This window comes from Biomphalaria glabrata, chromosome 6, assembly GCF_947242115.1.
Source record: "Biomphalaria glabrata chromosome 6, xgBioGlab47.1, whole genome shotgun sequence".
Classification (NCBI taxonomy): domain Eukaryota; kingdom Metazoa; phylum Mollusca; class Gastropoda; family Planorbidae; genus Biomphalaria; species Biomphalaria glabrata.
The window spans coordinates 52,560,286-52,621,233 of record NC_074716.1 but is presented as its reverse complement, the minus strand read 5'-3'; the positions used below and the strand labels follow the sequence as shown (position 1 = coordinate 52,621,233).

Here is a 60,948-nt window from a genome sequence, read left to right as displayed (position 1 = left end):
CTAGCTCTCTTTCTGTCTTTCTATTTATAGCTGACCTCGGGGAATGTGTTTCGTCTTATCAACGGATGTTCCCGCCACAACTCTCGACGTCTGCTCAACACTTTGCGTAAGGGACAATATGCTTATAGTTCATAAAATACTTAACCATAATTTAAAAATACACACAACCTATTTAAATACACAGAAAGACACACAAATAAAGGCACATTGTAATACCATATTCTATATGTTAGGACATTATACAAGTTCTCCTTCCCAATCGCCATAACAGCATTAAACGGGTTGCCTGAATCAGCCAGGACAATCTCAATGACTTAGCAGAGTTTAAGTCTGTAATTAACACGCACGACCAGATTAACACATGGATAAGGACGTCATTATCTTCTCTTTGAAAGGAACGTCTATAGATTATAAGATAAGAATTTTCTTAGGTACAGTATTATTAAGGAATTTAAAAAAAAAAAGGCTAAGTTAAAGTCCAGATAAATCATTTCATAATTTAATGTTTACTGTTCATAATAAAGAAATCACATTGAATCTGGGTTTAAATTAATTCGAGATCTTGGGTATCTGTTAAAATTACACATTCACTGATCTTTTCATGGACTGGCTTCTAGCTCGGCTGTAGATCAGAGTGCTGGAAGGTTTCTTCATGGGCGATGTATGAAAATTTATCTGTAGATAAGTGAGAGACAAAATTATAAAGTGGTTATACAGTGTTTACATCACGTGACCCTTTATTTTAATACTAAACACAAACACAACATCGCAAAACCATCTCACTTTTAGTCTGCGATTCCTAGCAGTTATTCCCGCTAAATTTTGATATCAATTAAGCCAAACCATCCAATCAATAGATCATCTGTTTATATTGCCTAAGGTTGACGAGGGTATCATGATGCCAGAACAACGAACAACAGCCTAACTTTCCTAACTAATGCCGGGAACCCATTTAGAGTTGGATTGACTTAAAATCTCGTCCTAAAAATCCTGAAATTAAAAATCCAAGTCTTTCCGGGATTCGAACCCGGGACCCTTCGGCTTGGAAGCCAAGCACCTTATCAGTGTTCCACATGGTCACACAAAAGCATACTTTCCCACTTCTGATGCAGACAAGACCGTTGTCCTGTGTGGGTTTATTTAGTTTTTTTTTAACGTCTTCTGCGCAAGTCTCTAGAATGGGGTTTTCTTCGGGCCTTTCACAAAGCTCTCCAAACGTCTCTTTCAGATGTCAATGGCTGCAAGATACTTTCCTCTATGCCAGTGAGGGCAAAATGGCGCCTCAGTTGATATTTATAGCCCTCACGGGCGGGGGGGGGGGACATATGTTATGCCTTCCTCCTTTAAGCTCACCAAAAAAATCGCCTTTAGCAAGCGGTCGTCCTACAAGTGGGATAGGAATCCGACATACACAACAATCTCGTAGCAATCACTTAACACGCTGTTAAATAATTGACATTGAAATTTCAAAAGGTAGAATAATGTATTGGTTGAGTTTAAATTTATGAAACATTTTCAGGGTTATCTCTCGTGAGACCAGAATTAAACATAAATAATCACAGACAATACAACCCAACACAAGTTGATCCCAATACAATTAGAACATTTCCCTATGATTCGTTATTTTGAGGAATGGAGCACGCAGTATAAATATATTCATATATATATATATATATGAACTATAATATGGCAAGGTCAACAACAAACATCACTAAACTGTGATTTAGCAAGCTAGTCAAGAGATTTTATCGAAATAGAGCACTCTTGAATACGTTCACTTTATAATATGCGCAGAACAGAATGGAGTATACAAATATCAATACTACAATATACATATGGCAAAAGCACTGTGTACGTAAAGCGAAACTACGACGTAAATACAACAAGGTTACTAAGACAGTTTGTGTGGAAACACAAACTCAAAATCGGCCGCCGAAGTGGTCCACCTAGGCAGGTAAAAAGGCAGGTTTCAATTTTTTCAGAAAGAATATCATAATGAAATTCTATCAAAGGGCAATGACAGAAGAATGGAGAAAGAAGGTTGACAGATCCCATGTGGTGCCCCAACGGTCCAGCAGACCTAAGGATAGGTAAAAGCGAATGTGAAGTTAAATGTGATCCTGGCCTAACTGATGTCATATAATGATTATCTAATTGAAACTTTTTGTTTTGTAAAGAGTCAATCTCTTATTCAAAGCATCAAGAACAAAAAAATTTCCGTACAAAAAAAAATAAAAAAACTTTTTTAGTTATGTGTCCTGCGCACGCAATACTACACTGCAATTCACGCGATAAAATGAAAAACTACAAATTAGTTGTTGTTTGAAATCATGCTCTACTTATCTAAATGTTAATTAGATTTTTAATCAAAATTTGTTTTGTTTTTTTAATGTAGTAGGATTTACTTCACTTTGCAATACATTGATAAAAACAATTTTGACAAAAAAATCTAAAACCGTTTTCATAAATGTGTTAAAAATATGGTAAATGGACATCTCCCTAACTAAATAGTCTTCCTTGTTTATTAGTATTAATAGTGAAAATGGTGTATTTTTATGAAAAAAACTACTTGCATACTTTATTTTAAAAATTGAATATTTCGCTTTTAGAAAAGAAAACCTTAGCCGTCGCACCAAAACTTTGAAAGGTCTAAAATATCAACTTGTCGGATTTTCAACATCTTTTCTAGTTTACGAGATCTAAACGGGACGGACGGACGGACAGACAGAATACACAAAACTAATAGCGTCTATTCCCCTTTCGGGGGCCGCTAATAAAAACATATCAGAGTGAATAACGACAGACGTACTTACATTAATTGCATGAGTGGACAGATCGCCAGGACTTTCGTGACTCTTGGTTGGCCAGTTGACGGGCTTCAGTGTCAGTTGCATCATATTCAGGTCACTATAGTAGAAACACTCGGACACAACTCGTGGCTTTGCTTTGGGCGGTTCCTTTTTCTTCCTCTGTCCAAAGGAACTATTTCCCCATTTCCTTTTATCAATGAACGCTGTGGAGATTTCCTAAGACGTGCACTGATATCTACTAGCTGTTAAACACTTGAAATGTTTCCAGTCGTTTTTAGAAGGTGAGAATGCAACTCTATTCCAGTGGTTCTCAACCTTTTATGCTCGGCGACCCTTTTTACAATCCCCAACTCTGCCGCGACCCCCCCCCCAACAGCAATAGAAGAATAGACAATAACAATCCATATTTTCGATGGTCTTAGGCGACCCCTGGCAAATCGTCAATCGACCCCCTAGGGGGTCGCGACCCACAGGTTGAGAACCGCTGCTCTATTCAAATATGGATTACACGGGAATAAGTAAGCTCAGTCAGGTCATAAATAGCAAGTCAGGTCATGTGGCTTAAGCTGATGTAAGTCAGGTCATGTGATGTAAGGTCAGATTAAGCAGGTCATTTGGTGTAAGGTCATGTAAGTTAAGTAATGTGGTTTAATTAAGGTCATATAGGTCAGGTCATGTAAGTCAGGTCATGTGGGGTAAGGTCATGTTGGTCAGGTCATGTGGGGTAAGGTCATGCAAGTCAGGTCATGTGGTTTATTTTCACATAAGTCGGATCCTTTCAATTACGATATTCTCAAAATTTGTTTTTAAATAGTCATGCTAACAACTGTTTGTAACTTAAAAAGTTCTGAGTATTAACTTACAACTGAAAGTTGGCAATTGTGGTGCCAACTTTGGTCTTTTTCTCATTTCCTCTCGCTGGCGGTCCTGCTTGAATATTGGTGACTTCAAAGATCCGATTCCTGAATCATCATTATTTTTAAACCAGGATCCTCCATTGTCCCGGGATTTTAAGTAAGGCTGGTGCGCACGCTGCTGCTCGGTCAGACGGTTCTCTTCGACTGTTTCCGGTTGTACTGGAAAAATTTCATCCGTTGATGACGCCAGCGCTGCAGCTATTTCCAGACTTTCTATAGAACTAGTTTCTTGAGTCCACTCGCCTTTTAAGTCTATCATTTCGGCATAAAGCTCATCTCTCTGAGGTATTTCCATAAATAGCTTGGCTCCAATGCTGTCTGTTAAATAGATGGGTTTGTGTGACGTTTCTGAAGAGCGCGCATCGAAGACGTCATTGGGAGACAGGTTATCGCCCTTTTGGTTTGTTTCTAACGCCACGGTAGGGCTGTGCTTCTCATTTAGACGACTGTCAATAACAATAGTTGATCTGTCTTTTTCATTCGTTTCTCCAGACTTTGCTGTAACAGTCGGAAGCAGTTGTTTGTTGAGATCCAATGCATCCATTGCACTGGCGATGTCATTCTCAGGTAAATGGTCTAGATCGACAGAAGACCCATAAACTTTGATGATATCTTGAACAGGCGTTGAGAACAGATTTTTTGTTGCACTTTGTACTTTAACGGCGTCAATTTTCGGGTGTTGCGTAATTTCTGGATCAACAGACGATTCGAAAGCGACATTTAATTGCTCACCATACCCTAAAGTTCCGGTGTTAGGAGATACGAGTGACCCAGGATTAAGATACGGATCGAGTTTCGCTTTAACTGAAACTGAGTCATTAGAAAAACCTGCATCTTCGTCAGTGCGACTATGCATTTCATTGAAAGTGGTAGGGAGCTCAAGAGAAATAACCGTATTTTTACTGTTCAAGCTATTGTAATCACCGTGATGTCCCCTGATTACTTTAGATTTATCTTCTTCTATCACGCCCGATAGATGTGCTTGAGCTTTTTCAGACCCAGAATTTTGATAAGATGAAGCTCCGATTGGTTGCCCGTGATCACCTGACTTACAGCTTAGTTCTGTGTTTATACTTGTATCTAGATTCTCGCTCTTTTCTGACAAATAGGTTGACACATATTGTCTATTTTCACGAGAGTTGTCTGAACTGGTAGAAGGAGAATTGGATAAAGCGTTTTTATTTGATTCCTGAAGGTTATCGATGATATTGTCTTCACTCCGATCCTTTCCTGGCTTTCCTTTTCTTCTGAATGTCTTTAATGTAGTTGTCATGTCCTGATTGAACAGTGCATCACTCTCCTCGTCGGACTTCAAGAATGGCTTGGAACTATTTTGTAGAATTTTCAGTAACGGGGACATATTACTTTTCGACCTTGTTTGCTCGGAGTATTTGGAAGCAGCATTCTTCCGCATTTTCTGAGGCTTCCTTTCGATTGGTTGATTTTTCGGGACCACGTTAACGGAGGAGTATTTCGGATCGTCTGCTGGAATTTTTTTGACGTCAGGAGTGTTAAAGCTTTTTCTGCGCCCAAAAATGTTGTAAATAGCTGTCTTTGTTTTGTCCGGCGTGTCTTGTTTTAGATTATCTTCTCTATAAATAGGTTTAACACTGGAAGTGGAATTTCTTACTCTGTCACTGGTGAATTTTGTTTTGTTGTCTACAAAAACGTTAAACGGTAAATCTGACTCAATGCTATTTCTGGCACTTTCTATTATAGCTTCTTTGGGGAGAGTTGATTTTGGGAAAGATTTATTGGCTTTCCCATTCGTCACAACTGTGGTATTGTTTTTAGTTAGAGATATTTTGCCTTTCAAGTTGGACGTTAAGGCTTCCTTGTTCGAAGTGAGAAGTTTGTTGGTTTTCACGCTATCCAGTGACTTGCGATGGCCGCTTGCTGGTGGCTTCAAATCAAATACTGGCTGTGGGCCTAAGACAATTTCCATAGACAGCAGTCGGTTATTTCGGTACCACTCCTCGGCTCCTGGTGGGATGCGATACTTGGGATCGCGTGCCCGCTTCTCTCCCTTACTTAGCAGAAGGGAGCTATTGTGTTCTTTAATGTCAGTGACTTCTAATTTTGACATCGGATTAAAAGAAACATTAAGTGGCACTTTGTTGTCTGTAGCTATAGATTTATTCCCTCCCATTATTTGATCGTCCGTCAGTGTGACTTGAACTATGGGAATGTTATTTGCCGTTGCTCTGGTAACGTTGGCAGAAGCTTGTGTCCTGTCAAGCGTGGAAGACGTTTTCTTAGAAACCAGTTGGTCTTTTGAACCCAACAAGCCTCCTATTGTCTTGCCGGCCTCGGCCTTACTATCTAGTAAGGGAAACGCTTTGTTGACTTCGAAAGTATCATTAGAAAAAACACTAGGTTTATTTGTATCGTCTGGGGTTTTAGAATGGCTTCTCATGTTCTTCTCTAAATCTCTAGAGGTCCTCTCATTGTCTAAATGAATGTTATCCTTTGAAGGTAAGGTACGCAGTTCTTCTACTCTGGATGTGTTACTTAGAGCCGTTGGGTTAAAGCTTGGTTTTAAACTGACTTTCATCGATGAATTTGGTTTGCCGACATTGAATTGTGTCCTGACTTTGAGGCTAGATTCTTCAGTAGGCTGATGGGCAAGTCTGGGTTGATTTTGTTCGTCAGTAAGCTGATGGGCAAGTCTGGGTTGTTTTTGTTCGTCAGTAAGCTGATGGGCAAGTCTGGGTTGGTTTTGTGCTTTTGTTGATTGTGCAGATTCAGACGAATGAAGTTCCGATGGTATGAGATGTTTTTGATTTGATTGAATCTGTTCTGATGAAATAATACGCTGGGATTGATCAGATCGAACGTTTTGGTGATTTAATTGAGCCATCTCCGGTGATAACTGTTGATTTAAATAAAGCTGTTCTGTTGGATTAAATTGATGTTTTGATACGAGTTTCTCTGGTGGAATAAATTGCAGTTTTGATTGGAGCTGCTCTGTTGGAATAAATTGCTGTTTAGATTGGAGCTTCTCTGATGGAATAAATTTCTGTTTTGATTGGAGCTGTTCTTCTCGATTAAACTGACGCTGATCAGGTGGAATAAGTTGCTGTTTTGATTGAAGCTTCTCTGGTGGAATAAATTGCTGTTTTGATTGCAACTGCTCTGTTGGCATAAATTGCTGTTTCGATGGGGGCTTCTCTGTTGGAATAAATTGCTGTTTTGATTGAAGCTGCTCTGACGGAATAAATTGCTGTTTTGATGATTGGAGCTGTTCTGATGGAATAAATTGCTGTTTTGATGATTGGAGCTGTTCTGATGGAATAAATTGCTGTTTTGATGATTGGAGCTGTTCTGACGGAATAAATTGCTGTTTTGATGATTGGAGCTGTTCTGATGGAATAAATTGCTTCTTTGAATGCAGCTGTTCTTCTCGATTAACCTGACGTCGCTCTGTTGGAATAAATTGCTGTTTCGATTGAAGCTGCTCTGACGTAATAAATTGATGTTTTGATTGAAGCTGGTCTGATGGAATAAATTGCTGTTCTGACTGAAGCTGTTCTGATGGAATAAATTGCTGTTTTGATTGAAGCTGTTCTGATGGAATAAATTGCGACTTTGAATTAAGATCTGCCTGTAAGTTTTGCTGCTTAGACTCTGGTAGTTGTTGTTGAGGCAGCGTCTGATAAATAGGCAGAACATTTTGCTGATGTATAAACTGTTCTGATTCCTTCAGTTGAACTTGTTCTGATGGAAGAATTTTTTGGTTCGATTCTGACAGTTCTAATTTTGATAGTTGACGATTTCGTTTTGATACTAATTGTTCGCTTTTAAGAAATTGCTCTTTCAATTGTGACTGTTCTGCTGGTGTGAGTATCTGTTTTGACTGCGCTTGACCTTTAGGAAGAAACTGAGTTGACTTAAGCTGTTCTGGAGATACATCATTCTGATTGGTCGGTGACTGTTCGGGTGGTATATATTTCTGTTGTGGCAGTGACTGTTCGGGTGGTATATACTTCTGTTGTGGCAGTGACTGTTCCGAAAGCATGGGCTTTTGCAATGACGGCTCTTGTTGCATGGACTTTTCCATTGAAGGCTCTTGTAGCATGGGTTTTTGCATTGAAGACCCTTTTTGCATGGGCTTTTGCCCTGACGGCTCTTGTTGCATGGGCTTTTGCATTGACGGCTCCTGTTGCATGAGCTTTTGAAATGACTGCTCTTGGTACATGGTCTTTTGCATTGAAGGCTCTTGTTGCATGGGCGTTTGTTTCGATTTGGACGTTGCATGTGTTAGGTCGCTCTGTTTGGACTGTGACCATCTATAAGTCAAGTTTGCTTGCTTTAGTTTAGCTTGCTCTTGTGGTAGGTCCACAGATGTCAGATTTCTTTGGTCTGGCGATACAGAAAAAGGTTGTGCTGTAAGCTGCACTGCTGGCCCAGGCGAACTCCCTACACCATTTCTCTCTATCGCGAGATCAGAAAATCGCATTTCTTTTCCGAGGTCATGCGTAGCGTTAGCGACTTGATGAAACGTTTCGCTGGACAAGTTATTTTCACCACCGTAAAGCTGCCAGTTTGTCGCTTCATTTTCTAGTGGCAACAATTTAGTCAGCAAATTTGTCGCCTGATTTTCTTGTCGCAACGATTTAGTCTGCGAGTTTGTCGCTTCATTTTCTTGTGGCAACGATTTAGTCTGCGACTTTGTCGCTTCATTTTCTTGTCGCAACGATTTAGTCTGCGACTTTGTCGCTTCATTTTCTTGTCGCAACGATTTAGTCGGCGAGTTTATCGCTTTATTTTCTTGTCGCAACGATTTCGAATCTCTCGAGTCGGTAGCGTTAAAATAAACATTAGAATTGATCTTCTGCTCTTTACTAAGAGTGTCGCCAACTGAAGAACGACCAGGGGTTCTTTCTTCTGCGCTGAGCCCAGAGTATGTAGTTTGAGATTCTGATAGAACGGACTGGTCTTTGTCTATCTGAGCATTTCCTGGGCGAATAGAATGTTGTTGTGTTGGTAACTGTTTTTGAGCTGATAGAAGTTGTTCATTTGGTAGATGTTTTTGAGTTGATATCAGTTGTTCAGTTGGTAACTGTTTTTGGGTTGATATCAGTTTTTCAGTTTGTAATTGTCTTTGAGCTGATTGTAGTTGTTCAGTTGGTAGCTGTTTTTGAGAAGATAGTAGTTGCTCTGCCGGTATCGTTCTGTGAGCTGATAGTAGTTGCTCTGTCGGTATCGTTCTTTGAGCTGATATTAGTTGTTCTGCTGGTATTGTTCTTTGAGCTGATAGAAGTTGTTCTGCAGGTATCGTTCTTTGACCTGATAGTAGTTGCTCTGCCGGCATCGTTCTTTGAGCTGATAGTAGTTGCTCTGCCGGCATCGTTCTTTGAGCTGATAGTAGTTGTTCTGCTGGTATTGTTCTTTGAGCTGATAGAAGTTGTTCTGCAGGTATCGTTCTTTGACCTGATAGTAGTTGCTCTGCCGGCATCGTTCTTTGAGCTGATAGTAGTTGCTCTGCCGGCATCGTTCTTTGAGCTGATAGTAGTTGTTCTGCTGGTATTGTTCTTTGAGCTGATAGAAGTTGCTCTGCCGGCATCGTTCTTTGAGCTGATAGTAGTTGTTCTGCTGGTATTGTTCTTTGAGCTGATAGAAGTTGTTCTGCTGGTATCGTTCTTTGAGCTGATAGTAGTTGTTCTGCTGGTATTGTTCTTTGAGCTGATAGTAGTTGTTCTGCTGGTATTGTTCTTTGAGCTGATAGTAGTTGTTCTGCTGGTAACGTTCTTTGACCTAATAATAATTGCTCCGCTGGTATCTTTCTTTGACCTAGTAGTAGTTGCTCTGCTGGTATCGTTCTTTGATCTGATAGTAGGAGCTCTTCCGGTATTGTTCTTTGACCTGATAGTAGTTGCTCTGCCGGTATCGTTCTGTGAGCTGATAGTAGTTGTTCTGCAGGTCTTGTTCTTTGACCTGATAGTAGTTGCTCTGCTGGTATCGTTCTTTGAGCTGAAAGCAATTGTTCTGCCGGTATCGTTCTTTGAGCTGATAGTAGTTGTTCTGCCGGTATCGTTCTTTGACCTGATAATAATTGCTCCTCTGGTATCGTTCTTTGACCTGATAGTAGGTGCTCTTCCTGTATCGTTCTTTGAGCTGATAGTAGTTGTTGTGCTGGTATCGTTCTTTGAGCTGATAGTAGTTGTTCTGCAGGTATCGTTCTTTGACCTGATAATAATTGCTCCGCTGGTATCGTTCTTTGACCTGATAGTAGGTGCTCTTCCTGTATCGTTCTTTGAGCTGATAGTAGTTGTTCTGCTGGTATCGTTCTTTGATCTGATAGTAGTTGTTCTGCAGGTATCGTTCTTTGACCTGATAATAATTGTTCTGCTGGTATCGTTCTTTGACCTGATAGTAGGTGCTCTTCTTGTATCGTTCTTTGAGCTGATAGTAGTGATTCTGCTGGTATCGTTCTTTGATCTGATAGTAGTTGTTCTGAAGGTATCGTTCTTTGACCTGATAGTAGTTGTTCTGCAGGCATCGTTCTTTGAGCCGATAGCAACTGCTCAGTGTATCCATGCTGTTGAGCTAACTGTGGCTGTTCAAGTTCTGTCTCCTGCTGATTTGATTGAAGAAGTTTATTCGCTTTAACTTTATCTTTTAGTGTACTGTGTTGGGCGGAAAGAGCTTCTTTTGTATGAACTAAATCCTGAATTGTGGATTCATATTGTAAGTTGTTTTTCCTTGAATCAGCTCTCATCTTGTAGGACTGTGTTGTGTTTTTGTCTGGGTTTTTCTCTGAATGATCTGTGTTTGACTTTCGACCATGCTCCAGCAAAGCACCATCTTGAGACTTTTTTTCCTCCCTTTTGGAAAGTAACCTCTTCTGTGGAGAGTAGTCGTCTGCAGTTTTAAACATTTCTGCTGAATTTGGCATCATTTCGATCTCTCTTTGCTTCAAAGATTGATCGCCATTAGTTCGATTTGTTTGAAATAGTTTCCTAGATACTTGCTCTAACAGCGACTCGGTGTTCTGAAGGGAAGTGTTTCCAGGATCCAACACACAATTTTCGAGTGTTCGTGACATGTGTTCCGTCTGCAATGCAAAGGAATGCGTTTAATGGTCATCAAAACACGTGTTGTTGAGTTTATATGAAAGTAATATTAATAATAATTAGGAATGTCTTCGAGTCGGAAGATTAATGAAGAATTTCCCGTGGCTACGCAGCCCCAGCTGTGACCTACATACGTTGCCACACCCAGATCAGACATAACCATTTTCCCCGGTGGTCGATTTCGACATGCTGAGCCCGCAGAAAGTAGTAAATGGAGAAATGTCATGCGCACGAGAATAGCCTCCACTAGAGATTTTCATACATGGAGGCTAATCCATAAATAGCACTTTTTTTTTTTTGGCGGCCTGGTCGTGCGGTTTGCGCGCTGGACTGTCGTTCGGATTTATCGATGGTCGAGGGTTCAAATCCTTCCCGCTCCCATCCCCCGTCGTCCTTTGGGAGGTTTGGACTAGGAAGTAAATTATCTTCAACTCTGAAGGGACATCCGAAACATGTCAAATAAAACATTTTTACTAACATCCGGTGTACAGAGTTAAAAAAAAAAAGGGGTTGATGAGCTATGTTTATCAGGTTACATCAGCGATGACCAACTAATTCGACCGGCGGGCTATTTTAAATTCCGACACTGGTGTCGCGGGCCACATGAAAGAAAAGTTGCAAAAACGAAATGAAACCCGCGGATCTAGTACTTACGTTAATTGATGCGATATTTGAAGTTTATTTTTTCACGCGTTAGAAAAAGACATCATTTCTGTAATTAAAATATGAGCCGCACTGTAGCTAGCTCTACAACCGACTTATTTTCTTCTTTTTTTTTTGTTAATTATTCCCAAGGTTTCTCCAATCTCTAGGCGTAATGTAACAATCTTTTTATTCGCGGCTAAAACCAAGAATGACGTCATATTTGTTTTATAATACTGTTTATATGTTGTTCTTTTTTAAAACAGCCAAATATTTTATTTACAAATCAAATATGTTGGCTTAAAAGCCCAAGTCTTCACCAGGATTTAAACCCAGGACCACAGGTTTAGAAGCGCTTCACCGCTCAGCAAACATGCCCTTGCATATTACGTGTACCGTAGTATATTCATGCCAGCTATTTGACTCGGTTCTTTAATTTAATGTTTTCTTTTAGTTTTTAACTTACTGAATAAATTCTTTGCACGCGGCTATTTGTTTTTTTAAATTACTTTGGTATATTGCATTGTTCATGTTACAACACGCCCTGTGTGCTATGGTCCAATCAACTGTGTGGAGTTGGGGGAAGGGGGGAGGGAGAGGTTATCTGCGAGAAGGTTTATGTGCTGCATTTAGGCTTCAGCAAACTTAACTCGGCTCGAGTCGAGGTTCTGACTCGAGCCCTCTTGATAGACAAACAAGCGATTTATGCCCCTTTGCAACACACTTAAAGGGAAACTCCGACGGTTTTGACAATTTTTGATATAATATGTGTTTTGATATATATATATGATTCTTTTTTTCTCTTTGCAATAATAACTTAGTAATTGATTTGTTTGATGTAATTTTCCTGCGCATCGAAAACAGTCAGACTTTCACCGGGTTTCTATGTGACGTCACAAATGCGTTTTAATCTATTGACTTATTGTATAACAGGAGACCATACAGCAAAGTTTACATTCTCGTAAAAGAAATATATCTTGGTCTATGCAGTTAGATCTTGCAAGCAAAGAAAGAATGCGTATTAAAAGTAGATTTACATGCTTCACTAACCACGGCAGTCTGTATTGTCTCGCCAGACCACTCAACACACAACAAACACTATCGCTTGGTTGTCTTGTCATGACCGACTACACGTAGTCTCGACTAGCCTTACACTGACCAGTTTGTTCGAATCATTCAGACACACTTCTTGGGGCTTAGATGAAAATGTTACTCTTTTTCTCGAGTTGATTATCCTAATGCTTTTAGATCTATCTATACATGTATATATATATATATATATATATAGAACAGTAACATAGCTCTGGACTAGGCCGTCACTAAGCCTAACAGCCTAACAGCTACTGTAAGAATGAAGCGATACGATTGGTCAAATCTAGTTTCTCTTTCAGTATTGTTGAGGGAAGTGACGTATGAACCAGCTTAAAACAAAATCTCATAGAACCCCGTTTTTTTTTTTTTAGATGTCAAGAATTTACTGACTAATTTATTAAATATAAATGTTTCTAAGCATTTAAATAAAAAATGGTAAAATGTTTACTTTTACAACTTTTTACGCAGAATTTAAATATGTCAATAACTCAAATTTGAAAAACCATCGGAGTTTCCCTTTAACAAAACGTAACAATTCTAATTAATTAAACTAACCTTTAATCCATTGGTTAAAGGTGACTTTAACCAACTCGGAGCTTTAAAGTTATCGTACTGGCTACCTTTCATTTGAGATTCGAACACGTTTGACTGGTCCAGTGCTAAGCTGTCAACTTGCGCCGTGGTGGAATCCTCCCACGCCAAGGTGAGGAGAGAGGTGAACAAACTGCCCTCGCACTGGACCCCAATAGAAACGCAAGAGACGAACTCAGAGTCCAGTGATAAGTCCACGCCAGATGATGCCCAGTGTTGACTGTGTGTTGCCTCGACCTCGTCCTCAGCTGGATACATCGAGGCCACACGCCGGGCATGCTGACTGGATGGTGATAACGGATTGCAGCTCAGAGCCGAATCGGGGCTTAAAATATCACACTGTATTCCGACAGACGACTCGCTCACAGATCCTGACAATGAACGGCTCAGGTCGACATGGATGCTTGAGCCTGGCTTTATGGTATTCGTCTTTTCAAGTGCTTGATCCGTTGGTCGCGCTGACTCCTCTTTAGGAGTCTTTGAGGTAAAAGCGTTGTAGACTAACAGATGCTTCAAATCAGGGTCGAGTCTCATTGGATGTTTGGGCAGATCGATAGCATTGCTCTTTGTGAAGATCTTTTCCTCGCATTGTGTGGGATTTCCCTTCAGTTTATCGTCTGAAAGTTTTTTCAAAGAAATATTTATCTTGTGCTGAACGAAGTCGCCGTGAATGTTCGTCTGCTGGGAGGATGTGGCGGGAAGTCTTAATGAGCTGTGTCTGCTTAAAGACCGGGTCCGCTTACGCGTGTGCTGCCTTTCCACGAATTTGACAAGTGGGTCATTTGATCTAGAGTCTGCCATGGATCTAGAGTATCTGGTGCGCAACGATGGACCTGCTGGGCGACACTTAGAACCTCTCTCTTTTCTCTTGCCTGCCAAAATCGCATCGGATTTAGCCAAGGACGCCGCAGCGCTGCTCAGACTTCCCACTTCTCTTCGCGCAGATCTGGTTGCCAGGCAACAGGGTGAGACTTTACCATTACAAACGCTCTTACTCTTTGGCTCTGCTCTCTCAGTAACTGCCGCCGGGGTGTGAAGAGATTCTCTTCCACTGCCGCTGCATTTAACCTTGACCTTCTCAACGGGAAATCCTTTTTTAACTCCGTTGCTAGAAGAGGGTTGAAGTCTCGATGAGTTGCTTTTCGTTTTGGCTAAACTCAAAGATTGTTGAACACGTCTGGAGTCTTCACAATCTAAAGAGTGCTTGGATAAAAATCATTGATTATTAGCTATATTAGTATATACAATTAGTGTAATATAGAAAAGTAACTATATAAGTATATACAAATAGTCTAATGTAGAAATGTCACTATATATAGATTTCAGATAGACTTAAAGTATTAAAGGGGGAAAATAAGTTTAGGAAAAGGTAGCTTTTAACTCTTTCTCTCTGTAATTATTTACTACATTCTGGTGGAATCAACGCTGGTATCGTCAGTTAGGAGAGAAAGAGTTAAATCTCGGATGCACTCATAGCTTCTTGTTGACTTTCAGCTCTAGGTGATGCTAATAGGCCATGCTTTCTAACCCATGCGCCAGGAGTGCCAGATATATCGGAAATAGCAATGCTTTATATAGGCATTGACTCGGATCTCTTCCAGACAGAACGGTTGATCAAACAGGTTTTTTTTTTTTTCCCTGTTCAATCAGTTTTTTTTTTTTACAAACCTAGAGCTCGAAGAGCCTTCGGCTCAGCTCTTAGACAATCACATGGTTAAGGCAGGCCCTCATCAAGCGTGGGTTTATATAATAAACAGACAGACAGACAGACAGACAGACATACTTTGGACACAAAGAATTGCATCGTTCTGACACGCTTAAGACACGCTTAAGACTTAATGTCTGTAATAATGAATTGATTTCTTTACCAGTTTGTCAAACTCCTGGCTACTCAGCGGATCAGAAGTCCACCAATCCGAAATGGACGAGTAGCCGGTCCTCTCTAGATCTTCTGAAGTGTCCACGCCTTCAACCAGTGACGACGTCTCCGCCCTGGTGTCGTCCTTGCTGTCGTGCATGCGACAAATACAATTGTGAAACTTATGTTAGGCCAACGAACAATAGCGTGCTCTAAACAAATAATAATGCTAAACAAAGGTTTTCTAAAGGGGAAGAACTCGGCCCTTAAATCTATATCTATCCGTAATGTACAAGTTATTTCCCTTATTCGATATCAAACAAAATAATTAATTACCAGTGACTAATTTTTTATTGATTCATGTTTTGTTAGGTACAATAAATAATTGTTTAAAGTATAAACTTAATTAGAGAGAGCAGGAAGGGAAAATAGCGTTAAAAATTACTTAATGAGACTAAACCCAACACATTTAGCCATATGTGACTACTGAAGGTATTAATTAATTAACTGTAATTAATTGACTTTTTTTTTTATTGATTCATGTCTTGTCTATGCCAATAAATAATTGTGTGAAGTTTCAACTTGATCCGAGAATGAGTGGAGGAATAAAATTTTTTAAGCCCGTTCGCTTGTAGCATAAAATAATTCTCATTTTTTTTTAGCAACTGTGACCTTTTAATATGGCGTCCTTGAAATAGTTTGGAATCGAAAATTTAATAATAATAATTATCATTTTATTTATAAATCGCTGCTAACAAACAATGTAGGCGCAAGGCGTGAACATCTAAACAACACTTGGTACACTGTACGCGCTTTGGTTACTCTTTGGCATGCGTAGTGCGGAGTTTCAGGCTTGAGTTCCGGTTGGTATTTTGAATTACTGTATTTTTAGGGTGTCCCTGAGTCCCCCCCCCCCCAACTCAAATGGGTGCCTGACATTAATTGAGGAAAAGTAACGGCAGCTGGTCGTTGAGCTGGCCGAACGACACCCATTGGCCGCATGAATAGATTACCTTTACATCACCTGCCCCATAGATAGTAAGGTCTTTAGTCTTTTACAAGTCTACCTGGTCTTCATTGAGTCTAATACATGTCTACACACCTTTTCATTATTGTATTCGTTTGAATAGAGGACTTATTGGATGGAAAAAAAAACTTACTCATCATCTTGTGATGTCCAGCTGTAAACGCCCGCATCGTAATGAGACCATTGTCCACTTTTGGAGATTTCCCGGCATATTGGACGTCCAGCGAGTTGTGCTTTCCTGGGTGTTGAATTCCGAGATGACGTCTGCAAGCCTTCGCTGTTTGTTAAGCAACTGCCCTCGTCTTGTGAGACGCCGGGATCCAGACATCTCCTTGTCGTCTGCTGAAGTGACTTCCTGTTCTGAGAAATAGAACTGTTTTCGTCTTGGAAACGCACGCAACCCACAATTCTTTTCGGCTTAGAGACTAGGCTGGATTTTTTAGCTGGATACATATAACTATTTTTCAAAGCAGGGCATACTTTCTCACTATTTCTTGTAGAATAGTTGTGGCATTCTGGATCTATTTCTTTATCAGAAAGGTCAGAGGTAAAGGCTACTCGTTTCCCTTGACATGTCTTTTTCTTTAAACTAGACTGCAAACTGGTTTCGTGGCTTGTTGATTTTTGGCTTTTATTTTTCGCTACATTTCCATAGCTGGCTTGACTGTACAGGGGACTGCATTCACTACTGCTATTGTTGTTATCAAACATTTTTAACGTTTATCTCCCTTGCAAAACGTACAAAATGTCAGTACTATAGGAGCAGAAGTGAACTCAATTTGACCTTCACTAGTTTGTAGGCTGTAGGCTACTGGATGTTTGACTGTGATTGATTGATCAAATAATGTTATCAGAAGACACATTTCACAGAAGCTTGGGATACAATTAGAATGTAAACTTAAATTTAAAAATTGATTAGAATGTTCAGGGTTTAAAGATATTTGCCACATGGACATTACTTCAAATTGTTCTTTACTTTGGACTTATTAGGTGTAGAATTTTAAAACTTGGCAATTAATTTGAAGCTTTAGGCAATTTGTGTTCATGGCGTCATGTGATCTATTTTATTAAAAATCTGTATTTCTTTGTATTTCAGAAGTAAACTGTGCAGGTTTAGAAGATCTATCCGCTGACATTTTTATTATGGATTATTAGATTGGTTGATGGTGAGCGCTGGTGCGGACAGTCACCTGCAAAAGAAATTCAAAATAAGATTAAACAACGGTTTCATTTACGTTGTGTTAACTGAGAGAAGGGATGTGTGATGTATGATTATGATGTGTGATGTATGATTATGATGTGTGATGTATGATCATGATGTGTGATGCATGATTATGATGTATGATTATGATGTATTATTATGATGAATGACTATGATGTATGATTATGATGTATGATTATGATGTGTGGTGTATGATTATGATGTGTGATATATGATCATGATGTGTGATGCATGATTATGATGTATGATTATGATGTATTATTATGATGAATGACTATGATGTATGATTATGATGTATGATTATGATGTGTGGTGTGTGATAATGTTGTTTGATGTATGATGTATTATTATGTTATATGATTGTGATTTGTGATGTATTTCTATGATGTATGATTATGATGCGCGATGTATGATGTATACGATGTGTGAAGCGTGATGCATAATGCGTGATATTTGATGTGTGATGATTATGATGTGTGATGTATGATGTGTGATTATGATGTGTGATGAATGATACGATGTGTGGTGCGTGATGCATACTGCGTGATATTTGATGTATTATTGTGGGTGTACGATGTAAAAGGTCGGATGCATGTTTGGTTTGTCAGTCTCCTGCAAGACATTCTGTCTAACGACCTAACAAAAGACACAAGAGCCTCTGATGGCCCACCTTTAAGGTGTACAGTAATTCAGATATATGCAAACGCGATAATGAACCTCTTCAAAATTGACTCCAACAAGAAGCACTTGATAGAATATAGAAAACGTCCTAGATAGCAGAAGGCGTACATTCCAAAAAAGAAAAAAGAATTTTGAAAACTCTGTAAAGTTTTGGTGATTTCAGATGCCCAACCTGTTACCGCAGCTGTGAATAAAGGATCGGACTCTTTAGTCACACGAGAAGTTACAAAGCGAAACGTCTGTCTCTCGAGACGGTAAAATGCCACAGATGTTTTCTTGTATATGTTTATGCCATCAGTCGTCTACCAAAAATATTCCGTAGAATAAAATTATTTACAAAATGTTTATTTAATCTTATTGATTTGGTAGTATCATTTTTGGCGTTCACTAACTTATATACCGGTTAGTGTCCAAAAACAGTTTATAGATTAACATCATTTATTGTCTCTTTTTACTTTTCGACATCAGGAGCGATTGAACCTCTTCACGAAGCTTATATCAACTCACTCTGTCAGTCTGGTAAAAAGATTGTCCACGTTATTTCTCCGAGACCCAATATCAGATGTACCTGAAACTTTGCACAATTACTTCTTTTACCTTTCTACACAACAATCAGTACAAAAAAACAACAACAACTAATTAGTTAATTAGCTTCTGGTAATTATATATTTTGTTTGGTATCTCGAACAAGGGAAAGAAATTGTACTTGACAAGTGGTGTTATAAGCTGAATTAGTCCCCCTTATAGGTCGCCGCTTTAAAGTAAGTTTGAAAACAAACAATCGATAACTATACAATTTTCTATTTTTCATAGGCACCTTGCTAGCAGAGTGGTCAGTATGTCGGCTTACGTAGGCTTGAGTCATGCGTTCGATTTCAGGTCACCCCCCCCTTTCTTTGTTTTATAAAAGCGAATATGGTAAAAATTCACCCAGATATCCTTTTCATTCCCTTCGCCCCACCCCCCTCCCCAACTGATACAGACTCGTGATAGGATCACAGCGCATTGAGAAAGCTAAAAACAGGAAATAACGGCAAAAAAAAAAAAAAAAAAAAAAATTGGTAACAAGCAATAGAAAAAAAAGAATACTTTTTTTCTTTTAAAACGTGTATCTAAGGGAAAGAACAGCTCATTACTGCCATTTATCTAAAAATTACAGACTTTCAACTTAATCCGAGACTTTTTATCAGACAGACAGGAAGAGTGAGTTGATATACCTAGGTGTTATAATAAAAGAAAAACTGTCATGGAATCCCCATATTGATGAAACTACAAAAAAATCAAACAAAGCATTAGGGTTTATTAAAAGAAATTTCTATAAATCAAATAAGAACATAAAACTAAAATGTACATGGTTATGCCAATAATAGAATATGCATCCTCTGTTTGGGACCCCTCAACTCAAGAAAACATTAAGAAACTGGAACAGACACAAAAGAGAGCTGTGAGATTCATAACAAACGAATATTCACATTTGACTAGAGTAACACCTTTAATAAAATCACTAAATTTAGAAAGCCTTCAGGATAGAAGACTTAAAAGTAAAGTAGCAACTATACATAAAACACTGAACCATAATCTTCAAATACAAAAACAAAATTTAATAAAATACTCAGAAAGACACAAAGATAAAGGCACATTCCTCGTCCCATATGCTAGGACAAATTTGTACAAACACTCCTTCTTCCCTAGTGCTATTAGAGCATGGAATGGGTTGCCTGAGCCAGCCAGGAAAACCACTGACTTGGCAGAATTTAGGTCATTTGTTAATATGCATGACTAAATGCATGACGCGTAGGACGTAATCATCTTCTATTTTTGAAGTAACGTCTGTATTATATAAGATAAGCTTGGTAATTAAAAAAAAAACATGAATTTTCAGACATCTCCCCCCTTTCTCTTAAATCTCATTCTCCGCGCGCATGCGTTCACATTTGTCTAACCACCTTCCCCTCCCTTTCACCCGCCTCCCTTCACGCACCGTTGGTTCCGTTGAAGCCTAACCTTCGTAGCAAGCTTTGTAAACGACCGGAACAATGACGAATTATCTGCCTATAAATTTATTGTTTGTAATCAACACAAAATTGTTTCACCCCGCTCTCCTCTATAGTGCAAATTATCTTATTGTTACTGTTATAAACATTATAGGCCTAGTGTTTGAGCCTACGTGTCATTTTATTGTTGCAACCTTTGGCGCAGCAGTCGTAAAAAAAAAACACGGCCGTATGCCTTTGTTCGAACCCCGTCACGTGGTGCTTCCCAGCCTAATGTTCATAATGAAGACACATACTCGATTATTCATAGTGGTGACACGTGACACCGAACTGATAGATCTTTGTTTGAATTATTTATACCAGTCACAATATCACATTCCACTTTTCGGAATTCAGTTGGTCAGCTAGAGCATTGCAAACTGTCAATGCATCACACTTATTGTAACACTGGTTCACGTATTAACGCTGTCTTCCCAGTTGTTTCCTGTCTCTGGCCCTTTCTCCTGATAATGTTCCTTGTAGGAAAGTTAGGAGTGATCTTGTGGTACGATTATACCACAAAGCAAGATCCAGTTTCTGACGTCTTCATTGTGATACCTAACAGCCTCTGAACAAGCTCATTGCCAGTGTTGGGATCTCACTAGGACTCAGGGGCGTACCGAGGGAGTCAAGCTCCATGGGCAGAAAGGTCTGTCAGCGCCCCCTTTCCATCCACCAATAGGGTGCGTAATTATTAACATTTGCATCAGTAAGCTATATAAAACTTAATAAATATAAAACTTCAGAAATACAAAACTTAAGAAATGTAAAACTTAAGAAATTAACATTTGCATCAGTAAGCTATATAAAACTTAATAAATATAAAACTTAAGAAATATAAAACTTAAGAAATGTAAAACTTAAGAAATTAACATTTGCATCAGTAAGCTATATAAAACTTAATAAATATAAAACTTAAGATCAAAATATAAAACTTAAGAACTATAAAACTTAAGAAATATAAAACTTACATGTAATGTAAACGACATTATGATGACATGATGACATAAATGAAACATTTATTAGTGTTTTGTTACTTATTTTGGAGCCCCTTACGCTCCGGCGCCTGGGGCCGATGCACCACCAAACCTCCCCCTGTTACGCCACTGCTGTGATCCTGACGTCAACGAACAGTTTAAGTATCTATAGTCTATCTTTAGTCACTATACTAAAGAGTTTGAGAACCGGGGGGGGGGGAAGAAAAATTTACTTTGAAAGACTTTTATGTAACACTCGGCACATTCTGAGGATTTAGCGGAACACAGTTTGGGAAACACTAATTTAGCGGAACACAGTTTGGGAAACACTGATTTAGCGGAACACAATTAGGAAAACACTGATTTAGCGGAACACAGTTTGGGAAACACTGATTTAGCGGAACACAATTAGGAAAACACTGATTTAGCGGAACACAGTTTGGGAAACACTGATTTAGCGGAACACAGTTTGGGAAACACAGATTTAGCGAAACACAGTTTGGGAAACACTAAGTTAGCGGAACACAGTTTGGGTAACACTGATTTAGCGGAACACAGTTTGGGAAACACTAAATTAGCGGGACACAGTTTGGGTAACACTGATTTAGCGGAACACAGTTTGGGAAACACAGATTTAGCGAAACACAGTTTGGGAAACACTAAGTTAGCGGAACACAGTTTGGGTAACACTGATTTAGCGGAACACAGTTTGGGAAACACTAAATTAGCGGAACACAGTTTGGGAAACACTGATTTAGCGGAACACAGTTTGGGAAACACAGATTTAGCGAAACACAGTTTGGGAAACACTAAGTTAGCGGAACACAGTTTGGGTAACACTGATTTAGCGAAACACAGTTTGGGAAACACTAAATTAGCGGGACACAGTTTGGGTAACACTGATTTAGCGGAACACAGTTTGGGAAACACTGATTTAGCGGAACACAGTTTGGGAAACACTGATTTAGCGGAACACAGTTTGGGAAACACTGATTTAGCGGAACACAGTTTGGGAAACACTGATTTAGCGGAACACAGTTTGGGTAACACTGATTTAGCGGAACACAGTTTGGGAAACACTGATTTAGCGGAACACAGTTTGGGAAACACTGATTTAGCGGAACACAGTTTGGGAAACACTGATTTAGCGAAACACTTTGTTTATTTTTTTTTTAGAAAGATTAATTCACATGGTAGCCTACTAGTTAATTATTCCAGTAGAGTTCAGGTCTTGAGGAACATTAGGGTTCCGCGGAACACAGTTTGGGAAACACTAAACAACATGATAAGTAGATGTCAAGATCGAGATAAAATAAAGGACTAGATTCAAATCACGATTCATAACAAACGAATATTCACATTTGACTAGAGTAACACCTTTAGTAAAATCACTAAATTTAGAAAGCCTTCAGGACAGAAGGCTCAAAAGTAAAGTAGCAATAATACATAAAACACTGAACCATAATCTTCAAATACAAAAACTAAATTTAATAAAATACTCTGAAAGACACAAAGATAAAGGCACATTCCTCGTCCCATATGCTAGGACAAATTTGTACAAACACTCCTTCTTCCTTAATGCTATTAGAGCATGGAATGGGTTGCCTGAGCTAGCCAGGAAAACCAGTGACTTGGCAGAATTTAAGTCATTGGTTAATATGCATGACTAAATGCATGACGCGTAGGACGTAATCATCTTCTTTTTTGAAGTAACGTCTGTATTATATAAGACAAGATAATAAGACAAAAACCAGAGGGGGTATTGTGGATGAAGAACAGGGTCGACCGAAAAGGCCAGCAACTGAGGACCCCGTGGATATGGAGATTCCTTAGTCACCTTCAGCCCACCAGACAATCATAACACATTTTATAATATGAGGGCCACTGCCACCTAGTGATGGGCAAAAGTTAACTAAAAAGTTAGAAACTTTTAGTTTAACTAAAAAAAAAATAGTTAAGGCCATTGTTTAACTAGAAAAAAAAAGGGTAGTTAAAATCATAGATAATTTTTTTTTAGTTACTAACTAAAAAGTTTAATTAAAATTTGTACAACTTTTCAACATGTGGTCAGGGTTGAAACACACATCCCTGTTTTCTGGTCATGTGATATCAATAACTTTAATTATCAAAACAATGATGCAGTTAACAACTATTTAGTCAGTCTGCATTTGAAGAGGGTAAAGTAAGATGCTGGTAGAAGTCATGTGATTAAATATTTGCAACTGAAAGTGGCTGTATAATAAAATGTTGTTAAACATTTTTTGCTAAAAGCTTCTTTGCAATATTGTGAATGGGATTGTTCCGAATTTTTTTTTTGAGCCACTTTTCTAGTTGGAATCTGATTAGTGAGTTAGGTCAATATCTAGTGGTTTTGATCAATTCATTTGCGGCAAACAATAACATCAAGTACACCCTTTTTATAGTCTTAAGACTTATTATTGAGATCTAAGAATCAAGAGTTAGGCCTATATAGATCTTAAAGCAATAGGATAACCAACTCTATAAAAAAAATTAATCCACACCCTCTCTGACCATAAAGTAAATAGACTGATTTTAACGTCTGGTCAGCTAGACCTACACATCTTTTTTTGTAGGCTAAATTTTATTGTGCATTAACGTTTATGTAAGAAACATATTCCTTAGTACTGAGTTTATTATGGATAAAAATTTCTAGGTCAACCCCTCCCCCACCTTAAAAAAAAAAAAAAAGTTTGTTATAGTTTAATTAATTTTTTTTTAGTCTAGTTTAACTATATTTTGAAATTCGTGATCAACTAATAGTTTAACTACTGTATATAAGTTGATAACTAGTTTTAGTTTAACTTTTAAAAGTTAGTTTAGTTCCCATCACTACTGCCACCCAATCTAATGTACAATACCAATACTCCATACTGCAGTACAGTGTGAAGGGTAATATGTAGAAACGGTACACATAAACGACGACTTGTTAATCAATATTGATGAAGAAGTTTCCAATTCAAATTAGGTTTACCATAATACTGTTAGCTTGATTGTGATATTTAGGTCGAGTTCGTGTTTAACCCTACATTACCAGCTCTCTTAAATCCCCGCATTTTGAGACTCTACTAAAGCCACGCATATGAGACTCTACTATAGCCCAGCATGTGACACTCTCTACTGCAGCTCCGCATGTAAGACTCTACTATAGCCCCGCATTTGAGACTCTACTAAAGCCACGCATATGAGACTCTACTATAGCCCAGCATGTGACACTCTCTACTACAGCCCCGCATATAAGTCTCTACTATAGCCCCGCATATCAGACTACTATAGACACACATATGAGATAACACACTCTGCTAGATCCCCTCATATGACTCTTCTATACTATAGCCCCGCATGTGACACCCTCTACTATAGCCCCACATGAGACTCTACTAGAGCCACGAATATGAGACTCTACTAGTGCCCCGCATATGACACCTCCTGGAGCCCCGCATATGACACCTCCCGCATATAAGATTCTTATCTTATATAATACAGACATTACTTAAAAAAAGAAGATGGTTACGTCCTACGTGTCATGCATTCAGTCATGCATATTAACCAATGACTAAAATTCTGCCAAGTCACTGGTTTTCCTGGCTGGCTCAGGCAACCCATGCTCTAATAGCACTAGGGAAGAAGGAGCACTTGTACAAATTTGTCCTAGCATATGGGATGAGGAATGTGCAATTATCATTTATCTTTTGTGTCTTTCTGAGTATTTAATTAAATTTTGTTTTTGAAGATTATGGTTCAGTGTTTTATGTATAATTGCTACTTTACTTTTGAGTCTTTCTGATACAATTTTTCTCTTTGTTCTGTTGTAAAAAAAACTACAAAATTCACAGTCAATGCTCGCCTCACTGCTACTTACCTCCATAGAAATAAGAGGTACGCCATGACCAACTTTTCCAGTTCTTGTTTTTGTTTCTCACACTTTACTTCCGTTTGCGTCATTTCAGATTTGTTCCATGATCTGTTTGAGGCAAACTTTTACAATTATACAAGAGTCTATGATTCCCGAAGATTTAGATCGAGTGCTGTATTTCACGTGACCACGCAAACCCAGTTGATTCTTCACTTTCACCTATCTCATAGTTTGTTAGACCGTTGGGGCACCAATCAAGATCTGTTGCCCGTCTTTCTCCAGTGTTTTGCCTTGAAGCAATCTCCTTCAATGACAGGCCCATCCATTCTTTTATATTGTCTTCCCATCACTTTTTCTGTCTGATGCTTCTTTTTTCTGGTACTGTTCCCTGAAGGAAGGTTTTTTCCTAGCTCCGACAACCTTGTGACATGGTCATATAGTTTTAGTTTGCAGATCACCGCAGATCGCTAAACTAATCCTGTCTCTAATGTGGCCATTCACACTGATTTGTGGAGCGCTGTTCCGTTTGGTTACCTCTGGAGCGTGACCTCCGATTTCCTGAGGTTAATACAGAGCCCAAACGAGGCAGCAGCCTCGGCTAATTTATTGACTGCAAGTTTAAACTCTTGATCAGTGGGCGCGAGAAATGCGCAATCGTCTGCATAAAGAGGCTCAGTTACAATGTTTACAAAATGGAGTCATATCCATAAATAGCAAACATAATGGTGTATCCGGTATATAGTATTAAAGAAAAAAAATTAGCAGTGATCAACTAGAGATTTTTAAACCATGGAATCAATTGTGTACACTTCCACTGAAAAATCAAATGAAATATCTCAATTTTAAACAAAGAGCTGATTACCGAATAAAAAACTCCGATGGAGCAGTCAACACATTGATATGTCCATGTATAGAACCAGGCATATCAGAAAGCCAGAAAGAAATTTTCATATACAACAGACTTTTTTTTTTTTTTTCACGATTTAGGCTAGCTAGATAAGTGATAATGATTATCATTATATTTTGGGGGAAAAATAATTTTGTTAAAATTTTTTAAATATGTAAATTTCATCAACCATATTTAAAATGTTGCAGATGCAAACCCTGACCTTGCCGACTTTATGCAATTCTGTCATCGATACTAAAGAATACTTAGGCCTATCAACCTTGAAAAAAGTTGTGGTGGCTGAGTGGTAAAGCGCTTGGCCTACGAACCGAGGGAGTCGTGTTGAATCCCGTAATAGACTGGGATTTTGACATTCATCCAACTCTAATCGGTGCCTCACATTAATTGTGTTGGCCACATGGCACCCTTCTAATTGTTTGCTACATACATAGATGACTTTTATTCAATCTGCCCCCAACTTATCCCAATGCAACAAAAGTTAATCTGTATTAGCTTAGCTTATAAACCACAGACGTTCATTGCAAAGAGACGATAATCACGTCCTACATATCCTAGTTCATAGTTGGGCATGTTAATTGAGACACAAACTCTGATAAGTTTTGGTATTCCTGGCTGGCTCAGTGTTCTGTAGTGAGTGTGTGTGTGTGTGTTTATGTGTCCGTTTCCTATGTGATTACAGAAAGGGAGTATTTATTGGTAATTATAAAGATAGAGCACTAATTTAATCTTAGTTTTGTAGAATGATGTCAGCTGCCAGACGACTCCAGAAAGCCAGTTTGTAAAGACGTGTTATTATAATGAGCTACATTTATTTAAATATCAGTTCGCCCTGACAGACATCTCAAAAGATACAGATCGATTATGGATATATATATGCTTTCTGAAGAAATGGATACAATAATGCCAAAGCTGCCTGTTCAGCAGCAAAAGCAAATGCGAGGAACTGTTTCAATATCATTCTTGTACCTAATGATACTGCATTATATTCCCTGATGTGTTCATTGCCCTGAGATTAATAATGACAATTCCAGTGACTGTCGCTACTGGTGAAAGAAGCTCAATTTGATCAAAGCCTACATTAGGTCACGAATGAATGAACATTGTATGGCCCTTATATCTATTGAATCTCCTTTAAGAATTGACATTAACTATGAACAATTTCTAGCTTTGTTAAAAAGAAAGCAAGAAAGACCCATTTTAAATTATACTGTTTCATTATATTATTAATGCAATGGTAACTAATTTTGTATTTTTTAAATTCGTTTTAATACTTTGTTTTTATAGCTTAGATATAGCCTACAATTCGCTTTTGAAGTTATCATTATGTTTTGTATAAGTTGCTTAAATTGCTTCCTATGCATGTTGTATAATAAATGCGGATATAATAATATTAATAGACTATATAGTTGTTATTGTAAAGAAAAAAAAATAGAATAGGGGCTTCGCAATCATCCGGCTTATAGTGATCTAGATCTAATGCTAATTTCGTGTCTTTTCTCTCAAATAAAATTTAGCTATCCTCCCTTCTACACTAACTTTTAATTCAAGGGAAACTACTCTAAAACAATTTCATATCTAGTCTACATCTAGATTCTAGATCTATAGGGTCTGTTGCCTAGCTAAATCTTAGACTATTTAAGTATCTAGATCTAGAATCTTATAAAAGAAGACAATCTAGATCTAGACCATTAGATCTAGAGTAGATAAAGAACCGACTCTAGATTTAATACGAAAATCTTAGTTCTAGAGTCGAGACTAAATCTCATGACGATGATGTCAATGATCATTAAATGATTAATTAATGATGATTTATATTTATGACTTTTTTAAGTTTTTATGATCTCGGAGTAGTGAGAGTACTTAGACTAAGAGTCAAGTAAATCTAACGAGTTACAATGAACTTACATAGATGATAGATCTAGATACTAGCTAGCCAATATGAGTGAATGTAGACTAGTGGAGATTCAGATTGACTGATAATCTGACTTACTCTGACTGAGTAACTAGACTAGAAAATCTAAGTCAACTAGATTAGATATCATATTACTGGAGACAGCTGGAGAGGCTATAAGTTCAAAAATGTTTTCATTCATCATGACAGTGTTGTTGTTATTATTATTCAATGATCAATTTTTTGTCAACTGCTGGAGCAATTCATTTTTTAGTGAGCAACTTTTTACAAATACTAGTGATGCTAATTCACTGTTACTTATTTCTTTTGATGGCTTCAGGTGGGATTATATTCAAAGCAGAAGAGCAAAGACACCAAACTTTGATCGCATTATAAGTGAAGGTGTTACTGTTCAACGGGGACTAAAGAATGCTTTTGTTACGAAAACTTTCCCAAATCATTACACACTTGTCACTGGAATGTGGGAAGAAAGCCATGGAATAGTGGGCAATCAGATGTATGACCCTCATTTAAATCAGGTTTTCACTCCTGAAAATATTTCAGCTAATAGCGATCCAGCTTGGTTCGATGTCGGCGCAGAGCCCATATGGGTCACCAATCACTTGCAGAAGAAAGGAAAGAGTGGTGTTTGCATGTGGGTCGGAGGTGGCGCACCTGTCAAGAAAGTCCACCCAGATATTTTTATTCCTTATAATGAAAGTTTCGACGATTATAATAAGATTGATACAGTGGTTAAATGGTTTTCTGATGACAATCCTATTAACCTTGGACTTATATATTTTGACCAACCTGATGCATATGGTCATAAGTTCGGCCCAGATTCATCAAATGTTACAGAGATGATAGAACATCTTGATGCTGTTGTTGGTTACTTGTTAGAGCAGCTAAACAAAACCAGCCTACTCCAAAAGATGAACATTATTCTGACGAGTGATCATGGGTTCACAAACACACCAGCAAACAAAGTAATACATCTTGACAAATATGTGAACTCCTCATTGTATAATGTGTCTGCATTTTCTCCAGTTGCTCTTATTTGGCCACTTAAAGGTAAAATATTTGTACTCGGAATATCATTTTGAATTAATCTTAAAATGTTATCCTTAGAGAATTTAAATAGTAGACCTTCTTTGTCTTTCAAATGTTTCTTCAAAAGAGGAGACAAATTAATTCCTATCATTTCATGTTTTTCATCATCATCATCATCACTCCTTTGAGTTCCTCATGGAGCATAGGGCCTCGACAAAAACACGCCACTCTCCATGGTCTCCTGCTAGTTTTTTTTATGGTTTCCCAGCTCTTCCCGGTCTTCTCTGCTTTTTCAAGTACAATGCGTTGCCATGTTCTTTTTGGTCTTCCTCTGCGTCTTGTTCCCTGGGGTTCCACTCTCTAAGGCCTGCCTAGCTCTGTTGTGGTATCTTTTCTAAGGGTGTGACCAATCCATCTCCACTTCCTCTCTAAGATCTGCACTACTATATTTTTCTGTCCACTTATTTCCCACAGTTTGGTGTTTTTCATACATATATGTTAATCAGTGGAATCAACTCTTTTGATTGGGTTTCATGGCTTTTAGTCATGCATATTAACCAATGACTTAAATTCTGCCAAGTCACTGGTTTTCCTGGCTAGCTCAGGCAACCCATTCCATGCTCTAATAGCACTAGGGAAGAAGGAGTATTTGTACAAATTTGTCCTAGCACATGGGATGAGGAATGTGCCTTTATCTTTGTGTCTTTCAGAGTATTTTATTAAATTTTGTTTTTGTATTTGAAGATTATGGTTCAGTGTTTTATGTATGATTGCTACTTTACTTTTGAGCCTTCTGTCCTGAAGGCTTTCTAAATTTAGTGATTTTACTAAAGGTGTTACTCTAGTCAAATGTGAATATTCGTTTGTTATGAATCTCACTGCTCTATTTTGTGTCTGTTCCAGTTTCTTAATGTTTTCTTGAGTTGAGGGGTCCCAAACGGAGGATGCATATTCTATTATTGGCCTAACCAAGGTTAAATAACATTTTAGTTTTATGTTCTTATTTGATTTATAGAAATTTCTTTTAATAAATCCTAATGCTTTGTTTGATTTTTTTGTAGTTTCATCACTATGTGGATTCCATGACAGTTTTTCATTTATTATAACACCTAGGTATTTTGCGTTTTAGTCTGTGTTACTGGTTTGCCATGAATAAGATAAGTGGAATTAATTTGTTTTAGTTTTTTTGTTACTCTTGACAACTGACATTTTTCTGGGTGGAAAGACATGCTCCAGTTTGATTCCCATTTCTGTAATTCATGTAATTCTCTTTGTAAAATATCTGTGTCTTGTGTTGTTTTTATTGTTCTATATATTATGCAATCGTCTGCAAATAATCTGACTTTTGTTCCTGAAGTAATGCAATTTGGTAAATCATTTATGTAAATTAAAAATAGTAGTGGACCCAAGACTGTTCCTTGAGGTACACCTGAGTTTACTGTTATCGGTGTTGAATTAGAGCCATTTATTATTACAGTTTGTTCTCTCCCTATCAGAAAATCTTTAATCCACTGATGCAGTGGACCATTAATGCCGAAATATTTTAATTTTTTTAAGCAAACTATGGTGGTGAACTTTGTCAAAAGCCTTAGAAAAATCTAGTAAGATAGCATCTATTTGTTCACTATTATCTAAACCTTTTGAAAAAATCATCAATTAGTCCTATTAGTTGTGTTTCACATGATCTATATTTCCTAAAGCCATGTTGGTATGGTGTGAGGACATTATGTTTGTCTAAGTGGTTTATGATGTTGCTACATATTATGTGTTCTAGGATTTTACATGTGATGCTGGTAAGTGATACTGGTCTGTAGTTTCCTGGGTCAGATTTTTCTCCTTTTTTAAATAAGGGGGTGACATTAGCTTCTTTCCAGTCCTTTGGTACTCTGCCCTGGTTAAGTGAAGCCTGAAAGAGTATTTTGAACACTGGGGCTAGCTCATTGCTTAGTTCTTTGAGTAATCTAGCTGGAATACCATCAGGTCCAGACGCTTTATTTGGTTTGGTGTTGGCTAATAGTTTTTGAATTCCACTTTCTTGTACTACTATACTACTTTCAGTGTATTATTGCTACTTTACTTTTTATTATTCTGTCCTAAACTGTCTCTAAATTAAATGATTTTACTTAAGGTGTTACTCTAATCAAATGTGAATATATATTATATATTAATATTCCTTTGTTATAAATCTTACTTTTTCTTTTTTGCATTTGTTCTACTTTCTTTATGTTTTCTTGAGTTGAGGGATCCCAAACAGAGGATGCTGATTCTAATATTGGCCTAACTAGGTTTAAATAGTGTTAATTTCCTTTTTGAGTTGTAAAAATTTCTTTTAATAAAACCTATTGCTTTGTTGTTTTTTTTTAATAATTTCATCAATTCTGCCTTTAACAGCTTTATCTGTACTCAGTGTGATAAATCTATTAATCAGTGGCCATAACTTGCATTCTGCACTCCTTTCTTCTTCTTCATATGGATTACAGACGTTGCTCCAAAAAAGAAGATGATTACGCCCTAAGCGTGTTCCTAGGTCAATTTAATAGTGCATGTTAATCAGTGACTTAAACTCTGCTAAGTCAGTAGTTTTCCTGGATGATTCCAGCAATCCATTCTATTCTCAAATGGCACTAGGGAAGAAGGAGCACTTGTATGAATTTTTCCTATCTCTTCCATTATCTTTGTAAAGTAAAAAAAGTAAAGTTTCCCATTTCAGACCTTGCGATCCATGGTGCCGATGAATTTAAGGTCAGCTGTTTCTTTGGCCAACGGTTAACGAGCAGGGTGTTATGTGGCCAGCACAACGACCAACCGCCTTTACTTTCCCCAATTAATGTCAGGTACCCATTATAGTTGGGTGGACTCAAGGCGCCCTAAAATTCCCAAAATGCAAAATCCCAGTCTTCACCGAGATTCCAACCCAGGACCTCAGGTCTGGAAGCCGAGCGCTTAACCACTCAGCCACCAGCCCCCATATTATCTTTGTACTCTGACAGAAACTAGCTTTTGAAAATGACAGCTTAAAGTCTCTTAAACAGATTGTATTTTAAGACTGAAATGAAAAGGACTAACAAATAATTTAAAATCTTTTTTTACTCCAATATGAGTTTTATCTTTTAATTATGGCAACATATGAAAGTTCGCGAGGCACGGTGGCTGAGCGGTAAAGCGCTTGGCTTCCGAACTGGGGTCCGGGGTTCGAATCCTGGTGAAGACTGGGATTTTTTATTTCGGGATCTTCGGGCGCCTCTGAGTCCACCCAGCTCTAATGGGTACCTGACATTAGTTGGGGAAAAGTAAAGGCGGTTGGTCGTTGTGCTGGCCACATAACACCCTCGTTAACCGTAGGCCACAGAAACAGATGACCTTTACATCATCTGCCCTATAGACCACATGGTCTGAAAGGGGAAACTTTTTTTTTTTTATGAAAGTTCTACATATCTGTGGTAAAAAGCTTCATTCTTTCTTTATTTTTGGACTAAAAAGTCTGGGTATAATCATTGCTATTAATTGCTGTTATAAACATAACACAATAAAGTTGAAAATCATGTCCGCTTAGTATGGCTTTACACATTGAATGACTACACAACACACATCTCTAACATTTCGTGAACCAATTTTCAGTGACAAATTAGAAGCGCATGTAAACATAAGAAGGCCTACAGATACTGTCAATAATTTTCATAACAATTGCACGTGTTACTAATAGTTTCTGTACATGCAGGTCATTTTGATACAGTATATAATGGCTTGAAGGAAGGTGAAGCTATCGATGGTAACTTCTCAGTCTATAAGAAAGAAGATATCCCAGAATACTTCCATTACAAGAACAATGTCAGGATTAGTCCAATTATTGCTGTTGCTGATGACACATATTCTTTTGGAACCAAAGAGTATCCTTATCCAGAACACGAACGTAAGATTTTACACATTTTTGTTACTATTTTTTTTTATTAGAGGCCTGCTTATTATCTAATGCAGTGTTTCTCAAACTCTTTTCTTTAATGGAACACTTTCCATTTTCTGATAATTTAGCAAAACCCTTCTCTTGTTTTATAGGCTGAATTATTTCCCATTTGTTTGAAATAATAATAATTAAACCATAGTCTAAATTTATCTATTTTTTTTATTAAGTTTCAAGTACAAAACTACAGTATAATAAGATATACAGTGGAAACATTAGAAAAATGAAGGTTTAATGACTTCAATGGTATTGTGTTCTTGAAGCGCTTGACTTCTTGATATCAAACTCAATAGTGATTAGTGATGGGCAAAAGTTAACTAAAAAGTTAGAAACTTTTAGTTTAACTAAAAAAAAATTAGTTAAGGCCATCGTTTAAGTAGAAAAAAAAGTTTAGTTCAAATCGTAGTTTAATTAATTTTTTTTTAGTTACTAACTAAAAAGTTTAATTAAAATTTGTAAAACTTTTCAACATGTGGTCAGGGTTGAAACGCACTCCCTGTTTTCTGGTCATGTGATATCAATAACTTTGATTATCAAAAAAAAATGATGATGCCTTAACAACTATTTAGACAGTCTGCATTTTAAGAGGGTAAATTAAGATCCTGGTAGAAGTTATGGGAATAAATATTTGCACTTGAAAGTAGCAGTATTATAAAATGTTTTTGCCAAAAGCTTCTATGCAGTATTATGAATGAGGTTGTTCCAAATTTTTTTGTGAGCCACGTGGAGGTGTTTAATTTCTGTTTCTAGTGGGAATCTGATTAGTGAGTTAGGTCAATATTTAGTGGTTTTAATCAATTCATTCATTTTTAATTGCAGGAACATCAAGTACACCCTTTTATAGTCTTAAGACTTATTATTGAGATCTATTAAGCCTAAATCAACAGCTAGGCCTATATAGATCTAAAGCATTAGGGTAACCAACTCTAGACAAAAAATCTTAAACCACACCCTCTCTGTCCATAAAGTAAATAGACTGTGTCCAACTGATTTTAACAACCTGGTCAGCTAGACATACACATGACCACATGTAGGCTTAGTATACTGTACTTGTGTAGTCGATAATACTGTAAGACTACCCTGCATTTTAATGCTTAAAAGCGTTATGGAATAGTGTTTGCTTAATGTGGAGAGGTCAGACAAGAAAATAACACACTGGCGTGGCTAGTCAAGCATGTTTGTAGATATATCTTTACACTAAAATAGTTATACACCCTCCCTGCCCAGAAAGTAAATAGACAGTGTGTCCGACTGATTTTAACAACCTGGCCAGATAGACGTACACGTGTAGGTCTATATAGTGTACTGAGTGTGCAGTCCATAACGACAAGATCACCCAGTTTTTTTTTCGTTTAACGGTTATGCAATTGTGTTAGTTGTATTTTTAGTGGTCAGACAAGAAAATAGCACATGGGCATGGTTAGTCAAGCATGTATCATGTATTTTACACTATAAAATAGTTATACATGTCAAATGTTTTAAAAACTCCAACGATTTTGTTTCTATTTCTTTGGATACCAGATCTAAATTTGAAATTCTAAAATATGTTATTTAATGAGATTTTAAACTTTACCAGTATAAGTAAGATTTTCCGTTATATAATAAGTTAATATGTTTTTTTAAAAAGAGTAAAGGTTTTAATTCAAGGCAAAAATACAAGCACACATATTTATTTAGACATTTTATTTTATTGTGCATTAACGTTTATGTAAGAAACATATTCCTTAATACTGATTTTATCATAGATAAATATTACTACAATGTTAAAAGAATAAGATCGAGCCGTAGGCATACAGTCGGATGATTATATCTATATAGGTCTAGTTCAACCCCGCCTCTCCCCCCAACTATCTTTTGGAATTCATGATAAACTAATAGCTTAACTAATTTATTTTAGTTGAAAACTAGTTTTAGTTTAACTTTTTAAAAGTTAGTTTACTGCATGCTTAGTGTTTATTATTAATATGCTTATCCTGAGACTAAATCCTAGCTGCTTTCAACTCCTTCCTCTTTTCCAAAGATAATTGGATATGTAGAACATGTTTCTATACAGAGATCACTCATTTTATGTGATGACATGTGTTACCTTAGTACAGTGGTTCTCAAACTGTTGTCCGTGGACCCCAAGTGATCCGTGAGATTACCGTAACGGGTCAGCAGAAATATGAAAATTGTATACAATGAAATTAACTTCTTCGCTAAAAGCCACTTTATCCAATCGGCTAAGTTTAATAATAACTTGCCCATCACTCTTGTTTTATGTGTCTATAACGTACTTTTCTTTGATGACCTATACTTGTATACTATGCATTTATGTAGCTATTTCAATTTATTCTCAATTCAGTGGGAGAGTTTTGACTTTGTAAAGGGGTCCCTGGGTCAAAAAATTCTGAGAACCTCTGCCTTAGTAGACCCATCCATAATGCCAAGTTGTTTGTACTTATACAGAGTTAATCTTCCATTTCTATGCTTAAAAGAAAATATATATATATAATTTCTTATTTTTTATCTATTTAGTTGGTAATCATGGCTATAATAACAGTCTACAAGATATGCATCCATTTTTTATCGCCATGGGTCCTTCCTTCAAGAAAAACTTCTCAGTGGAGACATTCAACAGTGTGGATATCTACCCACTTTTGTGCCATTTGCTTCATCTGACCCCAGCACCAAATAATGGAAGCTTAGACATAGTGTCTCAACTTCTGATAGAAGAACCTACAAAAATAGCAGTGATAACTCTGGTTACATGTAAGTAAATCAAGAGAATTAATTAGAAAAATGGGAAACTTAGATTTAGTATTGTAAAACGACTATCCAGTCTCTCTATAAACACTGCACCCTACAACACAAACAACTCATTGACAACTCAGGGCCCCAAAGTAATGTAATGCTTTAATGTGTAATAAATCACAGCCAATACTGTACAATGGGCAACACATAACACTGACAGTAGAAACACTTCACCATAGGTAAACTTACTTCTGTAGGAAACTTCACTGGCATCTCTTTCTGGACTTGCACTGGGTTCAACTGTTCCGGACCCACTTTTCTCTGGACTCGCTGTTCCGGATATGATCTTGAATTGTGACTTTGTCTCGCGCTCCTGAAATGTCTTGTTTCCATCACTCTTTTTCACGAAGTCCTTATCAAAACTGACTTGTCTCTTTTAGATAATCACGTCATATTCGACATAACTGACCTGAATACTGTTTGCCTATCAGCTGATTACCCAAGGCTAACTAAGAATGCCAAAACCTGTGGCCCTTTCTTTTCCTAACTGGTATCAAGAACCTTTAGAGGGCATGGTGGCTGTGGTAAAGCACTTGGCTTCTGAACCTAGGGGTCTAAGGTTTGAAACTTTGTAAAGACTGGAATTTTTTGAATTTCAGGATTTTTAGGTTGACTCTGACTCCTCCCAACTGTATTGGATACCTGACATTAGATGGGGATAGTTAAGGTGGTGGGTCATTGTGCTGGCCACATGACACCCTCACAAATATAGAAACAAGAGTTTTACATCATCAGGTCTATAGATTACAAAGACTGAAAGGAGTACTTTTAGTATCAAGTACCAATAAAAAATTTTAGACTCTGTATTTCCCTGAGATCTTGAATTACAAATCTTAGCTGTAACAGGATGTAAAATTGAATCCATCAATACCATATTCAAACACTTACCCGGACACTCCATATATATACACTCCTATTGTCAATACAGGGGAAGGTAACTTATTTATCATGAAATTTGTAATAAGATTAGTCAAGAACACATTGAACAAGTTTATGACCACTTGATAGTTAAAATGTTGGTTTCGAAATTCAGTTTTTTTTTTTTTGTGTTTTTTTTTATTCAAGATTTTATAACACATTTAAACACACAAATAAGAGAAGTGTTTAGGGATGATTGGAGTCTCATGAGATTATTATTTGTGTTCAAGCCAAGGCGGACTAACCAAGAACATTTGTTAAAGTAGTGGGAATCGTGGTCGAGAGGCTAAGTGCGCTTGAACGTGGCTTGGCTTGGCCACCTATGATGGGGGCTCGAGGTTCAACACCTGACTCGAGCAAGAGTTGTGTTTACTGAGAGCCTAAAGGCAGCACGGAAAAGCCTTCTCCCAGATACCCCCTCCACCCACTGGTCCACAAATGAGATTGGACCAAAAGCGCTCTAAGCATGCTATGAAAGCGCTATATAAAAGCCATAATTTTTTTTTTATGTCCTCAACAATGACCTGCAACGTCGCAATCTGTGAGCTGTTTAAATCAATAGTTCATTGCCACGAGCTATTGGTCTAAAATGCCCACAGGTTGTGACGATGCAGGTCAGTGTTCAGGCCTTCCATCACTATTTGCCTCGAACTAAAAGAGATTAGTCAATAGGTTTCATTTAAAATAAGAAGCATTAGTGGATCTTGTTATTGGTATATTTGAAACTGTCAATGAACGTTGAATATTAGAGACTGATTGAATGGTGTAATACTGGGTTCTTGCTTCCCGAAGTACTCTAGACACGTGACAGGACAAACACTATACGACTGACTCAAGTCCGTTCAGCAGACAACATTAAGTTTATTTTACTATAATAATAATAATATACTGCACTCCTTGTTAGTGCTACAAGTCAAGAAATAATAATCCTATCCGCATAACAGCGGTATCAAAAGTATCCAATACGTTAACAACAAATCACGTCCGCATCTCAGCAGGTAACAATAAGAACAATTACTACTAGTGACACTGGAGCTTCAACTATAGATATCCATTGAAATACGAATAATACTTTAATATTCAATAAGCACATAATGAAATCAACTCTCAAATATAATTAATCAACAATCATTAGTCCATCGACTTTCATGCTATATACATATATCTATACACCAGTCCAGGAAGAAACGTCCAACCTTCCTGTACCGGGAGCAAGACCTTACTAACTTGATTTTACTTGACTGAACTCAAGTCAACTTTGTTCACTCTACTTCCTGTTTTCTACATCAGGAATTTCACATGTCTTTTAAACTCTTAACATGACGTGAACTTTAGATCGTGCAATGTCAACTAAGACTGTGACAGAAACATATAGAAGAGGTCTTAACCCTTTCAAATAATTTTTTAATGGGAATGACTTGCAATCTATAGGCCGAATGATGTAAACTCGTGTTTCTATATTAATGATAGTGTCAGCCAGCACAATGACCAACCACCTTAATCTTTGATGAAAATAGAGCTTCTAATATTCTCCTTAATTGAATTTTAATGTTAAAAAATGTACAGACATACAGTATAAAAAAATAGGGCGTTTCCACTGAAACCTTAATTTGAACCAGATAACTTCTCAATAATTTTTATTCCCCTTGTTTCAGATATTCTCTGCATTTCTCTGATTTTAATAGTGGCAGGCGTTTTCTCTGCGGCAACAATTTATTATTGGAACAGGTCAAAGTACTCACTTTACACCTCGCTGACATCCAGTGAGAGTCCATTACATCTTGAATCATGACGGCAGTTAACCAAGAGTGTCAGCAGTTAACATAGAGTGTCAGCAGATGATTAGAAGAAAAATCTGTTTAAAAAACAAACAAATGCAAAGATTTCTTATATTATGAAAGTTTTTTTTAAAGTAATTTCGTGTTTTTTTTTAAATATGTATTTTTTTTTGTAATCCCGATTTTAACCATCTCTTATATCTAGGAAGAATTATGATTCTGTATTTACTGTTACACCCAACAATATATTCTGGGTTTTTTTAATGGCCAGGTAGTGTTCAAATTTTTTTTTTTTTTTTCTTCTTATATGTTGCAAAGCATTGAATATTCAGAATTAGTTTTAATTTTAACCTGGAAAATAATAATTGTTCCGTGGGGACTGTCCATGTGGTTTCTATCTGTGTTTCTATCCATGTGGCTTCTATCCATATTTGAATCCTGCTCCCGTTTAAACATTTGGACACTATGACGTCATAAATAACACGCAGGCTAGAGCTGATGTACTTTCATGAAAGTTCAATATTTAAAACCTGGCCCCATACCTTGCCATTGTCTGACATGAGTCAGGGTCAGTTAAAATGGATGCCTGCCTGGATGTGTGGTATAATTGTCGACAAGATGGTCCTAAGATCAAACCCTGCTCTCTGCGATCCTCTTTCTGTTCTGCTGGAGGCTTAGCCTAGTAAGTAATCATCGTCATTTCTAAAAGTACGTCAGAAACTTGTAAAACGAAAGAACACCACCAGAAAAAAAAAAATTATTTCCTGGCTATATAATAATTATGGGTTCAAAAGTCTCAATGTGTCTTGTACAATGTATATTTTTATAGTTACAATCTCCTACTGGCCTTATCAATCTTCAATGAAATCATTGCTGTTAGTGTGTGAGGGCTAATTGTTCGGTTCATTGACTGGCAGTGCCTTATTGCAATATAATTTTTTTCTAATGTTCTGTTTGTGAATAAATGGTGATATAATAAATGATATGCGTTGGATACTAATAGACTGGTGTAGGTTTTGATATCAGAAGTCTAGCCAGTCTTTATATAAGTATTCTAATGTTTGTGTTTGTAACTCTTGTATGTGCACAAATCTACAAAACAATTGAATTGTAATTACCATGCTATTTCTACTTCAATTAGTAAGTGCTACATGCAATTGTAACATTGTTCTTTAAGTGTGTCCTTGACATTGTCTTTATTTTGAGATCTCTCGCTATCTTCCACTTTTCATTTTCCTACGTTTTTATTTCTTTTGCATCCATTATATCACCACCACATTTCTATATATCAGTTTTCTTTTTTTTTTTTTTTTTTTATTGCTAAAAAAAACAACCAAATCAAAGTGTAAACCAATGAACCGATAGCTGTGATTAACACCAAGGGTGATTACCTCCAATTAAGTATGAAAATGTTTGTATGTTATAGTAATGTTTGCACCTGTTTTAAAAAAAAATAGGTTCACAAATTTCAATTTTAAAGATGAAGCAAGTCACCAAAAAAATAACTAAAAGTTGAAGTTTAATTACAGTTGAAGGTTTTTATACTATGTATTGATCGAACAATAAGTGATTTTATTTTTTAAACAGAAAGTGATTTCAGGATGTAGGAAGAATGGCTTGACCTGTAAACCACTTTCTAATGTGTATCCTCAACAATAATATGATACTCCTTCTTCCCTAGTGCTATTAGAGCATGGAATGGGTTGCCTGAGCTAGCCAGGAAACCAGTGACTTGTCAGAATTTAAGTCATTGGTTAATATGCATGACTGAATGCATGACGCGTAGAACGTAATCATCTTCTTTTTTGAAGTAATGTCTGTATTATATAAGATAAGAAGATAAGATAAGATGTAACAACAATAATGCAGTGTGATGATGAGAGGGGGAGGGGGCTGAGCTGCATAAGCTGCTTTCCTAACTTGAGAGGGGGGGGTGGGACTGAAATTTGGTTCTCCTTATTAACCAGGAATTTTAGTTGGACATCTGACCTTGAACTAAATTGTGTCTGTTGAGGGCACAGCACAGAAACCAGATCCCCCCCCCCCCTCCTCCCCCTCGCCATCACCCCAATATGTCCCTAAAAGAGACTGGACTAGAGAAAACCGCTATAAAAGCAGAGACAACAAAAATGGCCATTAATATATAATATTGTCTTGTAAATACAATTTTCTTCTTGCCTATGTTCTTGCCACAGTGGAAGGAGCAGAATTAGTAGTCTCTATTTTTTTGTGTGTTAGATGTGGCTGTGTATTCACAAAAGTCCTGGAGCTAAAACTCCTTTGTGTCCTCAATGACAAGGGATGTAATTCTTGTTCAGATGTTCTCTGCTGTTGTCAGTACTTGAGATTAAGGCTTTTTTTAGCGGCCCCCGAAAGGGGAAAAGACGCTATTAGTTTTGTGCGAAATGTCTGTCCGTCTGTCCGTCCGTCCCGTTTAGATCTCGTAAACTAGAAAAGATATTGAAAATCCGACATCACAATATTTTAGACCATTCAAAGTTCTGATGCAACTGCTACTTTTTTTTTTCTGAAAGTGAAAAATCTAATTTTTAAAATCAGTTATGCAAGCAGTTTTTTAAAGAGAAAAAGCTAATTAGTATGCATTATAAGTTAGACCTAATTTAAAATGAATAGTAATCTTATAAACTTCATTTTTATGAACATTTTTTTTACTGCGGAATTTTTTTTTTTTTTTTTTTTTTAGGATTCGAATAAGAGATTGAGCCTTTTCAAAACAATTGGATCAATTATAAGACATCAGTTAGGCCAAGGGAGGCGCGGTGGCTGAGCGGTAAAGCGCTTGGCATCCGAACTGGGGGTCCGGGTTCAAATCCTATTGAAGACTGGGATTTTTAACTTTGGAATCTTTGGGCGCCTCTGAGTCCACTCAGCTCTAATGGGTACCTGACATTAGTTGGGGAAAAGTATAGGCGGTTGGTCGTTGTGCTGGCTACATGACACCCTCGCTAATCGTAGGCCACAAAAACAGATGAACTTTACATCATCTGTCCTATAGACCACAATGTCTAAAAGGGGAACTAGTTAGGCCAGGTTCACATCTAACTTTACATTCACTTTCACCTATCCTTTGATCTGCGGGACCGTTGGGGCACTACACAAGATCTGTTAACCTTCTTTCTCCATTCTTATCTCTCATTTGTCTTTGATATAATTTCATTTGCATGTTCTTTCTGAAAATATTGCAGCCTGCCTGGATGGACCTTTTCGGGGGCCGATTTTGAGTTTGTGTTTCCACACAAACTGTCTTTTGTAACCTTGTTGTTTTTTTTTGTTTTGTTTTGGCAGGTCTAATAATGATGATTTATATTAACATAAACATATGAAAGTCTTTCTGAAACATTTTGTAACATTTGTGTTTGTGTCTGGCAGAGAATGTTTATTGTGTTTTTTTTTTTATCTTTTTGTAAAGTTTTTTTTTTTTTATTTAATGTGGATTAATGTTATAATTGCCATGTTTTTTTATGACTTATAGTGGGGTTTTTTTTTGGTTTTTTTTTTTTGGTTTATGTATTTTGTTTTAAAGCTGTAGTTAAATGAATGTGAAATGATTTCTAAAAATGGAACTTGTGTGCAATGCATTGAAGTGATAATGTCTAAGGATCTGACTTTGACAAAGGTGAAGAGCAGAAGTTCAATCCTTTTTGGAGTCATTCTTTATTAATAAGATACTTTATGTAATGGAGATTTTCTTTTTTGAAAAGATCAATTTTGTAGAAATAACAAACGTTAAGTTCTTGGGTCCCCTCTAGTTAAAAAAAAAATTTTTATGAATATCCATACAGAACATTAATACTCTGAAAGACACAAAGATAAAGGCACATACCTCGTCCCATATGCTAGGACAAATTTGTACAAATACTCCTTCTTCCCTAGTGCTATTAGAGCCTGAGCTAGCCAGGAAAACCAGTGACTTGGCAGAATTTAAGTCATTGGTTAATATGCAAGACTAAATGCATGACGCATAGGACGTAATCATCTTCTTTTTTGAAGTAACGTCTGTATTATATAAGATAAGATAAGATTAAGTGCCTGGTTGTGCAGTATCTGCTCTGGACTGTCATCTCGATGGTAGTGGGCTCAAACCCTTCACGCCGCCATCTATTCATGTCCTGCAGGATGTTTGGGCTAGCACATAATTCCAAATTTGGTACATCTGAAACATGTCAATTAGACATTTGTTTTCATAATACATTTTGTTCAATGATATTAAAAAGCTGAAATTGTATTCTTTGCAGAAATATAAAAAATAATTTTTTTTTCTAATTCTATTTCAATAGAAAGTGTACAATAAGGCACCCCAGGGACAATAGAAAGTGTACATTAAGGCACCCCCAGTCATATGAGTTTCTAGCAGCCCAATCCCTGTTATTGCCGAAAGATATGAAACTAAATTTCAACTAAACTGTATTGAGTTCAAATCCGTGCGAAGACTGTGAATTTGATTCTGGTTTTTCAACACACCCCTGAGTTGACCCAACTCTAGTCGGTACTTGACAAGCATCGGGAAAGTATGGGCGGTTAGATGTTGTGTTCACCCTTGCCTCGCTAACCATTGGCCCATAGAATAGAAACAGATGAGCTTTACATTTTCTTCTTCCATGTATAAATGGCTGGGGCTGCGTAGCCACCGGAAATACTGCATTCCATATTAAACTTTGGACTCGAAGACTAGCCTTATTATTATTATTATTATAATTATTATTATTACATAAGTCGCAAGGTCTGAAAGGGGTACCTTTACGTCTTTTCACTTTCTACACAAATTCTTAAGTTTTGAAATATTTTATTTTCTAATCGAGGCATCTTGATTTATAATGTATGGACATTGCAATGAGAAAATAAGTTTTTTAAGCCTTTTTTTTCCTTTCTTTTTTTTTTTTTTTTTTTTTTTTGTTTTAAATTTTTTAAATTTTTTTTTTTCAAACTTTATGATAATTTTCAATTATTTCAGTTTTATTTTTTTATTTCATTAATGCATTTTATATTCTGTCTTTTTTTTTTCTGTCTTTTTTTATTTATTTTTTTGACTGTTTGTTTCTCTGTGTGTTTGTTTCAGTGAAAGTAATTATTATTTTGTTGTGGGTTTGGGTCAATTATGCTGAAAAATATTGATGTTGGCGGCTCAATTTAAACAGATTTCATTTTGGATATTCGATTAGTTTAATTTTGATAACAGGAATTCTCTTATTGATCAATCTCTTCCCTGACATGTGCAAGCTGTGACACACTGATATGAGGCCTGCAGTAGAATCTTACACAAACTTATAATGTTTGATTAGAGACTGGCCTAGAGTCGAATGTTACACTGATATATAATGTACAATTACAGTCAGAATTAAATTTTGGCTATAGTCACACCAGTATTACGGTGTTGCCCTGGATGTGGCAAAAAATGCAGGTCACAGCTGGGGCTCCGCAGCCACAGGAAATACTGTATTCCTCTTTAATCAGGATGGCTGCCTGGTTGTGCGGTTTGCGCGCTGGACTGTCGTTCGGATTTATCGACGGTCGAGGGTTCAAACCCTGCCCGCTCCCATCCCCCGTCGTCCTGGGGGAGGTTTGGACTAGGAAGTAAACTATCTTCAACTCTGAAGGAACATCCGAAACATGTAAAACATTTTACAAAACATTTTAATCTAATTTAATTAAGACAAGCCCTATTATTACAGTGTTATTGTGAGACATCGTGTTACTGTCAGGTCTACCTTGTGATATCATTCTATTTCTATGAGTGTATTTAGAATACAAATTTCCTACAAAGTTTGGGTAGCTCATGTGAACATATGTCAGTGATGCAACACACAGATTTATATAGGTTAGTTTTGCTATCCGTTCCCTCCCCTCTCTTTCTCTCTTTTTTTTTTTAATTCTGAAAAATAAGGGGAAAGAACCATTCATTGTATTTACATCTTGATATCTAAGTCTTTATTTACTCAGCTGTGCATTGAATTCTAAATTATCAGTATTTTGTTTCGTAGACTATGAATTGTATTAACCTTTGATTCTATCTTTGAGTAAACCAAGTATTTATGTCAAAGTACAGTTTCAATTATTTATATTCTGTGTAACATAATGGATCCTTGCCATAGACATGTGAATTGTTTCCCTAGGTATTACTATGTAGACATTCCAGGCTGTATTTCAGAAACATATTAGATCGGGTACTTTTTGCTTTAACCTACATCTGAATAAACAAGATTGTTTGTTATAAGATTGTCTTGTCATTGTATCTATAATGTTACATGCTTTGTAGTTATTGTGTTATTGTCACAGCTCTATAGGTCTTTTTCCGGGGATGGTGTTACCTGTGAAAAAATTTAACTAAATGCTTTAGAGTGTTGACCTCACCACAGAAATAGCCTACTCGGCTTACACCACTCAAGATTGAAGTGAGACCAATAGTAAACATCCGCCCCTCTTAGTGAGACCAATAGTAAACATCCACCCTTCTTAGTGAGACCAATAGTAAACATTCGCCCCTCTTAGTGAGACCAATAGTAAACATCCAGCCCTCTTAGTGAGATCAATAGTAAACATCCAGCCCTCTTAGTGAGACCAATAGTAAACATCCGCACCTCTTAGTGAGACCAATAGTAAACATCCGCCCCTCTTAGTGAGACCAGTAGTAAACATCCACCCCTCTTAGTGAGACCAATAGTAAACATCCCTCTTAGTGAGACCAATAGTAAACATTCACCCCTCTTAGTGAGACCAATAGTAAACATCCGCCCCTCTTAGTGAGACCAATAGTAAACATCCGCCCCTCTTAGTGAGACCAATAGTAAACATCCACCCCTCTTAGTTTTTATTTGTGCAATTCTAGGTAGGCTACAAAACGTGTTCCTATTTGAGTGAAACCAGTCAATAGCAATATTGTAACGTTGTTACGTCAACTTGGGCTCATTGAGAAACCTTTTCTGTAGATCAGTCTGCCGGAAATCGGCCGGAACTCTCCCCCGTGCCCCACTATGTTGCAATGAAAGGACCCTAACGGGCGCTCCAAATTATTTAAATTTGCCAATATGTTATGGGGTCCCAATGTCCTGCCCTGCTTTGGGGATCTATTCTATCTCCTGTTCTCAAAAGAAAGTTAAAGATATCCCAATGTCCGACCCTGCTTTGGGGATCTATTCTCTCTCATATTCTCAAAAGAAAAAAATTAATGATATCCCAATGTCCGACCCTGCTTTGGGGGATCTATTCTCTCTCCTATTCTCAAAAGAAAAATTAATGATATCCCTATGTCCGACCCTGCTTTGGGGATCTATTCTCTCTCCTATTCTCAAAACAAAAAATGATATCCCAATGTCCGACCCTGCTTTGGGGATCTATTCTCTCTCCTATTCTCAAAAGAAAAATTAATGATATCCCTATGTCAGACCCTGCTTTGGGGATCTATTCTCTCTCCTATTCTCAAAAGAAAAATTAAAGATATCCCTATGTCCGACCCTGCTTTGGGGATCTATTCTCAAAAGAAAGTTAAAGATATCCCAATGTCCGACACTGCTTTGGGGATCTATTCTCAAAAGAAAGTTAAAGATATCCCAATGGAAATGCTTGTAGATCATCTCATGAAATCCCCCCTTCCCCCCCCCCCCCCCAAAAAAAAAACAACACTTTTCAAAAACAATATGTGAGTAATCTCAGAATAAAAGCTACATTGTTTAAGAACCTCCGCGTGATACAGGCGTTGAGGAGTGACAGATTTGATCTTTTAGCGAGAGCTCAATTCTTCACTCCTTGTTTTTTTTTTTGTTCGCTCCTCATTTCTCATTCAAATTTTTTTAGCGGTTTTAAGAACTAGCAGTGGGAACTTGAATTGTTTCCGATCAAGACAGCCCTGATTGAGAACACTGTCTTCATTTTGAACACTCCAGCGCATCGATAGCCGGAAATTGGGTTAAATCCGCCGCTAAACAGCCAATCAGGGCCCAGTCTTGCTGGCCCAACGCGTGTGTCCCTTAGCGGTTCTAATTAGCCTAAACGAAGCGGCAAATTGGTGCGAATGACATCAGTATTCAGACGGTAACAACATTGGCAGCCTTTTTAAAAACCCCCGCGATTCCTTGAGAACATACACTTCCCTCCCCCCCCCCCCCCACCCCGTCCTTTGCCTCATCTCGGACGGATTGGCGATGCTTCGTAAATTAATTTGTCTTCAAATCTCCGCTGGCTTTTGATGAAGTCAAAGATGTTAAGTTGATACGAGGTTTAAAAAAAAACAAAACAAGAAAACAAACCTGAAATTCTAGATATTGTAAGAAACTGAGCGAGTGAGATCATGCTGAAGGGACTCGAGGTCTGTGCTGATTAAGAAGAGTGAATTAATGTTACGATAGTTTGTCTTTTAAATTGAAATCGAATTGGCGTGGGGTTTAAGTCCTAACAATCAATGAATGATTTGTTTCATCTAAAAGCTGCACTTTTAAAATTTTCACCTGTTTTAATCAAACATACACAGATAAAAGCAAATTCCTCGTTCCATGTGACAAATTTGTACAAATGTTCCTTCTTCCCTAGTGCTATTAGGGGTTGCCTGAGCCAGCCAGGAAAACCAATGACTTGGCAGAATTTAAGTCATTGGTTAAATGCATGGCATGACGCGTCGGACGTAATCATCTTATTTTTTGAAGTAACGTCTGTATTTTATAAGATAAGAACTTTTATAAGACATACATATCAGTATCGGGGATTTTCATAAATAGAGTAGGTCTTCACAGATACAAAAATATTGATAAGATTGAAAGCATATTGAATTTCTATGCTATTAACTCCCTTAGCAAAAACTAAGCCAATCCTTTACAAAGCTTATATCAACTCACTCTGCCTATCTGGTACCATTTTTGAACATGTCATTTCTCCCACACCCATTCTCGGATCAAGTTGAAACTTTACACAATTATTTCTTGTATCTAATAAAACATGAATCAATCAATATCAGTAATGTACTTGTTGTTTTCAAATGCGCCTCCACATTTCTCCATGTCGATCTCTCTTCTTTTTCTCTCTTACTGCACATATGAGAGATGGCTTTAATACAACGATAGCCAACACAAAAAGAGGACCGAAGTCAAGCTTATTTGAGGCGTGACTTAAAGGGTAAACTCGGGTAAAGTGTTCAGTAACAACTCGCAGACCACCAGAGGCGTAGCTAGAGTGGGTGGAGAGAGGGGGAGAATTTGAAAATCCCCCTAGGCCGCCCAAGTTGGGCCCCTAAATCAGTGTTTTTTTACATTAAATATTCAAAATGCAGGGGCCCCCAAATGATGGCAAATTCCTAGCTACGCCACTGCCAACAATTGGAATGTCAAAAAGGAACATGCGCACTACAATTGCATAAATCACACCAACGGACAAGAGTTTTCCAAAAACACATTAAGAACATAACTTCAGACGCGCAAATATGTAACTCGAGGTTTATGGTGCGCACTTTCAACACCTCATGTGAACGAAGAAATGCTTGATATGTTGTTATCATAGACATAAATAAATATAGACTGGCCGAAGGAAGTAACTTCATGTAACTTAAAAACATGTACATCTATTGTATTCGGATTTCCGAATTATGAAAAATTGCATGATCTTCATTCTTAGAGATTAAAAAAAAAACACTAGTGAAAATAATGTAATACTTATACAGGTTATGTCTGAAATAGATATGAATGCTTAACTTTTATACTACTCATAAATGCTGTATAATAAAGTACACAAAATTGCAAGTCACAAATTTTCGTTTCATAAAACTCTTTAATCGGCCAGTCTATATTTATTTATGTCTATGGTTGTTATTAGCAATATTCTTATATTAGGCCTATTTAAAAATAAAAGTTGTACAATCTACAGGAAAATAAAATTTAAATATATTAATCTGTATTGATGCTACAGAAGGATCCTAGGTAGGCCTATCTCTTTCAAAGGCCGCATCACAAACCAAGAGATTAAAGACAGGGTTACCGCAGCAATTGGAACCCACGATGACCTGCTAACTATCGTAAAAAAAACGCAAGCTAAAAGTCTATGGCCATATTACAAGATCTTCGGGGCTCGCAAAGACCTTCCTTCAGGGAACAGTACCAGGAAAAAGAAGAAGAGGCAGGCAGAAAAAGCGATAGGAGGACAACATTGAAGAATGGACGAGCCTGCCATTGAAAGAGGCAAAAGACAGGAATGGAGAAAGACGGTCGACGAATCTTGCATGGTGCCCCAACGGTCCAACAGGATAAGTAAAGGTAAAAGGTAAATTCTGTATTGTCATTCTGTAATCATACCAAGTCTTTTTTTTATCTTGGCCACTCTTTTGTTTTTGTTTTTTATTCAAAAAGAAGTAAAACAATACACTAATTTTTTATCGATCGTGTTTTTAACACTGTAACAATAGACCTACGGGGCTACATGACCTAGATCTAGTTATTTGACGCCCGCATTCACGTCGGTGAGACAATTGTACAATATTTCGAGACAACATTCACAGCTTGCAGAATAAATTAGAATAAGCGTGTACACATAGACAATAGACAATAGGCTTTAGAATGACGATGTTGGATTAGACCAGCGGTTCTCAACCTTTTAAGCTCGGCGACCCCATTTTAGAATCCCCCACTCGGCGGCGACCCCCCCACCCCTCCCCACATACATAGCAAAAGAAGAATAGACAAAAAAACAATCCATATTTTCGATGGTCTTAGGCGACCCCTGGCAAATCGTCAATCGACCCACAAGGGGGTCGCGACCCACAGGTTGAGAACCCCTGGATTAGACAGTCAAGTAGCATTCACAGCCAGGCCAACTCCTGACACCAAAGTGGGAACTTATAAATGCACTTTGAATAATATCGTATCACACTGGTACATTAATTTCCGTCACGTGGTTACTGGCCACATCAAAGCAAAAAAAGAAATATATATATAATGAAATTGTCGAGTCAGATGTGATAAAGCGCTCGGCTTCCAAACCGAGGGTCCCGGGTTTGAATCTCGGTGAAAGACTGGGATTATAAAAATTGGTATTTTTAGGACGTCCCTAAGTTCACCCAACTCAAATAGGTACCTGGCTTTAGTCGAGAAAAAGTAAAAGCTGTTGGTCGTTGTGCTGGCCACTTAACATCCTTGTTATCCACCATAAGTTCACCCTAAGTATGTACACCACAAGCAAATTCACCATAAATATATATACAGCACAAGTATGTACACCATAAGTATGTTCACCATAAGTATGCACACCATTAGTATGTTCACCACAAGTATGTTCACCACAAGTATGTTCACCACAAGTATGTACACCGAATGTATGTTCACCACAAGTATGTTAACATAAGTATGTCAGCGTATGTATATTCACCACAAGTATGTTCACCACAAATATGTTAACATAAGTATGTACACCGCATGTATGTTCACCACAAGTATGTTCACCACAAGTAAGTTAACATAAGTATGTACACCACAAGTAAGTTAACATAAGTATGTACACCACAAGTAAGTTAACATAAGTATGTACACCACAAGTAAGTTAACATAAGTATGTACACCACAAGTAAGTTAACATAAGTATGTACACCACAAGTAAGTTAACATAAGTATGTTCACCACAAGTAAGTTAACATAAGTATGTACACCACAAGTAAGTTAACATAAGTATGTACACCACAAGTAAGTTAACATAAGTATGTACACCACAAGTAAGTTAACATAAGTATGTACACCACAAGTAAGTTAACATAAGTATGTACACCGCATGTATGTACACCACAAGTATGTTCACCACAACTATCTTCACCACAAGTAAGTTAACATAAGTATGTACACCACAAGTATGTTCACCACAAGTATCTTCACCACAAGTATGTTAACATAAGTATGCACACCATTAGTATGTTCACCACAAGTATGTTCACCACAAGTATATTAACCACAAGTATGTTCACCACGAGTATGTTCACCACAAGTATGTTCCCCACAAGTATTTTCACCACATGCATGTTCACCACATGTATTTACACCACAAGTATGTTCACCACAAGTATGTTCACCACAAGTATGTTCACCACCCTGGCTTGCTAAAAAAAAATCATTTTTTCGGCATACATTCCACCAATGGATCCAGGATATCTTGAGAGAGAGAACCAACTGTAATAATAATGGGCTCTAATCAACACCAATAATAGGAGACCCGCTAACTTTAACATGAAGAAACTAATATAGAGCAGGGAGATTTATAGCAAACGAATGTCTACAATAAGTAAGAGTAACATTATAAGTAGAATCATTAACTTTTGAGGCACTTCATCCCAGAGACCTAAAAGTAAAGAAGCAATAATACATAAAACATTGATCCATAATTAACAAATGCAAAAAAAAAAATAAAAAATAAAATAATAATAAAATAATCACTAAAACACTTATCTTCTTGTCTTATATAATACAGACGTTAATTAAAAAAAAAAGAAGATGATTACGTCCTACGCGTCATGCATTTTGTCACGCATATTAACCAATGACTTAAATTCTGCTAAGTCACTGGTTTTTCCTATCTGACTCAGGTAACCTATTCCATGCTCTAATAGCACTAGGGAAGAAGGAGCATTTGTACAAATTTGTCCTAGCATATGGGACGAGGAATGTGTATAAATACTTCTTCCCAAGCGCCATTAAATCATGGAATGGGTTGCCTGAATCAGCCAGGAAAACCAATGACGTAACAGAGTGTCTCAAGTTAAATGTTCACGACTATATATTAATGCAGGATGTAGTTCTAATTATCTGTAATTTCTGTCTCGGATGTAACAAAATGAAATACTCATTGAAAAGCAGGGCCGGATTTAAGTATGTGGATGCCCTGGGGCAGAATTTTTGTGGCGACCCCTTATACTTTTCGAAAGCTTTAATAAAAATCAACTTATTAAAAAAAATACTAATACATGTATTTCAAAGCATGCCAGATTCAAAAAAGAAAGAAAGTACTGTACATTACATTTAATTTCCCTTCTTTACAAAAATAAAATGATTTAATATCCAAATTGTAGAAATAAAAAATGTCCATTTTTAGGGTTTACGCAATGCAGGAAATCCAGAGTATAGTACCAGGGCACTACAGGCAGGCACGTTTTAACCATGACAGTGTTGCCAACTGTAAGATTTAAGGTATTGTTGGTCAAATCGATAAAAAAAAAAAAAGAATATTAAAAAAAAAAGTTAAGTTGCTGACCCGTAGAAATATGGATTTTTTTCTATATTGTGGGTGCCCCTTTTTGTGGAATTCCCCTCGGCTGTAGCCCAACCTGTCCAACCTTAAATCCGGCCCTGTACAAAACAAAAGTAAGTTTATTGAGAGATGAAAACATCTCACAAACTGTGCGACTATTTATAAGACAGCTTACATAGCTATTAGACAGTTAACATATTTATTTCGTCAGCTTATGTACTAATCTGACAGTTAACTAACTCAACGATCATAGCGTTATGCAGTGATAGCATTAGTAGCACCTTATCTTATCTTATCTCGAGACACACACACAGCTTGAGATCAATGACAAATTATTGTATTCCTAAACATGAATGTCTATTTATTATCTCCCGCGCAAGACGCCCCCATCACGTGACTTCAGATGCCGTGAGAGCAGACGTGAAGGGAAAAAAAAACACGTCTGGGTAACTACTTAATCATGTTTAATAATCTCTACCTCTGGGACGTCACCAGGACGTCTGCTCCTCATTAGGGACAATTTGCGCCAATTAATTTCGAGATGAGACCGTTTTGACCGGCCGTCTGGAGATCTCGGGACCGGAAAGTCGCGTCCGCTTTAAAACCACCGTTAACAGGGGAACGTAGGATGGTGAGCATCTGCGCAAAGCTTGCTTTACGCATTAGCTCTAAGCTCCTGAGATGGCCTCCGGCTGTCACCATGGAAACGGGGACCAGTGTCACATTGTCAGAAGGGAGGAAATGAACGAAATAGACGCCACACGATGGAGGACATATATAGACACGTAATTGTCTTCTCTTGGTGGTCAGAGCTCTTCAGACACAAAAAAATCGAAATGCTTATAGACTCTTATCTTCATTGTTCTAAGTCGGTCCTCATTGTCTGTTGTAACGAGGGTACGATTAATTGTAATGTACAAAGTTATAGTGTATATGAATATAAGATTGTTTTGTTTTTACTGTTATGCATTTACTAATCAGTATTGATCTATCGTCGATGTTGATTTAGTTCAAATCACGTTCAAAGTTTTAAACGAGACTAAAATGTATTCATATGATGTGTTAAAAAAAAAAGGTTTTTATGAGAAAGAGAGAGAGAGAGAGAGAGAAAGAGAGAGAGAGAGAGAGAGAGAGAAGGGTGAGGTAGGCATTTTCATAAGTAGGTAAATAAATAGACAGATTAGGTAGACAGACAGACATGCTGACAGACAAACAGATTAGATTATATAAGAGTAGATTAAATTAGATTAGATTAAATCAGATTAGGCCTATATTACATTAGATTAAATTAGATTAGATTAAATAGATTAGATTAGATTTAATAGATTAGAATAGATTATATTAAATTAGATAGATAGATTAAATTAGATTGGATTAGATTAGATTAAATAGATAGATAGATAGATAGATAGATAGATAGATAGATAGATAGATAGATAGATAGAAACTGATAAAGAGATATATAGAGAGTGAGAGTGAAAGAGTGTTGGACAGTTGAGGCATTACACAAGATCTGTTAACCATCTTTCTCCATTCCTCTCTGTCTTTTGTCTTTGTTAGAATTTCTTTTAATGACAGGCCTATTTTCTTATGTTGGTACTGTTCCCTAAAGGCAGGTTTTTGCGAGCACCACGGACCTTGTCATTGGCAATAGAGTTTTAGTTTTCTTTTATTTGACAGTAGCTGGCAGATCATCGTGGGGGTCCGATTGCTGAACTAACCCTATCCCTAACCCTAATGAATTGAAAAGCTGAAGATGTTTTTGATATTTTTGAGGCACTGTAAAACCTAGAACCGGCACACATAAACACACACACACGCATTAATTAAATCTGACCTAATTATATTATTCTTGACTCCGAGTGATGAAGATCCTACTACACATTAAGTGATGTTTTAGCAAAAGTCTCATTTTTTAACTTTTGGTGGTAAAAAAAAAGAGTTAATGAGGTGTTCAGATGGTATCTTGGTACGCAAAGATTTTTGTGGTTCTTTCCCTTTAGATAACCTTTTTTTTTTTTTTTAAATTGTGTTTTCTTTGCTTTTTATTTTCGTATTTCAAGGGTGTCTATCATGGCCCAACAGGATGTTTCGGGGTGGGGAAGACTGTTTCTAACGTGGGTACTGCCAGGGCTAGATTTAAGAGAGGGCCTGCACAAAAGAGAAAAATATCTCGAAATTTCGACGATTCAGAAACATAAACAAAAATTCTAAATTATTTTTTTTTGGAAAGGGGAGGGGGGGGGGGGCGAAAAAAATGGGGGGGTTTAAGATAGTACGCTAGCAGCATGCCCGGAATAAATAAATACAGCTCCGGCGTTAAGACAGTGCGTCTACCAAGGTCCTTACCCCCCACAAACTAAAAAATATACCCTTTTTAAAACCAAAATGTGCATAGTAAATATGTTTAAAGAAAAGTCCGATTAAATTAACGGAAACAGTATATATGTATTCTAAATTATAACATGCTTTTAGATATAAGAGGATCTTTATTAAAGCTTTGGAAATTCGAAAAATTGTAGGGGGCTCCAAAAAAAATACTGCCCCTCGGCCTTCAAATACCTAAATCCGGCCCTGGCTTTGGTGGTAGAGGAACCAGACATTTTTCGTTTTGGCAGAGCTGAGGTTAGTGGCATTTCGCTGTCCATAGCTTTTTGGGTCCCTCTCTCTCAACATAGTGCGGTCCGTGGCCCATGTTTTCCCAGTACTCAACCTTCATAACAGTAGTTGCTGGTTGAATCATAAACCTCACTATTACATGGAAGTATCTTCTTATCTTATCTTATATAATACAGACGTTACTTCAAAAAAGAAAATGATTACGTCCTACGCGTCATTCATCTAGTCATGCATATTAACCAATGACTTAAATTCTGCCAAGTCAGTGGTTTTCCAGGATGGCTCAGGCAACCCATTCCATGCTCTAATAGCACTAGGGAAGAAGGAGTATTTGTACAAATTTGTCCTAGCATATGGAAGGAAGAGTGTGTCTTTATCTTTGTGTCTTTCTGAGTATTTTATTAGGTTTTGTTTTCGAATCTGAAAATGTTTGCTATTACAAGTGATATTCAATTCATTGGTTGAACGATTAGTACACATATTTCCAATCTCACAAATTTATCATTGTTTGTCTAGAGCAGTGGTTCCCAAACTTTTTTTGTCTGTAGACCCCTTGCCAGGTTTTATGGTTTTCGGTAGACTCCTACTTAACGTTTCGCAAATTTTTGCAAATTCATCAACATTTTTTTTATAACTAATTTTTGTTAAACATTATTTTTATCTTACATGTAGAAAAAGGTACACTACATAAATAGTATTGAAATTAAATACATTTTTTTAAATAGCAGGATATTTAAATGATTAACTAAGGTACAAATCATATATTAATGTATGAAAGAATTACATTAATGGGATGTAAAAATTAAAGTCACGACCTGCTTAAATGAAATCTATTATCGTAGACCCCCGTGGACATCTCATAGACCCCCAATTTATTTTTTTCACTTTCGTAGACCCCTTGGAAGCCTTCGTAGACCCCTGGGGGTCTACATAGACCACTTTGGGAATCACTGGTCTAGAGTCTAGACTATAAAAAATGAATTACATGATTGATTCGAAATTATTGATGTCATTTGTTTGTAAATAAGGATTTATTTAAAAGTTTTTATCGAACGACCTAATTCTCTACATTAACCTACTGTTTTATAATTTATTACATTTGACATATAAAACAAAATTAATTTATTACGAATAATAGATTAGCTAATTGTTTAATTTTATTTTATTGATTCGTGTGTCGTCATCAGCATTAAATAATTGTGCAAAGTTTCAACTTGATCCGAGAATAAGAACTGGTAGAAATATCGTGTTCAAGATTACAACCAAGCAGGCAGAATTAGCGGATATAATCTGCGAACAACTATATCTGGCACAAACAACCTCCCCTCAACCTAATCTGTTACAACCGAGACATACAAAACAGACGGACACTTTTTTTTTTCTTTTTTTTTTTTATACACGTACCGGTATTTATATGTTTCTTTTCCAAAAGACTTCTTCACGGCTTTACAGTACCTATATAAAATGTATCTATCTAATGAACACAGTACCTATATAAAATGTATCTATCTAATGAACACAGTACCTATATAAAATGTATCCAATTAGCCCTGTTAATGTAAGACTTGAGGAGCTCTTCCAAAGAAGTTTAAATTGCAATCAGGGCGTCTCGCGTCATCAGAGCTCGATCAGTTCAAGAGGGCCCTCCCTGCCTGTGATATCTTCTCAGACACTTTCCTCTCGCATATCTAGATCTATCTGCGAAGAGGAATATCAACAAGAGGGCAAACCACCAGACGATAATGGCGACCAAAGCGATTGCGCTGTCAAGTTGCAGCGTACTGCGTTTCTCAAAGGGATGATGAGTTTACTCCAATGTCCGTGGTTGTCCATGACCTCTATGCACAATGTTGACCAGGCTGGAAAGGTTGAGAGTCACCTGTGTTTTTTTATTTTTATTTAGGTCAATGTTTAGGCTCTTAAAGACGACAGATTTCTTGATTTGTTGACGTCTATCTGGCATATTTGGCCTTTAAAAAAAGTTAATTTATTCAATTCCTCTTTTCAGGTTGCACACTCTTCATCAGATCGAAAAACCAAAGGGTAGAATCTGTGGGTGACACAATTCTCGAAAACGGCCCTAAAATTTCGTAGAAATTTGACAGTTGATGTAGGCCTATATCTCTAATTGGCCACACTGGTAAAACTCAGTTTGACCGTTATCTCTTTTCAAAGTGTAATAAAAATTTTAAAAAAGTAATTTAAATTTGGCTAGAGGTCTAGACAGTCTTAATCTTCAACAGTCGTCAGCGGGTATTTCCGCTTGTAAGGTAGGCCTTCATTATTAAATAGTTTAATTAATAATTTTTTATAAATAGACCTTCAGAAACATTTTGTGTACTGTCTTCCAAGTCTGGTCTGGATCTATAGGCCTATGTTTAAAAATTTTATATGGGCCTAGTCTGAGTAAATGTATGTATCCGCGTAACAAGGATGTTTTTTGTAAGTAGGAGGAATTGGGGCGAGATAAAGGATGTTCCATTTCTTGTTTAACTTCATCATTCACCAGATATGAAGTGAAACATAATCACTCTTATGTCATAAAATATTATGAACGTCTGCTAGTCTGTATTCTGCTTAAATTTTAGTTCTTGCAAGCTTCCGATTTTAATGGGTCTAGAGCAGGGGTGGGCAAATTACGGCCCGCGGGCCACATGCGGCCCGCCAGAGTGTTTTATGCGACCCGCGAACACCTACAAAATTCAGGTGTGCCCACAGATTAAACATATAATAAAGGGAAAAAAATTAAAATATCTTCTTATCTCTAAAGAGCCTAAAAACATTGTCTCTGTATGTCATTCTAAAAAGTTTAAAACAAATGAAGCTTATGCTTGTTTGCAATATTTCCAAACATTTAGTCAAAGACATAAACTCAAGCCAGTATTTATTCAATGCTATGAAAAACTGTGTTGAAAGTGTTGGGTTGGCTTGGAACAAGATGGCAAGTGTAACAACTAATGGAGCCCGTGCTTTGAATGAGTAAAGCGTTTTTTTTTAAATAAATTAAAAGAACAATATCCCAACTATTAACTCTACATGGGAAAGTTTGCACAAAACTGCATTGAATATCTAACATGTTATTGACCCAATTATCAGCAATCAAACTTATCAAAGCTAGGGGACCTAACCACAGACAGTTCCGAGAAGTAGTCTACTTGAAGGTGTGAAAACAAAACATTCCAATGTTCGATAACAAAGTTGTCTCTCGTGGGTTAGCTAGGGCAAGGTATTGGGATCTCAAGGAAGAAATTGTTATGTTCTTTGAGGGACATCGACTGTGACTTTGTGACTAATATTTCTAATGAGGAGAGGAAGACAGACTTCATGTTTTTCATCGTCATCATATCAATGGGTTGATTGCTCATGAAATGTATGTACATCTTTCGAAACAAAACTTTTCCATTTCTCCAGCAAGCAAATGAAAACAGGTTTAATCATTTTTCTTTGCTGAAAGGTTTCTAGTAAAATGAAAAGTACAAGACTTGTGGAATTTGCAATGCAATTTTTAGGACATCAAGATCTTGAAACCAGTTTTCAAAATCCTGACTTCATCATTTAGTGCAAAAGCTAATTCAGCTCCAGACGAAATACCTCCAAGCAAATTATAACCTTGCACGGGAGTTTTATGGGTGCCAGAAGCTGTATTTCCACACTTTAAAAAAAACTTGATGCTAAATTTGTACATTATTTGGGTCCACATAAATCGTGAACTGTTTTTTGTTTGAAAAAAAAACAAGTGTAAGACCAACTCGATGCTGATAGACTGTAATTTGACAGCAGTCACAAGGATAACAACTAGTTAGCTAGTTCCACCACAGTTCCAGAACATTATGCACGAGTGTAAAATTAAATATTTGAAATAAGTACAACAGCACAACCGAATTGTTGTGATGAATTGTTGTGATGTAAAAAGGCCATAACAAAATTTTAAAAAATATTCGTAAAATTAGTTTCAGAAATCGCTAAATCTTGTTGTAATTCTTCAATTGGTAGTGTAAAAAAGAGATGTAAATGTTTTAATACAGTATACATGTATATTCTCTAAGTTGTAAATACATATTATAGGCCTAGATGTATGCGGCCCCTCAATACTAAAATTCTTTTAATGCGGCCCTCGATAGAAAAAGGTTGCCCACCCCTGGTCTAGAGATTTACCATGTGCTGAATTATCATTTCATAACCTTGCTGAATCTTAAATACATTTAAAATAAAGTGAATTTATAACTAGCATATGAATACGATTCCACCCCTCCCCCATTTTTTTCAGTATTTTGCGCAAAATACAAATACTAAAGCTTTAAAACTATAGACATCATGGGCGTAGCCAGGGGGGGGGCTCTTGGGGTTCAAACCCCCCCCGAAATGAAATCTCCCCCCCCCCCGCAGGGGGGAAGGGGGTTCGGAATTTAGTGACATATTTTTAGCTTTGATTTTTTTTATTTTTTTTTTAGGTGAGTTTTAATACTAAACCATCACTTGCCCCAGCACAACTATAAGGCCTACCAGGGGGTTTTGAGTTTAAAACCCCCTACTGGGGGGTTCGAGTTTAAAACCCCCTACCGTGGGGGGGGGGTTTCCAGTTTAAAAAAACCCTACCAGGGGGTTTGAGTTTAAAACCCCCTACAAAGGGTTTTTTACAGTAAAATCCCCCTCTTCTATAAAACAAAACAGAAAAAAAATGCAAACGACTATCCCCAAATTCCAAGAGCACAGTTAAGGAATATTTTGATTTTAAAACCCCTCCAAAATTTACGATAAACCCCTTCTTCAATATAAAAAAAAAAAAATTACTCACTCAAAATTCTATGATCGTAGCCAAAGGGGTTTTGAGTTTACCCCCCCCCCTCCCTTCAGTAGGGTTTGAAGCTAAAAATTACCTCTTCAATATAAAAAAAGCAAATTACGCACTCAAAATGTTATGAGCGTAGTCAAAGGGGTTTTAAGTTTAAACTCCCCTCCAGTGAAGATTGAAGCTAAAAAAATACCTCTTCATTATATAAAAAAAAGCAAATTACTCACTCTAAAATCTATGAGCGTAGCAAAAGGGGTTTTGAGTTTAAACTCCCGCCAGCGGGGTTTGAAGCTAAAAAATATATCTTCAGTGTAAGAAAAAAAGCAAATTACGCACTCAAAATGCGATGAGCGTTGCCAAAAGGGGTTTTGAGTTTAAACCCCCCTTCAGAGGGGTTTGATGCTAAAAAATACCTCTTCAATATAAAAAAGTAAATTACATACTAAAATTATTTGAGCGTAGCCAATCCAATTGGGGGTTTTGAATTTAAACCCCTCTCCTACAGATGTTTTTTTTTTAAAGTTTAAAATCCCTCCAGATTGTTCTGAGTTTAATATCCCCCTACAGAGCATTTTGAGGTGGAAAACCTCTATCTTCAATATTATTCTAAAGCAAACTACAGTTACTAAATTCTATTAACGTAGCTATATGGGGTTTTGAATTAAAAAAAAAAACAACTCCAGATATTTTTTAGTTTAAAACCCCCAACAGATGATTTTGACGATAAAAGTTATCTTTTCGATATAAAATCTAAAGCAAACTACAGTCACTTAATTCCAAGAGCGTATTCAAGAGAGGTTACACATTTCTACCAGTGGCGGGGCTCCATTAATAAAGTGCAGTGAATAGTCATCTGCCGAAATTGAAAAACACTAAATGTGGCTCAACAAAGATTGCTAAGACAGATTTTAGGAGTCAATTTTAGAGATCCGGTCTCAATCAAGGAAATCCTTTGCCGAACTGGGAGTCGACCCCTTAGTAAGATTGTGAAAGAGCGTCGCATGAGGTTTGCGGGACATGTTCTCCGACAAAATGAATTAGGCATAAGAAGAGTTGCGATGACATCCTAGTACAATTTGACGCCACACATTCATGGAGGTCCTCAGAGCAGTTGGGAAGAGGCTTCAGACATTACCAGTGACAGATTTTTATGGAAACAGCTTGACGGCAAATGCACCGAACGGCGCGGGAGGGTCAGTAAGAAAAGCACATTAGGTTTTTGAAATAAAACTTTTTAATAGCAGGAAAATGCACTACAGATACGTCAGAATAAGCATTTTGTTGGCTTTCAATACCAGAAATAGTGCTTGGCGGCGGGGCTTCGCCCCGCGCTGGGGGAGCTCCTGGCGCTCCCCCCAGACCCCCTTGCTAGTAATGGCGGAGAAACTACACTTTTTCTACTAACTCCAAGAAAAACCTATTCTAGGGCACAATAAACGTGTTCCGAAAGAATGAAGGGTCAGAATGTAATAAAGATTATGTACACATACACATATAAATACATATAAAAAAAAATTTCGCGGGGGGGGGGGGGGGAGAAAAAAAATCCCCCCCCAAAACCCTCCCCGAAAAAAAATCCTGGCTACGCCCATGATAGACATACATAAATATATATGTCTATGTTTAAAAGTTTGACCCCCTTTAAAAAATCTAACTCCATATCTATCGTTAACTAATCAGGAAGGGGTTTTGAGAGTTTTACTCAATATCTAATGATGTCATTATATCACGTAGAAGGGGTTTGAGAGTATTTCCAAATATCTAATTATGTCATTACAGCATATACACAGGATTTGGCGATTTTATTTATTTTTTTGTTTTAATCTAGTGAGTATAAGTAACATAAATATGTAATTGGGTTTGGAATGCGTCAAGGTAACGATTGTAATGATGGACTAATTATTTGATCCTCATTGTCCGGCCAGGGGTCAGTCCTGGCTCAAGTGTTTCAGTTAAGTCTCAAGTCAGGTAAAGACATCACTTAAGTGGTGTCAACCGCCCTCCACGGCCGCCCCAGCATCTTAATGTGTCATCTAGAGATTGTTTTTATCGGCAGCCAACACCCTCGTCTTGGACAAGTTAATGACGCGTGATAACTGACCACTCGAGTAGCCACCGTCCGGGTATACTAAACTGGCCACTGTTTTCTACCTCCACACCTGACATGTCAATAGCTATATTAGTCGGTGTACTATATGTGTGAACGTAAGAACGTATTTTC

General features: G+C 37.2%; 3 protein-coding genes across 3 annotated transcripts; 1 reads left to right on the top strand and 2 right to left on the bottom strand.

Annotated features, from left to right (window-relative positions):
- Nucleotides 1–483: 483 nt before the first annotated feature.
- Nucleotides 484–9,082, bottom strand: LOC106057933 (protein piccolo-like). Its single transcript, XM_056033465.1, has 3 exons — nucleotides 3,674–9,082; nucleotides 2,814–3,013; nucleotides 484–675 (listed from the first exon to the last, which is right to left on the bottom strand). The coding sequence occupies exons 1-3, from the start codon at nucleotides 9,075–9,077 to the stop codon at nucleotides 580–582; spliced, it is 5,700 nt and encodes a 1,899-aa protein (XP_055889440.1). The 5' UTR covers nucleotides 9,078–9,082; the 3' UTR covers nucleotides 484–579.
- Nucleotides 9,083–9,520: 438 nt separating this feature from the next.
- On the bottom strand, nucleotides 9,521–10,267 carry LOC129926890 (uncharacterized protein PF07_0021-like). Its single transcript, XM_056033367.1, has one exon. The coding sequence runs from the start codon at nucleotides 10,265–10,267 to the stop codon at nucleotides 9,521–9,523; it is 747 nt and encodes a 248-aa protein (XP_055889342.1).
- Nucleotides 10,268–27,545: 17,278 nt separating this feature from the next.
- LOC129926987 (ectonucleotide pyrophosphatase/phosphodiesterase family member 5-like) lies at nucleotides 27,546–42,341 on the top strand. Its single transcript, XM_056033984.1, has 4 exons — nucleotides 27,546–28,669; nucleotides 32,367–32,558; nucleotides 35,124–35,357; nucleotides 37,973–42,341. Exons 1-4 carry the CDS (start codon nucleotides 27,787–27,789, stop codon nucleotides 38,107–38,109), a joined length of 1,446 nt encoding a protein of 481 aa, XP_055889959.1. The 5' UTR covers nucleotides 27,546–27,786; the 3' UTR covers nucleotides 38,110–42,341.
- Nucleotides 42,342–60,948: the final 18,607 nt, after the last annotated feature.

Bases quoted from the DNA above. Each gene is read 5' to 3' on its own strand.
- LOC106057933 (XM_056033465.1), bottom strand. From the start codon at position 9,077: ATGCCGGCAGAGCAACTACTATCAGCTCAAAGAACGATGCCGGCAGAG. The intron at 3,014-3,673 runs GTAAGTTAATAC...AAATCTCCACAG, and splicing joins ACAATTGCCAACTTTCAGTT to CGTTCATTGATAAAAGGAAA. The intron at 676-2,813 runs GTAAGTACGTCT...ACTTATCTACAG, and splicing joins TGTCCACTCATGCAATTAAT to ATAAATTTTCATACATCGCC.
- LOC129926890 (XM_056033367.1), bottom strand. From the start codon at position 10,267: ATGGATACACTGAGCAGTTGCTATCGGCTCAAAGAACGATGCCTGCAG.
- LOC129926987 (XM_056033984.1), top strand. From the start codon at position 27,787: ATGTTTTCATTCATCATGACAGTGTTGTTGTTATTATTATTCAATGAT. The intron at 28,670-32,366 runs GTAAAATATTTG...CTGTACATGCAG, and splicing joins TCTTATTTGGCCACTTAAAG to GTCATTTTGATACAGTATAT. The intron at 32,559-35,123 runs GTAAGATTTTAC...TTATCTATTTAG, and splicing joins TCCTTATCCAGAACACGAAC to TTGGTAATCATGGCTATAAT.